The following is a 72,089-nucleotide window of genomic DNA, read 5'->3' on the forward strand; positions in this document are numbered from 1 at the left end:
ATCAGATTTTTCTATAAAAAAAGGACACATTGAAGCATTTTGCTGAACCAATTTCTAAAAACTTTTTTTTAGAAAATTTTTGTTTTACCCGTGAGGGTGCAAATTAGTTTATAACATTATATGGTATTACTAGCGGCCCCGACGGACGTTGTCCCGTAAAAACGTAACTCCAATTCATGAATACCTATACTACGTTTAGCCTGTCCGCTAAACCCATCCCGCTAAACCCCAATTTAACTCCTATTTATTGGAGTGGCCTGACCTTCGACCTTTGGCCTGACCTTTGATAGTAGAGCTCGCTGCGCTCGCATATGGCTCTAATAAATGCCTATTGACAATACCTGAATACTATTAAAAATACATAGTACACATAGTATACATAATGTGATATGATTTATATGCGCTCCCACCATTTAATGAAATTTCATTTTTTTGGTACGGAGCCCTCAAAAACAGTTGTACTGGACCAAATTGTAAATCTAAACCATCCTCGAATCCCCTTGAACTCACACAAAAAATTTCATCAAAATCGGTCCAGCCGTCTAGGAGGAGTTCAGTCACATACAGACACACACAAGAAATATATATATTAAGATATGGAAATATCAGTTATGTGTGTGTAACATGTATGCATGTGTGGCTATCTTTCTTTACTTACAAGAAATAAAAAACAAACGATTGTGTAATCATTACTATCTATACATAGTATTTAAACAATTGACTCAGTCAATTGTTTGTTTTCACTTCTTTAATAAAAGCTTTGTATACATTTAAATGCTCAATAATATTAAATGTTCATCCATAAATGCTTGATAAATTTTAAACAAATCAAACTTTATAGTTAATGCTGCAGATAGAAGAAGCAACGATTTCAGTTAAAACAATTCAATAAAGCTTTGTCGTCGTATAATATTAAAAACTTAAAGACGAGCAACAGCAGCAGCTTTCTTTAGATATATATATATATATATATATATATATATATATATATATATATATATATATATATATATATATATATATATATATATATATATATATATATATATATATATATATATATATATTTAAAAAAATAAAATAAATACAAAATGAAGTTTAAACTTTATCCGTTATGTGCAATATTCAACTTACTATACCTTTAAAAATATTTATACTCACAAATACAGATTTGTATTTATTTAATAATTTTGAAGTTTTCAAAAGTTTTTGTTCAAGATGTTTAAAGATGTTATTGTTATTGCTGTTTGGGTGTATAGTTTTATACATTATGCTTATTAAAAAATGCGAAAATTTTATTTTGTGCAAGATCTATCAAGTATAAGATCTTAATGAATTTCACCTTTCTAAATACAGGTAAAAATAATTTTTTAACCCCCGAACTAAAAAAAAGAGTTGTTATAAGTTTGACCGCTATATGTGTGTGTCTGTCTGTGATTCTGTTTATCTGTGGCAACGTAGCGCCTAAACGGGTGAACTGATTTGGATTTTTTTGGTTTTGTTTAAAAGGTGATTTAATGGAGAGTGTTCTTAGCTTTGTTTCAAGTGCGAATTTAGGGCTACGTACCCGAAAAAACGTACCCGTAAAAATTGGCGATGATCTTCCAAATCGGCTCAGTTTGGAAAAAGCTTTAAATTTCAAAAGAAGTAATTTTCACTTGTTATACAGAACAAAGGTAGCGTCAGATGTAACCAAGATAATATCTTCTCTTCGTTTGAATATACAAAGAATAACTGACTTACTGCTTGATTGGAAAAGTCTAAAGGGTCATATACTTGTCAACAAAATCAAATTTCAATATTTTAAATTCGTGTAAACATCCTGCCCTTTTTGTACTTTTTGTAGCGCCTTCATTTATCTGCCCACAGGCCTTGGCAAGAAATCAACCTGCAGTTTTACAGTTTTTATATTATATTTATATAAAACAATTCCATACTTCCATACTTTAATCAAGAAGCTAATTTATCAACCAAATATCGAGATGTAAAAGGAATTTCGATATAAATAGTAGTAATACGTTGTAAAATTTCGCTTCTCAAATAATTTTCTCTACAAATTTGATAGTTTCGATAGCTTTCGGAGTCAAATCTCAAGGATAACATAATAATATCCAAAAATTGTTTAGATAGTAAATTTTTTTTACGCTTTGCTAAAAAAATTTCGGGGTGATTTAGTGAACCACCTATATAAAAATTACATTTACCCTTGAGACAAATTCATTTATGGTTATTGTGATTCTATAAAATACAATTTATTACTTTTAATATTACACTGGTCGTATATTTACTAACCAACTAGAATAACTAACTTAAGATATATTTTGTTTCGAAATTTCTAATTCGAAAACTTTTCAACTGTAGATATATCATGAATACCTCTACATCTACTATACATATAAATAAAATATATATAAATTTTCGATTGCTAAATTATTCATTTCATAAACGAAAATGATACCTACTTGGTTTTTTCCTTTTCTACATTTTGTTTTAGTAGAATTTTCGCCCTCTTTAACTTAATTGTGCAACTGACATTTTTATTAAAAATTTAAAAGATTGTCTACGATGTAATCTATTTTGAAAGGTTTAAGGAAGAAGATAAAATTGTCAAAGTTAATTTTCGAAAATTCTATTTAAGAGATTATATGTTTTATTTCTTCTAGTGTGATCAAATAAAAAAAAAATGGCGTCAATTTTTAGATAATTCTGAGTTCGGAGAAAAAAATTGAATTTAGTAGATCATTATGATACAAATTGAGGAAACTAAAATCTAACATTTTTTGATGGTCGGAAGGGGTCCAAAAAAAATGGTAAAGTGGCCTAATCCGGTCTTTCGCGTCAGACACCGTCGGATTGAGTTAAAAATAAAAAAATGTTCAATAAGCTTACGCGCCGTAAAAAGGCGAAAAGAATGAGCTGCGAATGAACCCGATTGGTCCATCGATGTCCCCACAAATTGCAAAAAACCATCGATTTTGCTCGAAATTTCAAAACTTCATAGCTCTTGTTGTTTTAAAGATTCAAAGCTGAGATTTAAATGGATTGTAGCTTTTGTACCCATGAAGTATCACACACAATTTCAGCAAGATCGAATGTATACTTTTTGCAAACCGCAGCTGAATGCAAAAAACAGGACTTTTGTAAAATGCTTCAATAGTTAAAGTAATACCTACTAAAGTGTCAACCTCTCATCTTAAGTAAAAGTTAATAAAATATTAATTTTAAATTACTATTATTTTAAATTATAACATTAAAAATAGGATGGGAGTAATGGGAGCAATTATTAAGACTATAATGTCACATAACTTCAGTCTCTTAATAATTGCTCTCATTACTCCCATCCTATTTTTAATGTTATAATTTAAAATAATAGTAATTTAAAATTAATATTTTATTAACTTTTACTTAAGATGAGAGGTTGACACTTTAGTAGGTATTACTTTAACTATTGAAGCATATGATCGCGTAAAAAAAATAGCGCGTTACCGCACCACAACTTTTTTAGGGCCATTTTACAAAAGTCCTGTTTTTTGCATTCAGCTGCGGTTTGCAAAAAGTATACATTCGATCTTGCTGAAATTGTGTGTGATACTTCATGGGTACAAAAGCTACAATCCATTTAAATCTCAGCTTTGAATCTTTAAAACAACAAGAGCTATGAAGTTTTGAAATTTCGAGCAAAATCGATGGTTTTTTGCAATTTGTGGGGACATCGATGGACCAATCGGGTTCATTCGCAGCTCATTCTTTTCGCCTTTTTACGGCGCGTAAGCTTATTGAACATTTTTTTATTTTTAACTCAATCCGACGGTGTCTGACGCGAAAGACCGGATTAGGCCACTTTACCATTTTTTTTGGACCCCTTCCGACCATCAAAAAATGTTAGATTTTAGTTTCCTCAATTTGTATCATAATGATCTACTAAATTCAATTTTTTTCTCCGAACTCAGAATTAAATTATTCAAAAAGTTAATTTGATCATATCATTCTTCTGGAAAGAAAAGGGCAGTAATGTGACAGATAAGTTTTGAAATTGCATTATCGACGATATATATTCTATATTACTTTTCGAATTGATCCAATTTTTTTTAATGGATTTTATTTTTATATGAGTTTTTAAAAACGTTTAACAGTACGACTATTTATCTACATATTTTGGATTTGGAAGAATTACATAATATTTCACGCAATTTGATGAAGCCATAAAATCGAAAAATCCGATTAGCGAATCTTTAATGAATATCATTTACCTTGACAAATGTTACGTTCTTGAATCTTTAATGATATTTAATTAAAAAGTAGCATATTAAAAATGGATATTTCAATTCAAATTTGAACATCACATTTTAAATATCGCTACCTGTAAGAAAGTACCATGCTTACAACAATCCTTTCTTCAAAGTTTCAATCTTCTGCGGCTAATGGTTTTTGAGTTATGCGAGAACCTAGACTTTACGTCGAAACTAGTCAGAAGGGATTCACGAATGCTCCAAATAGATATTTTGTACTTTTGTGAACGGATCAACGATTTCAAGGGTAACTACAACGCATTACGAGTAAAAAAATGGCCAATGAGTTAATTCGGCTAATCCCATAAATACTATATAAATTAAACCTATATTTAAAAGCAATTTTAGTGCCTTATTGTTAACGGCATGTCTTTATATTCCATTGTTTGTCTCTGATATTAAAGTCGTCTTAAATATTTCAAAATATGAGTACTAACGATTCTTTTGTAGAAAATGTTATTACAAAACAAATATTTAAGTTAGCCATTTTATGAGTATCATGTTACCTATTTCCTGTTTTAATATGAAATGAAATACTTTTTATTTTGTTTCTTTACCTGATCTCAATTTGATGATATACTATTATATATATTTCTAAGTTCAACATGAATCGGTGATGGTGTTTGGAAAAATAAAGGAGATAAAGTTTTTAGATATCTTAACATACGACGTGTGAAATAATTACAAAATCAAGATAGTTTATGTTCAAAATTAATTTATTATATCTTCAAATTGTACAATTAATAGTACCAATACATCGAGATATTATAAACATGAATACCTGGTTGTAAAACGAAAAAATTAATAGAAAATCCCTAATTTGGATGGAGAAGCCATCCCTAAAAACTATACCTTAATAGAAAACCGACATTATATGGCATGCAGTATCTTTTTTAATGCTACTTCTGAACTGAAGAGTGTATGCTGGACAAATTAGCCTGATAAACTCCGATTTCCTCGATTCGTCGCCACTATGAAAAATAAGTGAATCATTGAATTTTCAAAATATGATAATATCTTAAAACTTCATGTCAGAAAGCTGTGTTAATAAATATTAATTAGTCTACGATAGTTGGTCATTACACATATCAAATTTTTTAATTTTTTGTCTAAATGTACATTGTACATGAGATTTCCTGTCATGTTTCCTGACTTCATGTCACATATACATTCAAATTTTAATGATTACATAAGTAATGTCATAGGTAAAAAGGTAGCTTACATTTTTTTGAATTTATTTGGAACAAGACAAAAATTTACTAGGACGTAGTTCTTGGGTTGTCGAACAAAACTCATCAAGGGCGATATTGAGTAATTTCTGGGAGTAAACAATTTTTAATTGCCTCTCTATGTTAAAAAAAACTTACATACTTCTTATTGTAATAATAAGATAGTTTAGGCTCCGACAATGTCGACTTTGTTCCGATACTTATCAAAGCGCTATTTTAGTTATTTCTCAAGAATCGAATCACCGAGACGCTCCTTTGCTTAGAGCCGCATCAAAGTCGTGTCGGAGAATCAATTATCGATAGTACGAATGAAGGGATCGATATTTAAAAAGCTGCAGATATTTTTTAATCATAAAATGGTGAAGCAATTAAAAATATTTCGGCCTCAAAACTAAACAAGGACACCTTTCTCAATCCCTTGCTCGGAGTTGTTACACTACCCACAGCTTCGTACACACTTTCTTCTCAAAATCATGGAAATTCCAAAAAAAAATTTTTGTCAAGACATGATTAACTCCACGCCTTGAACAGGCTTTTTTCTATAAAGTCTTCCTCTCCAAAAATTTCTAGCTACCGCCCATGTAGATTTCTCTTAAAAATTTCAATAAATGCACTCACTAACATATTACAAATTCGACTATATAAATATTAAAAAGCAAAGACAGAGATTGATTTTTCGACTGAATGATCGAAATGAAACGAATGCCAACAGTAAAAGACAAAATCTTCCAAAATCAGAGTCAAATCGCAATGAAGCGTTGAATATCTGTCTATGTGAGTACAGTTCAGAAATCTTTTAACTCAGATTATAAATAAATACCATCTGCTGATTATAACATTTCGACTACCTAATATCTCTACCTGGACCAAAACAAGTCTTTAGTTGTAGTTAGAGCTATGGATGGGGCAACACACACACTCACACACACACACGTGAGTTTGTTTGTGTGTTACAGGTTGTTAATAGAGCGCATACATTTTATACTATATGTGGTGATTTTGGTTGTCTTTTTAAAAAACTGATTGCAGAGAAGAAAACATCTGCTCCTTATTGAAATATGTATTATATTCATATTATATCTTTTTAAATATACCGTATGTTTACTTAGTATTTGGACACTTAAAAAAATTTACATTATTTACATTATTACTTTCATGATCAAAACACTGATTGTTTGGAAAGTGTCAGGCATTTTAATGTTTGTGTGATCATTTTTATGCCATTTGGGTGGTCACAAATCATTTCAGTCTAAGTATAAAGTGATTTATATGTCTCGTAACAAATGAATCAGATCTGTACATAGGTTAATTACATTACCTGGATCACCGAGCTTTACTCGGTGTTTTTTGAGTTAAAAAAGCACAAATTTTATCACTAATATAAGAACCATTTAAAATTTCTACACATCAATTGGAATGTCCCGGTAATGCACTTTATTTCATCGCCAATAGGTGTCAAAAAGAGTCTTATTTTGCAGTCAATGTTTCAGTTTTTCCTGAAAACACGGATAAAACGACTTTATTTTAAAAATGAACCATAGCTAGATCAATTTTTCGCCCCAAAAACCCCTTACATACTAATTTTCATGAAAATCATTGGAGCCATTTCCAAGATTGTTGAAGATAAATAGAACAAAGTGTCCATAATGGTACTTAACTTTAAAGAACCAGTGTTTCAATTTGGTTGACTTTTTTTTTTAATTTTTATGTATTAATTTTTCTATACGTTTCCGAGCAAAAAATCTATTTATAATCAATTATTATTATTTTCGCTGTTTATTGAAATGCATCTAAAAGTATCATTTTAGCAACCGATTTAATACCAAGTGAAATTTACAAAATTTAAAAACCCCCGAGAAATTTTTCGGGTACGGAACCATAAACTCGAACTTGAAACGTATCTTAGAACAATATCCATTAAATCACCTTTTTCTTTAGAGCCTTCTCCAAACTGAACCAATTTTGAGAATCATTGCCTATTTTTTAGCTGTTCCGGGTATGGAACCCTAAACGTTTTCAGAAACTTTGTATTGGTACCATTTAGGAAACAGCAGAAAAAATGTGAAAATATTATAATAAACTTATTTTTCATCATAAAGTTAATGAATTGATTGTCAGATTTCATTTGAGACCGGCAGTTATGAGAAAAAAGCCCAGAACGAAATAAGCAACGATATACAATAGGCTGCTCTCCTCTGCATACACTAAAACAAAGGCAGAAGTAGTATAAACACACTGTATAAAATATAGAATGTTTACAAACATTAATTTCTGTATCTTTTTTCTGTGTTTCTTCAAAAAACTCTCACAAATATCGCAGCTGTTCTATATTTTGCTGGGTTCGTTCCTTTGCTTGAATTAATAATTAAACCAGCTGGTTTTTATATGCATTAGAGTCAATAATATAAGGTATTTTTTTATATAAGTTTTAAAAACAAAAAATATATACATGATTTATACAAATTATGTAAAAAAATAAAGTTTTTTAAATAAAAAATGTCATTTTTTAACTTTATCGCGTGTTATTATCAGTTCACTAATATATGTAAAGGTTCTATTAGCCTAAAACGTAAAGTGGTTTATTTTATCGATAACAAGTTTTATCTTCTTATACGTTAAATTATTAGGCCTTAAAACATTACAACAACACCTTTTTAACGGTTCGTTAAATTAAAGTACCGTTTTTACCAAAAGCGAAATTGGTTTTTGAATATATTTTTATTATTCTATTAACAATCGATTTAAAAGTTTTTAATATTCTGTCCGAAAAATTCATTATTCATATTTGTTATGCAAATGTAGATAACGGTAATGTATAATCAATTGCATAACTTATACGATTAAGTCAGGGATATGAGTGTTGAATTCTACATGTATGCAACGTTCTTAACTTTACAACTTTTGTAATTCTAAAACCTGGAGTAAGGTTCTAAAACCTGGTAATTCTAAAACTTGGAGTAAAATGTCACATATAAATATTGATTAACGTGTAAATTGTTTATTTTTAACTTGGGCTTAGGAATAGCTGGATTAAGAATTTCAAGGTTCGAGGCCAATATCTTGTAGAGCAAACTTAACTACATACTTTCCAAATCAGCAGACGCCACGTTTAGATGCCACCTTCTTGGGAGCGTTTCCGTACCCTTTTTATACGGCCTGATTTAGCAAAGACTCCCGAATGTTCACCAATTAAATGTGCAAAGAAATTTTCACATATTCCACTGGTAAAGCCCTTGGGTTGCCTTGTCCCCATCCTAATCCAGCTCCAATCCAAGTTTGAGGTTTAAGCTCGTTTGGGTAAAGTCTACGATATGGAATTACGGTGAAAGTGAGACGAAAAAAAATTTTGCCCAAGCTTTTATTGAACATTTATAGATTAAAAATCAAATTTCATCAAACTTACAAAACAGAAATATTTTTCTTGTACAGGGAATTAATGTATTCGTTCCTCTTTTATCATTTTGTTTCAATTACTCATAAGTTGGATTAAATATAACTATAAAGGACTACTTTATGAATTTGAGCTGTGTTGCCTTGCAAATAAAATGTACATTCTTTGTTAAGAAAATTTAACTGACTCAGGCTATGGAAAGCACTAAAATCGTTTGGATTTTATTTTTGATTGACTTTAAAAGATATTTTATGCAAATTTGAACATTCATTGTTTACTGTCACTTATTAAAGTTCGTGCACTATATTTCGGAACATCTTATCTAATATATGCAACTTGTATATCTTCAATGTATAACAAATTGCATACAGCAAATAAAGTTTATAAAATATTTTACATTGTTTTCAATTTTATATATTTTTAATATCAAAGATATTTACATTTCAACATTTATTTTACTAGAAGACATAAACAAAAGAACTAGCTAGCTAGCTAACAGTAGCTTGCTTGGTTGGCTATAGCTTATAAACGAACAGGTGATTCAATAAAAATGATTTTGCATATTTGTGTTATGTTTTATTATAGTTGAAATATATCAAAAAATCTTTAAACCAGTAATAATATGTTGTGAATCTTGTGGCGATACAAATCAAAGTCATTTTTAATGCAAATCAACACAAAGACAATATAAAGAAAGGTGTCTTATGTGGTTAGTCAGTAGCTTGGCATAAATGGTATACTGTTATTATAACACAGGGTGTAACAGAAATAAAAAAATGAATTTTGGAAGTATTATTATTTACACGCGACTATCTGTTTTTGATATCGTCACTCTAACAGATTGGCTGGAAATTAGATGTGAAAAATAAATCAATTGTAAAAAAATGCTTTCGTGATTTAAACAAAAAAAACAAAAATTATAAAGGTTTTGTGTATGCAAACAAAAAAAGTTTTTTAACAAATACAACTCTTTATCGAAATACGTGCAAAATACAAATACAATTTTTTATCGAAATGGCCCAATGGTTGCAAATAAATAATAAAAGGTTTTACATTCAATTTGAGACCAAAATTTCCAATCAAGTCAGGATCAGACATGCATGCACGTATTTTATTTCAATATTCACTTAAAACTTCTCCTTGACTTCTTCTCTAAATAAAGTTTTAATCTAATAAATTTTTCATTATTTATTTTCAAGTAGCAAATTCAATTTGGAGCTGGCTGTCTGCCACCGGCAAAAACGATAATTTCCGAACGGATCTGATATTTATTATATTTGCTATGATACCATGTCTACTGCAAAAATGCAAACCGAATTTTTCTAATAGTAGATAATAGACGTGCATTTTGGTAAGAGAAAATTAAAGGAATCTTTCATCTAATGACATACCGAGAGGTGAGCGATCAAGAGAACTGCCACCTTCCCTGAATCTAAAAGTATCAAAAATTGGTGCATTTTTGGGGAAAGAATTACTGTTTTGCAACCCTTGAGCCAACAGCTAGACACGCTCATGGAAATTTTACTTACGAAACGCGTAAAAATTAGTAAGTAATCAAAACAGACTTTTTTGTAATTTAACTAAAATTTCGTTCGCATAAAATTTTCTTAAGTCCTCAAAGTCGAAGTTTTATAGCTTATGGTTCTAATGAGATCCATTTTTTCGTCAGCATTTTAACCAAAATAACTTTAAAAAGTCTCATTTAAAATTAATTTGTCCTAAATAATATTCCAAAAAAAATTTTTTTATTCATCCAAGTTAATCTAGCATCCCTGACATTGCTAAATAAATCCAATAAAATATCGAAGTTTGTCAATTACAATTCCATTCTTAAAATTAGCCAAAGTAAGTTTTAAAAATTAGGTATCACAAAATATTAAAATTTAAAACAATTTTCTTTACCTTTAAATAATTTCCAAAAACTTCACACTTACTAATATAAAAATTTCAAGCACTTAAATAGTTTTATTAACACTCAAATCGTTATAATAGTTTCAACAACGCTCAATTGTTGGATGATCTAAAAATTCGCACAAACCACTTTCCAAATTAATAAAAATAAAAATAAAACACTAATAAATAAAACAAATAAATCTAAAATTGTATTCACTCAGAAGTAAAAATTTTCAAAAATAATTCATCAAAACATTAATATACTAAGTAGATATTTATTTTGCAAATCTTACTGCCGCGCGCGCCACATGTTAAATAAATCAAAGTAAATCTGTGTTGCAGTTCTTTAAAAAAAATCTGGTAAGATAAATGCAGCATACGAATGGAGCATGTAGCGTGTAAGATAAATATGTATACATAATTTTTTTTTTTTTTTTTTGAAGTGGCATATTCAAAAAGGTAGAAGGGCTGGTATTAAATACTTCTCAAATACCCTAAAGGCATTATTTATCATTTTGTTTTTCTTCATTTTATACCCTGTGTTACTATTATAAGTCTATACAAAGGGTATAATATAATCTTTTGTTTGTAATGGCTAGAAATATTGGTCATGAAAAAAAAAAGTTTAGTAAACAGGTGTTGTTAGAAATGTTTGAATAATTAAGAGTAGTTAACCTGTAAGAGAATATCGCACATTCAATCTTATAATAGGTAATTATGATTGTAATCGTTTTGCTCGGTAGAGAGTTCCGTCGTATTTAGACCGTGATACCAAAATGAATTTAAAATTCAATTTTCTTTTCGAGGATTAATGAATGCTTTGGTAATCAAGAATATTGAAGTTTTGATCATGGCCAGAAATTGAGTCTTTGACGTGTTTTTCGGCGATTTTTTCTTTTTACTACCGTATTCGAAGAGAATTATGTACAACATAAGTCTAGGCCTAATATATCCCCATTTTTCCATAATGAAGCAACTTATTTTAAGGGCTAATAAACTTCGATTTTCTGATTATCAAACTTACTTTTATCAAAAAGCTCCAAAAGCCAGGTACTAAAAAGCCAGGTACAGAACAGAATTTTGATTTCACTATGACCTGACGGTCTAGCTGTCTTAGTTTTTTAACTGCAATGTTTTCCGTGCGTTCAATTATTCTGTGAAAATAGTTTTTTTGGTAGTTTTCAAACACTTGTCATCATGTCTCGGTAAGTTTTTCCCCGAGAATACATAGGTAAAAATTTTTCCATTGGTTCTCTTCGTTTATGTATAAAAATTTCCAAACAATAATTATTTTTCTAAGTAGAAAACCATAGAATCATCATAACATTCTAGTATTGAAACACACATAATCGATTCTATATATAAATAACAGTCGCTACCTTTTTTCAACTACATGATATTTTCATTCGCCAAGACGTAAATAAATTTTACAACAAAATTCCTGTCAAAATTTCGAACAATTCGTTCAAATGTAAAAAAACACCGCAATAATCCGCAATAAATTTGTATTAATTTCTCTGTGTGAATCATTTAGCACCAGAAGTCAAACAAAAAAGGAAATTTGTGAAAAAAACCATAGAAGGAAATCAGTTAAAAAGGTATTTCAATAAGTATGTGAACTTTTTTATATTTTTTATGCGACACAAGTTGAGCTTTACGAATTAAAAATAATTTTAAAAGATGTAATTTAGGAGACAGAAGTATTCCGCAGAATTCCCGTGAGCTTAAATGTATTTTCTAATATGTTTACCTTCTGAATCAAAATTTTGAGATTGTAACTTTTAAAATCGCTACACAAACAGTGATTCAAAAATTATCAAATAACTCCAAAATTCGCTTTTTTTTATAAACAAAAGCAAACAAAAATTTATTTCTGAAATTCTTAGCTTAAGAGAAAGAAATTTGCATTGTTGAAAAACTTGCGTTCTTAACGAAACCTCCAAAGTGACTTTTCAGATTTAACGCAATAATTACAGGTTTTAGAAACATTTTATACTTCTTTTCAAATAAGTCAAAGAATCTTTATAAATTTTGTCTGTCTAAAAAATCCATAAAAACCATTATCATTCGGGAATGAACTGGCATGACAAATACTTCTCACAGAAATTCTGTACAAGTGTCAGAAATTTGTCGTATCGTTGGTAACAGTTATACTTTTCCAAAAATTTATTAACTTCGCAATCAAAATTATCTAAATTTTTCGTGTCCGTTTTTTCTCTTTTTAAAAAAAAAATATATTTGCAAAAATCTAAATTATTATGTAGAATTCGTCTAAATTTAAATTATAATTTCAAAAAAAATATTAAAATAATAGAAAAATTGTGTAAGATTTTAAGATAAGGTGTTATCAAACTCCAAAACCGTGAAAATTGAAGAATTTATCCTTTGACTTGATAATTACCCAAAAATGTTTTACAAATAAAAATTTTGAAAATTGTAGAACAAAAACTAAAAAATTTCTTTGTCAATTAATAATGTGTTTAAAAAATGCATTTCTGGCATTCTATATCGACAGCATTTCATCTGCATGCAAAGAAACCGAGTAAAAAGCGATCTGATAATTTCGAATATAATATTTTAAAACAATTTTTTAAGATTTTTCATTTAATTTCCAGCACGAATCGGAAAAATTAATGGGAATTTTAATTTATTCCATAAGAAATCACAAACCATAACTCGTACAGTTCGAGCTATATCACCTACAGGTTTACAAGCAGTTGTCCACGCAAATCAAAATTTATGCGTTAATCAAGGAACATCATCAAAGGATAAACCTATATTTGACATAATGATTCGCCTACCTGCAAATGTTACGCCCGACAGTGTTGTTATTTCCATGTATTTGGATTCAGTTGAATCCAAAAACAATCTCAATTCAAACTGCCCGAAAGATTCAAATATCGTTAATGTTAGTACTTCAGAGTAAGTGTTTTTTGTGAGTTTATAAACGAAGTTCTTAATAAATAATGCTGCTATTTCTCCCGATTTGATCTGAAGCCTTGTAATGAAAACCTTGACTCATGATAATTTTGTTTTAACCAAGTTTAATATAGATTTTCAAAATTTAAGGAAATCCATAAAATTGGAATGCAGTGAAGATACGGATACTGTGACAGTTTTCGAAGGAAATGTTGTATTATCATCAGACGTGGATATAACATCATTATCAAAAATTCCATTGGTCGTTTTCAGTGACAAAACGGTATGCTTGATTTTATTTTGGACAAAAAAGACATAAATGAATTTTTACTATCTAATTGAATGAAAAATTTTTATAGGAAATAGCTGCAGTTAATTTAATTGACACAAAACATTGGAATTTGACTAATGAAAAATTCGGTTTTGGGAATTTAATACTTACATTTCCTAAATAGTTTTATATTTTAAATTCAATATTTTGTAATTAAAAAAGTCTTCATTAAATTTATTTTGTAAAATATAAATCGCATTATTTCTACTCAAAAATTGCTTATCAGAAAATTTTAGCCTATTTGTCTGTTTTAATTTATTGAGTTTTTACGAAATAATTTTGCAGGTTCGTAGAGAAATTCGAAAATGATTTTTTATTTCAATTTATTTTTTTTTATTTTTTATTTTACTTCAAAAGTTTACCGAGATTTTTTAGCCACTTATAGGCAATATTTATTACATTTCAGTAAATAGGAGGCAATATAAGAACTTTTAACAAAAGATTAATAAAAGAGAAAGATTTCCATTTCTTTAAATCCATTATATATGAAACGAGCTTTCCATTTTTTTTCAAAATATTTCCTTTCTTTTTTATTTTCAGATAAAAAATATAAAAACTGATGTCCGAACAACAACTTTAAATGAATTAACACTAAATGAAATTCTTCTCCAGCAATCATTTTCAAATTTAACCCAAGAACAATTTAAATCAAATCAAATAAAAATTGATGAAATTACTGAAATCACACATCACTTAAAATTATCGCCGAATTATGTGAAAAATTACTTTTTTACCATTAATTCCATGGAGCTACAACCATCAAAAATTATGTCCTTACTTCCACGATCAACAAATGATTTTCAATTGTTACCATACAATTTTACGAAAAATTCTCGAATACTACAATTTGTAAGATCAACATCTTTAATATATTTCCACGACGATATTCTACAGATTCCATCAATTTTTAATGTTTTTAATCAACGAGGTACACTTTTTAATAATTTTAAGCTTGATAAAGTTAACTTGGATTTACAACCTGTATTACTTGATACTATTTCAAAATGTACAGAATTCCAAAAACTGAACCTGATTTTATGGAATATATTTGTGCTATTAAAATTATCTACGGAAAATGTTAACGTGATACTTAACGAACAACAGAATGACAAAGGAAATTTATATAATTTTCTACTAAAGCTAATTATGTTTTGGTTAAATACGGGACAAAAATTAAAACAAAGCTTCAATGAACCCAATCGAACGAAAGCTTTATTTGATTTCATTCAGTATAAATTTCAACATGTTCAACCAATTTTAACCCTTCCTTTCCTCGCGGACAAGGATGAAGATATTCAAAAAGAAAATTTTAATCAAAATGCAAAAGCAAATGAAGAATTGGAGCAAAATATCACAGCCGTACAATATGCAAAAGCTGAAGATATTTTGTCAGAATCTTCAAAAGAAGATTGTACTATAATTGAGGAAAATCTTGAAAGAAATATTCATCGAAATAGTCCACCAATAAAAAAGAAAAATGAATACTCATATTTTAGTCCACGATTTGGACATAATTTTTTTTCTAGTCTCCAAAAAAATTTACCGTATTTTGATAATTATTTATCGGTACAATTTGCTGATTTTAATAAATTTTTGCATCGAATGAAGGATCAGAAAAATGATGAACAAAAAACAGAAGATAACTCGGATATTGATAGCGATGATGAGGGAAGTGATATTCCAAACCAGAATCTGAAAAAGAAAAAATTGCACTCTCGTTGGTAAGTATGGGTACTCATGAATTTACCTGTCTCAATTTATTCCCTGTTCCTGTTAGAGTTGAAGTTAACAAAATAACCTGTACTATGATGCATTTATTAACTTAGGTATTTTCTGTCACAAGCTTCGCATCAATAAGTCCTTAAATGATTCGATTGAGAACATTAAGCAACTTAGCAAAGAACGGCAGGACTAAAGACGCATTAAATTTCTTTACAAAATATAGGATTTCATATAAGATTTCGGACAAAATCATAGAAAATAATCAATCGTCAAATGTTTTCGTTTTTGCATTTCTTGGGCTAAAGTTGCTCTATTCGTTGCGTGCATAACCGCGTTTTCAGCGCCGCTTGAGAAAATACTCTATATCGCCAAAGAATACAGTTATGTATCTGTATTCTTTGATATCGCCTAGTTGTATTTTTAATTTTATTTTTCACACAATGATTTCATCATTTAAGTAATAATATTGCCTATATCTCTAAACAATACAGAAGTAAATTTTTCCGCTTTCTTGAATTTGTATGAATAACTAAAAGATTAGCCCAGAGAAAAATATGATTTAAATAACTGGAAAATTTGAAGTCTAGTTTTAAGGGAGGAACTTAACTTAATTTTATTTAATACATTAATAATTAAATTTGTTTCTATTCAGCATTGCAAATCCTATCTCGCGCAAACTAGTTCGAAAATTTCCTTCAAGTTCATCAAGTTCTCATCATTATGTATTAAAATATCACACGCCTCAATCAAAAACTCCAAAGGAACGTAATTTGTTTTCACGACGCACACATCCAATTAAAAATTTCTACTCCTGTACGCCGTCAGTACATCATGAAAAAAGTGAGCGACAACCTTTAATAGAAATTGTGCGTAAAACCCATGCAAAGTATCGTCAAGAGTACAGCAAGCATATTGCAAAACCGAAACACGATCAGCAATCACGACAATTGCACAAATACACTACTTATGAAACTGATAACAACAATATTTCATTATCGAAAGTAAAGAAAATATGTAAAAGTCATAAAAAACGACATCATACTGTGAATAGGCCCAGCCTCGAATCAATTGGAGATTCAGATTTCCTTACTTCAATTGATTATACTAAATTGTCGGAACCACACACTTCAAAAAGTTACGTTGATTATGCACTTAAATTATCAAGATCTAGTATGTTACGTATGAATTCTGCCGGGGCAAATAAGCAATCAAAACACAAACTTACAGCAACCGATTCTAAAATTGAAATACTTAATAAGTTAATTCACATCTGTTCCGATGAAGGACGCCCTTTGTTCCCTGGCAAGGGCGAAAAGCATAAACGCCCTCGAATCAAGGTTATGACACCGGCAGATGGTGAAGCCTATGAACGCTTGAAGAAAATCACAGTTCGACAAACGCAAGGATCAAGCTTAGCCCCCACATCTACAAAGCGAATAGAAAATTTTTGTGAAAAATCAATGGGAAGTAAAACGCAACGTATTGTAACACAACAATATGAAACAATCAAGGAGAAAAAAAATTCAAGGCCTTCATCGTCTAAATCGGCGTCAAAGGAAGTAAGGACTGATAATGGAAGTGTTATAAAAAAGAGATGTATTTTGCACGCGAACGTTGGGGTGGATAATGGCCCAATATTAATGGAGCTTGAGTCAAGGAATACTATCAATCTAAATGAAAGTTCTAAATTGGTTTTAGGCTCCAATAAACAAAATCCCAACAACTGTTTATATAAAAGTAAGAAAATCTGTATAATTAAAACTGCAATTAAAAACACATATTTTCAACATTTGTTAAGCTTGGTTCCCTAGTTAGGGTGCTCAGTCAGTCAGATTAGCATACATCTAGGTTTGGAGTGGCGAACGTGCCATTTTTTTCTTAGGTCTTAATCTGATCATTCTGCGCAAGGATAGAGCAGAATATTCTGATTGTTCGTGACTCTGCCAATTTTGACTTATCTCAGCTCTCTTCGGAAAATAGGCATCCATATGTACTTATTAATCTTGTTTTAGTATTTTTGCTATGGATCTTGCACTATGGCCTCTACCACGTTTGACAGTCTCGACCACATTATTTTTCACAAAACCGAAGAATCGCAGGAATTATAAGTTTTTTAATAAAATATTCTTATCCACAAAAAAAAAATTATTATTTTCAGATGAAACGAAAAAATACGTAAAAGAAAAGTGTTTCCAAGTCACTCAAGAATCGTTAGTACCGAATAATAACAGCATAGGCTCTGTAATGGAATTAAGCAAATTATCTACATCTAAAAACAGTCTCTTCTCGTTAAAAGATTCCTACCCATATTTTGGTATGAGTGGTATGGGTCTAATTTTTGATATTCATAATGGTAGCAACACATATTTTCCCATTATCCAATCAAAAATAATCATATTTAATAATGAAGCTACTTTACTAAATATAGCAAACGATTTGCTAAAATTAAATGATTCAGCAGTGGCATCTATTTATTTTAATCATCAGATGTACAACATATCCGAACAATTAGCCCATAAATGTTTAAAGAATTATTTACGACGAAAATGTGGTAAATACTTATACCGAAGAAAATATCGAAAAAATCGTAAATATTATTTACTTTATAAGTAATTTCATTTCACATCATTTTTGAAAAAATATACTTGTTAGTTTTCGACATTTAAATTTAAATCGTTTTATTTATTTGCAATGCCATCTAATATCGAACTCTGAACCACACCGAAAATCGAATAAAGCTTGCGAAACGAATAATTTATGCGAATATCGAAAATACTATGCCATACTATGTCGCGAATAATATGCCATCTATAAATAAAATATCGAATTCTGGACTTAGATATATGAAATGGTTTATAACAACGGAACAATGATGCATAAATTTAAAATAAAATCTCTATGATTTTGAACAACGAATTTGAATTTTAGGAGTAAAAATTCACAATCACAACTCTGAGTAGCATGGTAAGGTTATATATTCTATGGTAGCATGGAACCAGAACTATACTAGAACGACTATATTAGTTTTATCAACTGGAACGTCGAAAAACAAGCAACAAAAAATTGGTTGAAAAATAAGTTTTATTAGAAATTTCGGAAAATCAAAGCAGTAACAACTGAAAGTAATTCTACTTGTACAGTTTTTTCCCATTTCAATAAATTTCGTAATCTGATTTTAAGATGCCAACTGTTTCGATCCAAACAGGTGTTTGAAACAGAATTTAATTGTGGTTTTAATATCTAAATTTAATTAAAATCATAAATCCTACGCTAAAATTAAGGGAATTTATTTCGCTTTTGCAGATATGCACATTAAATTATGTAATTATTGTGATACATAACTGATACACACTAGAGATTTTAAGATTCAAAACTACCTTCGACACAACGTCCAACCTTACATTTTCTGTATACTGAAACAAAAAAATTATTGAGTACACAAATAAAACTATTTAATACAACGATCTTTCTGTTTAATTCTTTTTCCAGGCAAGAAATGTCGTAAAACGTCGCTGATATCATATTCTTGTTAGAACTGAAAAGTTTTGAACTAAAGGCACTAAAGGCACGCATGAATCGAATTTCATTATCTTGAAAAATGCTGGCACTGCGCCAGAAAGCCTTTTTATTTGCCAACATTGCCAACGTCGTTCAGTTTAAAACTTATGCTATAAGAATATGTCATCGACGTTTTACTTCTCACCGAAAAATTTAAAAAGAAATTTCCCAAAGAAAAAGATAATTCTAGAGAGCCGGAATAAAAGAATTTCTGAAATGAGTGAACACTGATTATGCAATACTCCAAAAAGGAAAATAGGAGATGCGTTTTTATTCCATTGCACAAAATTTTATCAGCTCTACGTCTATTAATTAGAACTAGATTGAGAGTAACTAATTTAGAAATTTAGCAATAAAACAGTAACTTAAAACTGGGGTACGATCTTGGTACGATGATTAATTCTGAATGAAAAACGACAAATTTTTATACAATAAATGCTGTTTTTATTTACTGGAATTCATTGCAATAAAATTCATACAAGATTAAACGTAGTTGGTTTCGTTTTATAATTATTTGTATGTTTTTTATTTAATATAATATTATTATGTACACAAATACAATAATTAATAATCATCATTAAAAAAAATAAGTATATTCAAGTCGGATTCCATGACCAGACATTCAGTTGCCTTTTTTTTTAAATTAAAAAAGAAAATGTATAATTAATATTGATTAGAAAATATATATTATATTCTGGAGACTGAATAAAATATTTCAAAGTTGTATTAATTCTTTTAATTCAGTAATACGTGTTTTAATTTCTGGTTGTTGATCTTTTTCTAACTCTGGCAAACATTTTAATACCATTTTTGATACAGATTCCATTTCGGTATTCGCATTTATTGCTAAAATAAAAATATATTTGAGTAAAAAGACTTTCATTTAAAAAAATATATGTATATTTAACTTACCTTTAAGTCGTTTACTGAGGCAAATTAACACATTCAATGATTCCCTCCTTAATCTTAAATGTTTTGAAATATCTGAAAGCAAAAACAAAAAACAAGTTACGATTTTTTGACAACTTTTAAACACCTTGTACCCAAATACAAACCTAATGTAATATTCATGGCTTTTAAAATATGATTTAATATTTGATTTAATACATCACGATCTTTTATTGCATCTTTTGGTGCATCCGTGTTCTGTTGTAATAAAGTTAACTTTTCCACATACTTTTGTAGTGCTAACACAATACTAACTTGAACATTACGTACAGTTGTAGGTAAACACGCAACACAATGTTCAACAAATTGAATACGATATTTAATTTGTGTTTTTTCATTGATAGGCCATGCTTTACCCAAAGTTTCATAAATTGTTGCCTTTAATTTTAAGATATTTTCACGTTTTGTTGATTTTTCATCAATGGAGGATGCTGACCTATCATCATCATCGGCGTCTTCATTTAATATATTTGTTACATCCTGTATACAAAAATTAATCAATTTATCTACGTCTCTTGGTGTATTCGTTTACTTATAATATCTCTTTTGTTCTAATATTAATCTAAGAAATGAAGCCGGATGAAAGCTAAAAGGTTGCAATTCTATGGAACAATATTGTTTCGTGCAAATGCAACCTTAATGCTTCATTTCCTACAGTATACACAGAAGCAAGCTTCTTCATAACTTTTGAACTCGACAGAAAAAACTTTGAATAGCGTTGCCTAAGGTAAATGACATTCTCAAAAATTTAAATAGATTATAAGAAGTGATAATGATAATTTTCATGACAATATGATTCTACTTGGAAAATTGATAATGCGTTCTTTGTAAATCTAGTTTTGAAAAGATCTCCTGAAGAATTTAACATTGAAATCATGCAAATAAGAATCATCAGATTTACTGCTTGAGCGTAAAAGTGAAGAAATTCAGACATTTGAAATTCGAAGGCCTGTTTAAATTAATGTATTCACGAAAATGAATTGGTGATGTAAAAAATTTTGGATTACGAATTCGTGGCAATATGATATCGAATATTATGCTTAAATCGGATAAAAATTTATTGGATTTAAATAAATAAATAAAACTTCCAAGTATAATTATACAATAATCAAATTATTTCGAAGTAAAATTAATGGGTCGAAATTAAAGTAACATACCTTTGCTAGCGCATTTTGAACAATATTGTACAAATCATCAAATCGATCCACGTCTAAAGATTCTAAAATATCCCCACACGCTTCCAAGCACAATCGTTTATAAACAATTTCCTCCTTATTACATTCTTTCATTATGGCATTAACTAATGCTTCCACATTAATTTGCGGATCCGTTTTAATATCCCTTTAAAATAAAAACAATAGCATGTAACGAATAATGTATTTATCAAAAATTGTTCAACATAACTTACTTGCAATTTTTACAAATACTAGCTAAAGCTTGGACTAGTTTTTCTTTGCCATTCCATGTTCGTCCACTTAAACCAGAAATTAACATATTTATTAATAAATTACGATATTGAATGTCCATTGTACCACCTAATTTATTAGCCACAGTGGCTATAGAATTTGCTGCCTAAAAAAAAAATTTAAAAATAAGATTTTTTGTATCGTTCATATGCCAAAACGTTCGATAGCGAACTTAGAGGCGGATCGCTGTTGGATTAATTAAATTATTTAAAAAATACTGGCACGAAGACCATAAAGAAAAAGGATTGACCGTTTTAGTGACGTACGTTAGAAAAATTAAAGAGATCATTTTGTTTAATTTTCTGATTAGTCTTAAATATCGCTTCTGGGTCCCTATAAAATTACCTGTGCTTTAATGTTCCAATTGGATGATTCTAACGACTTCTCTAAAATTTGTGTAATTTCTTTTAAGTTTTGTCGTATACCAGTCTCCGTTCCTGGACTATTATCTGACCATATTTCATTCCATAATTCAACTGAATCCTTTGTATCTGAAATAAAAATTCATAATTCAAAAAAACAGTCTTTAAAAACATTAAATTTAAAGTAAAATGCATTTTTGAAAATATTTACTTACCTTCAGTCTTTTCAGCATGCATGGCAAAAAATACTAAGGGTAAAATTAAATTTGAATACGATTTTAAAATTTCTTGATTTTGTTGACCAATTGCACTTACGGTATGTGCAATTACGCTACGAACTTTGTCATCTGTAAACAAACATTAAAGTTATATCGTATTCCATGAAAAAAACGGTATAAAATTTTACCTTCTATAGTAAAATACCAATTTTGTAATTTAGCAAATAACTTTTCAATACTGGAATCTTTTGCTGTTGCCACTAGATGCCCAATTGCAATTGCATTATGTTTACGTACAGCAGAATTACGATCGGTTAAACCATTCATTAAAATTGATAAAAATCGACCCGTGTATGGTGTAATATCTTTACCTAATTGTACAGTTAATAAAATAATAAAATGTGCGCATGCAACTTTTATCCCTAAACCCACAGAGTTTTTCATAATGTCAGTTACTTTTGGTACTAAATCATCCATTAGACTTACATCAACGTATTGTAAACACTGGAAATAAAAAATTTAATTTAATTTACTTGGGGAAAATAAAACTAAAATGTTACTTAAAGGTTCATCATATTTTAAAGGACTTCCCACGATAGGAAAATCAACTTCTGTGAAATTTTTTCAAACCGCCTCCAAAATGTTTTTTGGATCGTTTTGATCAAAAGCTCTCACGGCCACAAAATTTCTTAACTAGAAGTCGTTTGCTATAAATTATAAATAATACCTACCTTTGTTAAAGTATCCATTGTATAATGCGATTTAACTGCGCTAGCACGTGCTGAATCGATAGCATCTTGTACCTGAGAACGCCCACTATAAATATTACTCAAATGTGTTAAGTTAACATTCTGTAATTCACCAGTCGCTTCCAATAATGCTGGTATTAAATTCGATAAAAACGGTTTTAATGATGGGCCAGCGGTTCCAATTAATTTAGAAACTGTCAATAAACTACCAAAAGAAATTTCATTAAATTTTCATGTTTTGATCTCTTCAAAACTTACCTAATACTTCGAACTTCAGCCACGGTATGCGTAATTCCAGTTTGTAACAAAACTGGCAACATTTGGTTCATTAATTCCGTTCCATTTTTCCCTTGCTCTACATCACATCCAGCCACACATAGCTAAAAATCAAGCATTCAATTTGGTTTGAAATTTTTGAAAAAAAATAATAAAAATTTTACCTTGGATAAACTTTTCACTGTTGAATTTGCAGCATTTCTAGTACCTTCATGGTAATCGTCCATAACACGAAATAGTTGTGTCCACAATTGTGCAATCGAGGCCGTATAATCGTGAATTGAACGATGTGCGCTACCACGTAGAAAGTCTTGTAACGCAACACAGCAAGATAAGCGTACACGCCATTGGGCTGATGTTAAATTTTGGATTAAGTCCTCTAGAATTTCTTTATGATACGCATCAATCTGTTAAGAACAGAGAAAAAGTTTGTTCAACATGTTTTTGGTAAATTTCTTCCTAAAAGTTCAATTGTACTTACAGCCTTTTGTTTATCAGGCACTAATTCATTCCAAATACGTTGCATTGATGCTTGTAGATTTGGCGTTGGATCATATTGATAACGATACAATCGTGGTATAATTTTTGGTAAATGTGGTTTAATTTGTTCACCAGCTTTTGCGGCTATTGTTGAAAATCCAAATGCAGCACCTTTTTTTGAATTCCATATAGCATTATGATTAGCTAGATTCATAAATTTAAATATTAAATCTGGTTTATTTAGATCCGAAGCTAATGAGCAAATTTCCTTGTATGTTGTTAAACTTCCTCTGCAAAATAAAAAACCAGGTAGTTTAGTTACTGTTATAAAATTTCTACTCAATGACGTAACAACAGTAGGGTAGTAAAACAAGATAAAAAAGAAAGATTTTAGTCTCCAGAAGTTTTGAGGAATTAAAATTAATCTCTTTTGTATATAAAACCAATAACTAAACAAGTGAAAACAAACAATTGACTGAGTTAATTGTTGAAATACCATGCATAGTCAGTGTTGATTTCTTTATCACATTACACGTACAAACCTGTGACACATACATAACTGATAATCAAGTATTCGCTTCGTGTGTGAGTTTCGTTTCCATGACAACGATACACTACTTTAATTATAGAATTGTATGGATGCATATATAATTGTGTGGATTGCATTGAAAACTTACATTTAAAATTTAATATTCTTGTTTCACAAATTTAAATAAATAATTATGATAATTTACATTTGAAAAATAATATTTGTACAATTTGATTTCTTATTTTCACAATTTTTAATGCATTAAGTTTAATTAATTAGTGTTTTTCAATCATTTTAATTTGACAGTTTCTATATCATTAACATGTAAAGAATTGCAAATTAGTCATAACAGCCCCCTTTATCTCAAAAATTTTTCACTTAAAGCGCTGGCATCGATTTTATTATCCCTACCATGACTACGCACACAACGAATAGTACATGTTATAAAATTTCCGCCTAATTGGCGCCCTCACGGGTAAACAGTGATGTTTACGAAAAAATTTTTCAAACAAAAGTTGTTTAATTTTTGATAAGGAACATTTTTTACATTTAAACTTTTGTTCTATCTCTAACGGTTTACAAGATGGGTCCTACGGACCCAAGACCCAATTGACCTATGATGCTCATTTACGAACATGACCTCACTTTTTACGTCCTGAGTACGCTGTAAAAATTTCAGCTCGATATCTTTTTTCGTTTTCAGTTATCGTGTCCACAGACGGACGGACGGACAACCGGAAATGGACTAATTAGGTGATTTTATGAACACCTATGACAAAATTTTTTTCCTAGCATCATTATTTTTAAGCGTTACAAACTTGGGACTAAACTTAATATACTATGTATATTTCATATATACATGGTATAAAAGCGTTGTTATACCATTGTTTTCGCAGAAGCATGTGTTACGTACCCTGTTGGAGATTTTCCTAATTGACCTTCTTCAAAGAGTTTTGTGTCGTCGGTCACTTTCTGTACAGTGCGTCTACCTGAATTCAATTGATCCAACAAACCGTCCAACATTTCAGCTCGTAAATTTTCATCACAACTTTCATACACAAGACCTAAACCTTTGGATGCAATATCTTGGACGATATCTACAAAACAAAAAAAGTAAGTTTAAATTAAACAAATACCAAGGCTTAATTCACAGACAAATACAAAATATCTCAGCTGACCGTGCTAATGTAAATAGTCCGTTAAAAGAGACCTTTTCAGCGACAGTGAAAATATTTCGTCTTAATCTGTGCACTGTTTAAAACGTAATACTTACCACTACTTTCCCCAAGTAAATCTTTAAAAGCATTCTGTAAAGATTGAAGGCGCTTTTTAATTGCTTCACGATTTGAGCAATGTTTTAGAAGTGCAAGTAACCAAACACAAGAGGCCTAAAATACAAAATTTTTTAAATATTGTGTTTCTAAAAACTGGCTTTTTGGCACATTTTATAAATTTTTAGAGCTATGGCAAAGCCAATTATCTTTCGCTGGATTGAACTAATAATGACAAAATCTTGAGAACTTGGACGCAGTAATGAGCTCAAATATCAGTAAAATAAATGTAATATGGTTTAAAGGCTTAAAATATACCTGTCTTGAATTTGGGTGAGTTTTGGTAACCATTTCCAATAATTGATCCAATAACCAATTCAAATCCTCATCAGATGGTGATTCCATCATCGAATCACTTGGTGTATACTCTGATGGTAATACAGTCCAACGATCACGTGCCTCATTCGACCAAATCGATTGAACACACATAACCAAAGATTCACCCACTGAAAAATGTACTTCAATATCTTTAGTTTCCTTGGCTGTATTTATTAATCCAGTTATAACTTCCCGAGAATGTGGGAATATTTCACCCACACATATTAATCCTAAGGTGTTTGCAGCCTTTTCCCGGATTTTTGATTGGAACTTAGTGCTATTCATTACTTCTAATAATTTATTTACTAGAGATAATTTAGTGTTTTTGTCAGCACCTTCTTCGGAAGTTTTAGCGTTATTTAATGGTAAACTATAACAACGTCCAAGTAAACCAATTCCGGCACATGCTGCCATAACCAACATTGGATTTGCATTGTCCAAAAATGATACTGAAAATAAATTAAGCAAAAGTTTTAATTTCGGGTATTCAAAATTAGTGTAATGCTTTAACTTATTTTGCATTAGCTAAATAATTCGATCAGAGTTAGAATTTGCGAGATTTTTAACTCAAATATTTGAATACAATATACGATAGTTTTGTTGTTGACCTAGTTTTAGTTTAAAAATGCGATTTTTTTTTATAATGCTTCTATCTCGAAAATATGATACCCAATTATTTTTACAATAATCGTTAATTTCGACAATATCAAATTTTCATCAAAATTAGGTTTTATTTTCTTTCAATTACTTGTATCTCAAAAAAGTGAATTTTAGGAAAAAATGTCACGGAATAAAAAAAAATGCTTAAGAGTGCGCACCAAAAACTAAAAAACTTTCAACTTCTAATTCGTTGCCATTTTGTCAGAAAATGAAGAAATTCTTCGCTTAACAAATAGCGATATTTAAAGATAGAAAAAGACCGCTAACAATTTTCCATTTCCATGTTCCATGTTCCAGTGGATCCTGTATTTTCAGCATTTATTAGACTCGTATTTGAATTCGATCGATTCATTTGATTACTCGATTTTCCATAGGACTAATAAAGTATATAATTTGTACTCACTTAATAATTGTACAGTACTTTTATACGGTTCCCAATTTTGATTCACATCATGCAACTCATTAGCAAACTTCTTGATACTAATACGTCGTTCCAAACAATTCGCTAATGCTAATAATGATCCATGTTGATTCTCCAAATTTTTATTATTCTTTGTTGCATTTAATAATTCAGTGATAGTTTTATCAAAATCATTATTATTTAACGCGTACGCAGTTAATATACCATATAAAATCGATGCATGTTCACGAATTTCTTCTTTTGTAGAACTTAGAAATCCTTTACACCATGTCAATTTATCTACATTATCTTTACATAATATATCAGGGATACAGCCAACAACTTCCAGAAAACAACTGATTGGAATGACTCCTAAAAATTTTTTACAAATTATTTATACCAAACTTGTGAATGAACAAATTTTGGGTGAAATATGTTATTAGGAATCGTGTTTTTTTGGGTTCTAATGACCCTTACTTTTGATTTCTGTTACAATCGATACGATTTTAGTTGCACTCAGGTTTTTTGTGAGTTAATCCCGAGAAATATAAAATAAGATTCCCCTGATTTCTCTAATGTTTCTCGGCCAATCGTATTCTTTTATAAATTACGATTTTTAGCCATTCTGTGTCTTAACATTTTCAAGTTTAAAATAAAATTACTTACCAGGATAAGCACTCATAAAATCTTGAATTAAATTTAAATATTGTTTCAATGGATGCGTATCATCAAACTTCTTGTTACTAGTGCATAACGATCGTAAATATTTTCCCAAGAGTGGTGTAGTTTCATTCGGATGTGGTGAAATACCCCCCTTATTGATTAAATCAGCTCCTTGTGCCAAACACAAACGTAAATATGCTAAAATCTCCGTATATACAACTGGTGCAAACGGTAATACAATATTTCCTTGCTCAAAGCGACGTTCATCTGATTTCCGGGCTTTTGCCTCTTTGGAAACAAAAGCGCACATGGGAATGAATTCTGGTAATTTTATATTTTTAGATAGACTTGTACTTTCTGTACTATATTTACGTGTGGTCCCATACAATGCTTTTAAAGCTTCCATAAACACTTCATCTTTACTATCGCCAGTAGATAAAAGTAACAAATATCGAGAGCCAACATGATTTTCAGGAAATGCAGTAGCTACGTATCGAACAGCAACAAATCGGACAATTGGTTCGTTTGAACGTAGACAGTATGATATTAGACCAATTAAACGTAGTTCAATAGATGTTGTTTTTGATTTATCGGGATCTTGAATCATTTTTTCACAATTTCTTAAATCTATGATTTCATTGGAATATTCTGGTTCGCTTATGGTGTAACAATGTGCTATGTTTAATAGAGCTTCTCGAATTGATAAACGTAAATCGGGAGTTGCCTGCAAATTTTAAAAATAATTTATTAAATAAAAATTTTCAGTATACCATTTTTATAGAATGTTCTTCTAGAGCTATTCCGACATTTCAAATAATACAGAAATTGAAAAAACCGCACTTGTAGCTTAAAAATCTAGACCTAAATATATTTCATTGGTGGCAAGTACCTTAACCACTTGCCCAAATATTTTGAATAGTCACTTGTGCAATTATTTTCATTTCGACATTTTAATAAAGCTACTAACTACATTAAAATTCCTATACTCACTATCGAATTCGAGTTTCATTTATTATTATGGTTTGAAAAATGAAAATATACTTACAGTTATCAATTTATTAAGAAAATTTTCCAATGAACTGATATCCTTTTGGAATAAAATTGGAAAACGTCGACCCATCTGTCCCATTAACACATAAATTTGTCCATGATGTTGCACATCTCCCTCATTCAAGAACTTTTGCAAACCAGCCAATAAAACAAATGTGACTCGTGCCAATTTCGCCGCATCTACTCTGTAAATCAAATTTTATAGCTTATACAGCGCTTTTGATTTTCATAAAAAAACTTACTCTCGGATAAGATTCGATGCAAAATTTAGCGCAAGAGTTTTTAGCCGTGGATTGGTATTTGTTCCATACAAAGAATCAAATATTATTTGGATACTTGGTGGGATTATAAAACCATCGGCTGTTACACGGCACAAATAATGAAGTAATTTCAAGCGTATTCGGGTGCTAGCTGGTGATTTTTTCATTTCTGGTTTGATTGTCGTATTATTACTGGGCTGTGAACCCAAAAACAACATGTATAGGGGTGTCGTTAAGGCTGTTGAACCCCAATCTAAAACTCTGAAACAAAAGTATTCCATTTTTTTTTTTGGTTATGTAAAAATGTTTCGCGAACAAAACGAATCAAATTGTTCAAATAAAAATCGACCCTTGAAAGTTAATTTAACTTTAATAGACATGCAACTCACCCTACAATTTTCTTTAATTCCAAATCTGCACTATTTGCAACGCTAAATCGCGTATCAGCCGCTGCTACTATTAAGTGAATTAAAATATCCGTTTCAGGAAACACTCCGTATGATATAAATTTTACAATTCCTTGTTTTATCTACAAAATTCAAAGATTTGTAAGTTATATTTTCGAAATTTTGACAATCTTTATACATACCAGTTCTAATTCTTCAGGTTTCAAACTATTATCGGTTGTCACACGTTTATACGAATATTCACACATTCCAGGCGGTATTGGAAATTTCACCTCTGATGAAGGTGATTTTTGAGCATCGGGTGACGTGGCACTAAAGTGAGAAAAAATAATTCTTAAGTGAGTAATTTGCAAAAACATGGGAAAATATAATAACTGTAAATAGAGCTTACCCGTACGGTAATAAAAGCATATCCAACATTAAACCGCATAAATGCTTTGAAACATGAGGTTTCTCATTTAATCCAAATAATGAGTTACGTTTGGCTGGATCAGCCGGTATTTGGACATGGCCCAATAATGGTATTATCATCAATAACAAACTATCTTGATGTGATTGTGGCTTCCCTTCCAAAGAATTTAACATTGTTGGTACTAGTTCTGTTTGTTTTTCAAAACTTAATCGTGGAAAACCAAGTTTTAAATAAATGATGGTGAAATTCTGCAAAAACGACAAAAATTTATTAATTGGTAAAAAAGGATTTATCTTGCGATAAATTTTGAAGATGAATTATGTTAATAATTGGCGAATGGCAACGAAGGCAGTAAAAATTTTCGAAATCTAGCTTAGTTTTCAAGATATTACAATCTAAAAATCAAAATTTGAAATAAAAGCAAGAAACGCACTATACAGACAATACAAATCTGTAAAATACCGAACCGATTACACCCCTAAAACTGCCATTTAATTGATATTTTGATACAAAAATTACTTTTTATAAAGGTGTACGTTAGAAATGTATAAGAATTCTTCAAAAATGATACCCCAAACAAGGATCGCACTATTTAGACCAGCTCAAACACTTTCATCTCACAAAAAATAAATATTTTGAATCTTAATCATCTCTTTATTTAACAATTATGCCTTGTTCAGAAAGACAATGATCTCAGAATTCAAGAAATTCAAATTCTATTTGTTTATAACTCTTCTTTAAACGGAATGGTAAGGAACTTAAACAGGTTCATATATGAGGCGAAGAACTCTGAACCATAACTAATACTACAGCAGGAGTCTTAATAATCCGAAACTTGGGCACTGATACCTACGCCTCTGAAAGTACAAACATTTAAAAATGCGATTTTTTGTTTACTGTCCCAGTAATTCGAACAAATTCAGCAAACCGAAACCCCTTGTTATCCCATGTATATGAAATATACCAAGGTATTCTAAGTTTAGTCCCAATTTTGTAACGTTTAAAAATATTAAAATCACCTAAATAGTCTATTTTCGGTTGTCTGTCTGTCTATCTGTCGTCTGTCCGTCTGTCATCACGATAACTAAAAAACGAAAAGAGATATCAAGCTGAAATTTTTATAGCGTGCTGAGGACGTAAAAAGTGAGGTCAAGTTCGTAAAAAATGGTCCTTATAAAAAAATAAATAACTTTTGTTTGAAACATTTCTTCGTAAACATCACTGTTTACCCGTGAGAGCGCAAATTATTATATGGGCATATCAGTTATGTATGTGTGGCATGTATGTATGTGTAATGTGACAGAATAATCAACACTGTCTATACATAGTATTTCAACAATTAAGTTTGTTTTCACTTGTTTTTTATTCAGTTCATATTATTAAGACTCTATCTATACTAATAAATCATATTTTGAGATCGCTTTCTTTATGAAAAGAATTAAAAAAAAACATTTTTACCGTAACAAATGAACTAGCTGCTGGATCTTGATATTGTACTAATAAAGCTTCCACAGGAAGTTGTACAGTAGGTCGACTTTTAATACGTTTGTTGATATGAACAAGAAGTTCCATTACTTTTTTCCGAACACCTTCCTGTGTTGAGGATAATTTAAGTAAAACTGGTGGTAAAAATTTTGAAACTGCATTCTGTAATTGTTCATCAGTTTCTGCTGAACCAATTCGCAGAAATACTCGTTCTAATAACACTGTAAAAAAGAAATTACGAAATGAATGATTTCATTATCCTCATGATTAGAACTTTTTCAGATGACAAATTTTTGAACAGTAATTTTATGCACAAATAATACAAAAACTTTCATAAGAAAATTGGATGTCGAAAAAAAAGGTATACAAAAAAAAATTAGGTTGTTAAAAAAACTTTTATTGAGCAATTTAAGAACGGAAACTGAAGAATTTTTAAGTATGAAAATTAATTAAATTTAATTCTGAATAAAGAACTACATTCCCATGTTTAGAAAACTTCTAATATAATTTCTGAAAAATCTTTCAACGTAAGTGGATAAAAGTCTGTGTTCACATTTCAATAATTTAAAAAAATATCAAAGCAAAATAAAAATTTTCAAAAATAACATGAATTAATACAAATATTTTGAATAAATTTTATATTCTTACAGAGTTCATCAGCTGCTACGGCCATTATTAACCTACACTTTTGATTAATCGCTTGTCATTCAGCTACGAGCTTTCAATTGAATATGCAAAATACCTTTATAAAAATTACACAAAAACTGTAAATTCAAATAACTTAAGACTTCCAAGAATATAGAAAAATTCTTGAACTTATTAAAATTAAAAGAAAAATTTAATCAAAATAATTTTAATGTAAAGAAATTTTATTAAATTAATTTTTGAAAGAGAGACATAACATAGTTCAGGCTTAATTAATTTGGTAAATCACAGATTGAATAAATAGATTTATTTGAAATTTTTATAAAATTCGATGTTGAAATTATTCTGAGTGCGACTTGAGTGCAACTGAATGGAAACGACACTTATTAGTTTAAAGTTGCATGTCGTTAGAACAAAGTTGAATGAATCTCTAGATTTTTTTCTTGGTTCGATGAAAACTATTTTTTTTTTTTACAATACTCTAAATTATTAATTCTATATTCGAAAAAACTTTCAAATTTGGCATTAATACCCCGAAAGTTATTGAAAATTCTAATGAGAGAGTGTCTGTTCCAGTTGCATCGTTATGTGGTCTATGGTTTCTCTACTTTCAGTGGTTTTACAACTATCACTTTGACATATTAGGTTATGTTAATGACACTTCAGTTGAAAATATAGAAAACGTAAGTTTATAAAAATTGTATATCAAAACTTCAGTCTAATTTAATAAATTCTAGTTTTGTAGAATCATGTCGATGCGTCCAGATGATCATCGTCGAAAATGGGATCGTGAAGAGTATGAACGTTTAGCTGCTGAACGTCTCAAAGAAGAAGAAGGAGGCGATGAAGATGATGATGATGAATTAGATAAAAAAGAGGCACCTGTTAAACGGGAACTTTTAAAACAGCGTGATTATAAAGTTGATTTGGATTCAAAGTTAGGAAAAAGTTTTGTTATTAATAAGAATACACCAACTTCACAATCAGGTGGTTATTATTGCAATGTATGCGATTGTGTTGTTAAAGATTCCATAAATTTTTTGGACCATATTAATGGCAAAAAGCATCAACGGAACTTGGGCATGTCTATGCGAGTAGAACGTAGTACTTTGGATCAGGTAAATTTTTCAGTGAAAACCAGTGTTAACCACTGCAATAAATTAAAACTTTGCATATTTTCTTACAGGTAAAACAGAGATTTCAGCAAAATAAAAAGAAAATGGAGGAAAAGCAAAAAGAATACAGTATGTCGTCCAGATTACGTGAATTAGCAGAAGAGGAAGAACGAATAAAAGAATACAGAAAAGAAAAACGTAAGGAACGGAAACGCAAAGCTGTAGAAGATTTGGACGATACGGATGATAAAAATGACGATATATCTGCTATAATGGGATTTTCTGGATTTGGAACTTCGAAAAAATAATGTAATTTATTTATTTACTCGAATTTAAAGTGTAAAAGACTTAAAGGAGGAATTTTATTCTTCGAAGAAGGGAGGGGAGGTTTTAGTAAAGTCCTTTCTAAAGCCACACTTTGTTTATTAAAACAGGATTTACATTTAGTTATAAACTTTTTTCTATTTAAAATTTTTACTATTTTGTAACTTTATATCGTCCAAAAACGTTTTATTTTTTGTGGAGGGATGATACATTTATTTTAAATCTCTAAATTGACACTAAAGTTCACAGATATAATAAAGTTTATCGTGGAAGACACTGTAGTCTGTAAAATGAAAATCACTTCTACTTATTATGTAAGGCATTATGTGTCCACAGACCTGTAACATATATAGACTGCTAACGCAATATACATTATGCTACACCGTAACCGTTAGGTATTGACTAGAGAACAATTCGCAGTAGTTAATTACAGTAATTAACAGCTGTGCATTCATTGTGAATTTAAAACAAAATACAAGTTTCTGTGATTACTAATACGACTTTACCAATTGTATGTAATTGTCAGTCTATATTTAGTATAAGTCTGTACACTCGCCTGCCATTAGATAGAGCATCTTTATCGGGAGCTGCATTACAGTCGGACACAAAATTTATTTTACAGCGTTGAAGATGATACCTCTTATATTTTTCATTCTTAATTTTATGTACTAGTAAAAGCATTTGCCTAGAACAACGGCGAAATTTTTAACTAAATAAATTGCAATAAATTTTGATACCAATATGATAGGATACCTTAAGCGTGTTCGACAGCAGATGCTTACTTTCAGGTGCCTTCTGCTCTGTAAGTAGAAGAATTTTTCGATTATGTGTAACTATGAGAAAAGTTTCTCAAATAAAAAATGAAAATTTTTTGTATTTAACTCAGGAAGTTTATTACGGATAAAATTGTAAATGTCATTTAACATATAAATAGATTTTGAATCTTCAATTGTTTTGATTGTTTTATTTCTATCGTAAAAATTACAGGAATAAAGATGAAAGGAATCCTCCTAGTATAAGAGGGAGATTTATTTGATTCTGAAATAACAAGAAATTACTTCACGAGAAAATCTTTAAAGAAGGTAGCCATAGATATTTATCCTACAAATTAGATGACTATATTCCCTTGAGGTTTCTATTTTATCGTCGGCAATCTGGTGGCGAAATAGAAGATTAATCAGGCTGCCTGCTATTAAACACTAACTAATGGACTACGTATTATTCTTGGTATGTGTTTCATACTTAAAACAACACCAAAACACGGTCTTGGATTAGGAATAGTTGTAAACGGGAGTCCCAAATTTACAGGTATGAAGAAAAACGGTGAGGCACAATCAAAAAAACAATACATAGGTCATTAGTTAGCCTCTAGAGCAGTTCGATTAATAATCTATTTTACAACACTAGATTTCTCATAGTATAGTAGAAATATCTCAACGGTAAGTAGCCCACATTTTCAAAAAGCTGAAAAGCTGTTGTTACATTCTCTTTTTGAAGTTTTCAATTATCTTTGTTTGGTATAGATATCTACGCTAAATAAAAACATTCTATAAATATTTAGTTTATATTACCTGATTTGCCAAATTCCAGGCATATCGATTTATTTTAACTGCCGGATCCAGTAGACTACTGCATTTATGTTGTCCAACTGTGTTGAATACATGTAACATTACACGTTTCAGCGTGTGTGCACTGGGTACGCCACATATATTTGTTGTTTTTGCATAAAAACATGCGATTATTTGTTTAAATGTGCTAATAGATGAAACAAAGGTTGTTAAATAAATGAATGATAGAGATACTACATCGCACGCTACATCGTTTACTATTGTCATTCCATAAAATATTAAGCGGAGCTAATTTGGCAGTATAATTCAGTCAATTCGCTTAAAATTTTGAATTAGAATGAGTTGAAAATTTATTTTTTCCTATTCAAAGAAAACTTCGGTGAGGGATTCCCTTATTAATATGGTTCTGCTGGACCACAAAAATATTAGACACGATAAATAATTTCGGTTAATACTTGCAAACTGTTTCTATGTTTGGATTTTCAATCCAATCGGCAGGCCCATCACATGCAAAAAATTCTTCATGTAAGTTTCGAAGACATTTGTAAGATTTATTGAAACCTAAACTTGGAAGAAATCTTTGATAATATGAAAATAAGTTAGTTGAGTGTCTCGATGCAATAACAGTTATTCATATTTGGCTGATTTTATTAATACGTATTACCTTGCTAAAATTTTAATACAAAAAAACTGTTATTACAGCGAAACAGAACTCGGTGAAAATTTTATTGTTACTTTCTGCAATATTTCCGCCCAAACAAATCCTTTCATTAAGCACTTGGAGACCTTTTAATAATTGGATAAGCAGACTATTGTAGTTAAGCAGCGTACAACTTTGTAAATACAAATCTATCTTTTCTAATCCATTCTGTAATATGCTAACGGGAAAAATATAAAATTATTATACACTTTTTGATTACTCAGATTCTCATTTAAACGAATGTACGCGGTCGCTATGTAGAGCTGATTCGTTAGTAAATTAATTACCTGCAGGTTTCACCTAAAGGGTGCCGTATTCCGAAACGTATTATTCCTTCAGGACTAATCACTTCCATTTCTACTAAAGAATCCATAAAAACATTATCATCACAATATATTGATTTTGTTGTTGTTTCAAAATCCCATACACGGTCCCCGTTTACTGTAATAACAGAATTGAGTTTTATGAAAAAAACTTTGTAAATTTCTTAATATTTACAAAATTTTCCTTCAAGAATTTCTTCAGGTATATTTTCAATTGGGCGAATTTCTTGACTTTGTTTTATATAAACATGGTAGTCTAGAAATCGACTTTTATGGTTTGCCTTGTAACAATTTGAATAGACCATAAAGGAAACGAAAATAATTCGGAAAATCATTATCCGATTTCTATATTGACAGTTCATTCGACATAAAACTCTTAGTTCATAAATTTGCACAATATTTTTAACTGACTTCAAAAAAAAAAAGGAGGTTCTCAATTCGACTGTATTTTTTTTTTAATGTTTGTTACCTGAGAACTCTGACTGGGTGAACCGATTTTGATGATTCTTTATCTATTTGAAAGTTGGTGCTTCCCGTGTGGTCCCATTTCATTTTGGTCTAGTTCTGACAACGGCATCCATTAGAAAACCATAAAAGTCTTAAATTTGCATTAAGTATGCACGACAAGAGGACGCATAACTCAATATCACGCGAACCGATTACGATGATTCTTTTTTAGTGACAAATTAGTTAGTGTACTTCAGATTCACTAAAAATCACAAAATAAAAAAAAAACTTTTAACAAAAAGAAAACCGACTTCATAAGAAAAACTTTTCCAAAACAAATTAATATGCACTAAAAAGTTAAAAAATAACGATAATATAATGCAGTTAAAATTATTGTTATTTTTGGAGTCGGTGTCAGCCAAGCTAATGTAGCAAACTGTCAGAGTTGTTTCCTTGGCTGACACCGACTCCAAAAATAACAATAATTTTAACTGCATAATATTATCGTTACATTTCTACTTTTTAGTGCATATTAATTTGTTTTGGAAAAGTTTTTCTTTTGAAGTCGGTTTTCTTTTTGTTTTTCTTTTGAAGTTTTTTTGCAAATTACTATTGTATCTTAATATTTGTCTATTTATTCAACGCCTGCTGAAACTCAGTTTGGGCTTTTTCTCGTAGTCTTATTCTAAGCTACCGGTTGCGCATGGCAAAATGATTTTCCAAATAGAAACGTCTTTTAATTATTATTAAATCAATGTTTGGGTTTTCAATATAAGAAAATATTTATCTATTATCGCTAATAGTTGACATTAATTTATTATCGCAATAGTTGACGGATCTGACCACTTATATTTATGATTATAAATAAAGACTTTAAAAGCAATTTTCTCGAATTCTTTACCGAAATAAGTAGAGTTGATCAGGTTTTCATCAATTTAACTAATTAGGACTTTTCAATAATAAACATATCAAATCTTATAATAATTTTGAAAATTTATTTTATGTATAAAATTAAATTACACTGCGAAGTTATTGGCGACACAAAAAAGTTTAAAATAAAATTTAAATAAAAAATGTTTCACGTTCACAAAATTCATTTGTACACACCACAAACTCAAAAAATGAAAAGAAAATTATTAAAAATAAATTGCAATATTTATTGATAAATTTATTTGATTTTTTTATTTTAAATCGATTCCGATAAAGCATTATTTATCTGTTTTGCGCATATAGTTAATTTAAATACATCAGAACCAGTTTTATTATTTAATTGACAAATATTATTAACTTTTAATTTAAATTGTTGATTAGCATTCAATCGTTGTATTAATGGTTTTATGGATTGATTTGAATAAATTATTGTACCGGCTGCAACTAATAAACGAAAATATGCCTCATTATCTGTTAAGTTTGGTATTAAGGAGAGTACAGCATTTGTAATTGATTCCAATCCTTTTAGATCGTTATGTTTTTGGAACGCAACGCAATAATTGAGGATCACTGTGGCTAAGGCAACCTGTTAAAATAGAAAAATCAGTATATTAGTCACCCTATTTTGAAAAAAATATTAAGAATTGTGATGATTGCGTAAGGGGTGGCGGAAGAAATGAGAGATGGATGAAATAACTCAAGAGAAACCAGTTTTATGTTAAAAAGTTATTTCATATTTAGCTTTTTAATTTGAGTTTTGTGTGTCACGGTGTTAGGTTAGGTTAAGTTAGAGTGGCTCTCCTGAGGTGGGACACACCTAGACCAAAGGGTCCGTTGTGATACCAAAAAAGGATTGGCCCATCCCTGGCCACTACTCCATGAACCATTTAGAGCTGTTTAATAATAGTAGGAGTGCTTTGACGCCAACGGACTTTAAGAACGGAGAGGAAAAGCTGGCTCAAGTGAGTCATCTGCTCATGGCAACAAATAGACAGTGAGAGAGAAGATGAGATATCGTTTTTTCTTTCTCGCCACCGTGACTGCTTCTGCATGATGCACTGTCAGGCTCAGGCGTTCAGAATGCCTGCCGCCTACCCAGTGTTCTGTAATAGATGCAACGATTATGGTTATAGACGCCCTTTGAAGCGATATAAGAACTTCGAAACGCCCACGATATTATTCAGACCATATCTGTCTGAGTATAATCATATCTGTCTATGTCCTGTAAACAAAATATTAAAAGAAAATTTACCTGTGTTTTGGAATCATCAGTTTGAAAATTTGATACAGTCGATAAAAATTGTTGTTGATTTTGTAAGGCTAGGGCTTCACCCGTTTCATGATTAAACATATTTGTGAGTACTCGTAACGCTAACATTTGATTGGTTTTAATTGTATTATTCTGATTAATGAATGTCTCTAATAATTTTATTAGTTTTGGACTTAATTCTTTTGAGCATATTAATGTATTAATCGATTGGTGGCGTATTGCTAAACGTAAAATATCTAAGACCGGAAATACAATATCTGAAACAAACAAAAAATTTAAAGAAAATTTTAACTCGGCAAAATTCAAATGAGCTTATTCAAAAGGAATGAACGAATATAATTTGGAAGACGAGTGCTTACCGTGTGGCCATTCTAATAATTTAAAAAGTACATCAATTGTATGTTGATCGACTCGACCTTCATCGGCTAATTTAATAATATCATCCAATGAATTTTCATCTACACGTTGTATACCATCACCAGTTTTTGTATTAAATTCCTTGATCTTTTTAAGTATCGCAGGTAAATTTGCAACATCAAATCGTAAATATGATGTTTGTGGGGTAAATGGTGGAATATCTTCAACTTTTGGACGATTAGTCGCTAATGTACTGGTTGTATAACTACTGCCACCTTTAATATATAAATAAAAATAAAAAATAAAACTTTTGTTTTGTAGTAAATTCAAGATAAAAAGGAAGACTTGAATTTTATACCCGTAAATGGATCAGCATTTCCACCGGAGTCCATTGATGATTGAGTATTTGAACCTGGCACATAGCGTGATCCACCAGTAAATGGATCTTCATATCCTGGTGTAGGTGCTGCCATACTAAGTGCTCCAACTCCACTGTTTTTAATGATAAAATTAGCAACTTGATCCAAAAACATCTGTGATAAATTATTTTTATGGATAAATGTTTGTGCAGCATGCCATGGATCTTCAGTTAAGTTGTATGGTAATTTTAATGGAGGTTTTCCATCTTCAATATCGACTGAGAACACGAAATCATATTCCTAAAAGAAATTTTTATTTTTGAATAATAACAAATTCAAATACGTTTTTTCGCTATACCTTTCCCTCGTATAAAGTTTTGCCCGAAGTTGCTTGAGATCCACCAGACGATCCTAAAACATCACCAACTTTATTCCACTTGCCTTCAGATGCTGACCAACTGTAACACTGGACAACGGTTCCATCGCGTATTAACTTTGTTTGTCCTTCATTTTTTCCAGGTTCGTACAATACTTCCCGTCCAGGTAAGCTGAATAGATAGATATTAATAACATTGAATTATGAAAGTTTTCGTACTACAAAACTTTAAAAAAAAAAGAAGGCTACTTACTCAGATACTTTAACACCTCCAATTTCTTGGTTAGAAGCAGCTGCAGCAGCGTTTACTTCATTTTCAAAAGTTTTTAATGCTGCTTCATCAGCAAAACGTTCTGGATCTTGTGTAAATACTCGAACCACCCCCTCACTAGTGCCTGCTACAATATCTCCGTTCGAGAGACATGCAACAGACCACACAGATTGTGCGGGTAAACTAATTGTTTGTGTATTTTCACCCCCTTGCCAATATCTAATTGTACTATCTTCACCTGATGTTATAAAACTGCCATTATTTACACTTTTATCAATACAAACACTAAAACCAAGATTCAGAAATTTCGAAGTCAATTTAACTAAGAAGTATTTTAATTTCCAAAATTTACCTGTAAATATAGTTAGTATGCCCGTAAAAAGTATTGACACAATCTCCAAGGATCGTCCACTGTTTAATAGAAGCATCATTCGCAACACTTAGAAATATTTCCGAATTCAAAACTGCAAGACCTCGAACACAATCTGTATGCCCTAAGAAATAAAAAAAATCATTTACTGAGCAAAAATCTACAACTACTGCAGCGTACTATTCAGTTTTAAAGGTCAGAGATAATAATTTAAAATTTTTCTTAGCAAACCCTATTTTGCAAAAAATTGGGATATCATGTTCGCAGTCATACATACTAATGCCCAAAATGATGTATTTCTATATTAAGGGATCTTATTAGATTACTTTTATGCTAATGTAGAAAACTTCAAAGTTAAAACTTACCCGTTAAAGTTTGCAACTGAGATCCACTTTTGTCCCATATAATAATATTTTTGTCAGCTCCCCCAGTAACAACGTTCCCATTATTCAATTGAATTACAGCCCAAACAGCTGCCTGATGCCCTTCAAAAGTTGTTTCACAAGAATTCGTACTAACATTCCAAAGTTTAGCTGTTTTATCCCATGATGAACTTAATAGAACGTCTGAATTCAATCCGGCTGATAAATTACATACAGTATCCGTGTGTCCTTCTAATTTTCCAATTGGCAAAGGATTGTCAACAGAAAATAAACAAATAATATGATCGTTTCCACCTGTGACAATCACCCCCAAAGGATACCGTTGACTTGGTGGTAGTACAGTTACCGAAGACACAAAGTGTCTATGACCTTTAAATGTAACCACCTCCGAGTATGCACAATTTATTCTAAAAATTAAGGTAAAATTAATTTATGTAGGTAAATTTTCTTTGTTATGTGATATCTTACAGTCCGTTTGGTAGCCAATATTTAGCAGTTTTATCACGCGATGCACTAACAATTCCATTATCACTGGTTACAGCTACGGCACGTACATCATTTGAATGTCCCAGTAAAGTGGAACTTAATTTGAATGGGGCCGAAGCCATTTTCCACTTATTTTTTTGATTTGAATATTGAAAATGACACAGCAGTGTAATCGAATATCACTAAAAATGAGGTTATGTTGTCATTATAGATGCCGGTTGACGTTTATCGGTACTATTGATATCGTTATTCATTCTTGTTCTTTTTCTATATATTTTTCAATAGATGGTTCTAGTAGTATAACATTTTGTTTTAAAATATTAAAAATTTTTTCGATACGGAGTCTAATTTGAGTCAATTTGAGGCTTCATAGTTCATGAGATAAATTTGAGTTGAAATGAAATTATATTCCAAACTTTCAACACTTAAATCAATTACGAGTGATTATTACGGATATTTATCCGTATTAGTTACAGAGTTGTTCATATAATTTACGGATGGTCGTGGTTACTGTCTACTGAGCCTTAAATATGATGGTAGGTAATGCCCCAAGTCGCCCGTAAGGATCCGCGAATTTCTACGTCGAATATTCTCCCCAGGAGGGGGTTTAAAAAGTTGTCACTATGTGGTGGTGTTAGAAATTATCTGCTTGTTAGATAATTAATTAGATGTGATTCTTAAAAGTCATTCTGCAAAGTTTGAGTCCAGCAAGTGGTCTCAATACGGAGCTATGCAGATAAAATAAAAAAATGCCGATTTTTCCGTTTTGTCGACATAACTCCGTATTGGGACCACTTGCTGGGATCAAAAGATGACTGTTCAAGATCACATCAAATGAACTATCAAACAAGCAGACCGTTTCCAGAACCATCAATTGGTGACAGTTTCGGTTTTTTCGCCACAGCTCCGGATTGGGACCATTTGTTGTGCTCAAACTTTACAGGATGACTGTTCAGAATCACATCTAAAGAATTATCAAACAAGCAGACAGTTTCCAGAACCATCAATTAGTGACAGTTTTTCAAACTCCCACATGGCCATGGGTGTGAATATCGGACGTAGAAATTCGCGGGACATTACAGGGCGACTTGGGGCATTACCTCCTATCATATTTAAGGCTCAGCAGACAGTAACCATGGCCATCAGTAAATCATATGGACATCTCTCTAACTATATTACTTTGATTTAATAAATTAAATTTAAAAAAAATTTTCGCGAAAATTGGAGCTTTTTTACGTAGCAACTCTTAGATTAATACGAAATAAATTTCTGCTTCTAATTTGAAGGGTCATTATTTTTTTTTTAAATATTTTTTTCAAGAAGAACACCACATTTTCACTATAAAAAATAATTTTTGTGATTATAAGCGGAAACCAGTTCGGTTTCCGCTTTTCATCGACCCACATTGAAATAAATTGTTACATTCATAATTCGCTCCGTGCATGTTTTTTATTTCAGGGGAGTTACCATAGTAACAACACACTATTAATATGGATGGAAATATAAGTCTATGGATTATACCATATGGTTTACATTCAAAATTTAATACTATTTTCTAACAAATTTAAATTATGTTAATTTCTATTTGAAAATTATGCAACAAGTTTAATAAATTATTATTTTACAATAATATTAATTTGACATTTATTATATCATTGACATGTAAACAATTGAAAATTAATCATAACAGCCCTCTTTAACGCCAAAGTTATCCACGGGGAGCGCTGGTGTCGGTTTGATTGTTCCTACGCACCTAAGAAATATGAATGTATTAACAGGGTGTTCAAACAGTTAACTATATAACTTTTTACCTTATATTTTTTATATAATTTGAATTTTAAAAAAAATCAAGCATTTAATATGTGTTTTTATATTTTTTTGGTGGCCACATATGGTTGCTTCAAAATAAAATGAGTGGCGCCTTCATACATAATTTTAAGGGTGGCATTATTTTTAATATAGACAGTTTGAATATTTCGGGATATGCTTTGTGTATATGTTATAATTTTTTGTGACGGCGACAATTTTCTACTAATTGGCCGTGTCTAAATTTGGATATTATGGAACATTTACAAAAGCATGTAACCATTACAATATTTAATATTTTTTAATTGTAAAACCTGAATACCTCACACAAATCTAATAATTCATTAAATGTAATGGGGTTAATAGTTGTAATTATTTTTAAAAGTAAAAAAAAAAAAAACAAAAAACAAAAAGCTCTGGTGTAAGAAGCCACAAAACCTCCATATCCTGGGTACTATTATACCATGCATATATGTAATATGCAAGGTATACTAAGTTTAGTCCTAAGTTTGTAATGTTAAAAATATTCAAGCTACGCACAAAATTTTGGTATAGATGTTCATAAAATCACCTAATTAGTCCATTTCCGGTTGTCCGCCCGTCTGTCTGTCCGTATGTCTGTCAACACGATAATTCAAAAACGAAAAATGATATCAAGCTGAAATTTTTACAGCGTGTTCAAGACATAAAAAGTGAGGTCTAGTTCGTAAATGGGTAACATAGGTCAAATGGGTCTTGGGTCCGTAAGACCCATTTTCTTAACCATTAGAGATAGAACAAAAGTTTAAATATAAAAAATGTTTCTTATAAAAAAATAAACAACTTTTGTTTACAACATTTTTTTCGTAAACATCACTGTTTACACGTGAGAGCGCAAATTAGGCGTAAATTGTATAGTATGTAATGTATTATATGGGAATATTAGTTATATATGTGTGGCATGTATGTGTGTGTAATGTGATAGAGTAATCAACACTGTCTATGCATGGTATTGCAACAATTAACTCAGTCAATTGTTTGTTTTCACTTGTTTATGTAAAGATTGTGTGGTTGATTTATTAAAATTTTTCTTTTCCTTCGAACGCATATTTTTACAATGTTGGGATTGAAATATCACTTCTTAAACTATTTCGCATCAATAAAACTATGTTTTTTCGTATTCTCATGGATGTGTTACTATTGCGTTTCTAAACATTATTGTAAAATATAAACGAATTTGATTTCTCACTTTTTATTCACTTCTAATTATCGTATCGGTTTGAAAGTTTGTCAAAAATTCTCGCTATAAAATAGAAATTACTGGGAGAAAAGCGAAAAAATTATTAAAGTGAAAGCGCTGGTAAATTAAACAAAATTTTTAGTCTTAAATTGAAAAGGTAAATTTTATAATTACACAATATAACACACTTATTAAAATTTGGACTTAAAATCTGCGTAGAATTTTTTTTTTGCACACATGATTTTGCAATGGACTTTTATGGTAATTTCTTTTCCCGGTGGAAAAAATTCACTTATTTTTCCGAGCTATTTAATATGGAAGGGTTATATTGACTGTATGGTTAATATAGAAAGGTAATTTAAATCATCTCTAGAATTTGATCTCGTGATGATGAAAAAAATTACCTTGAAATTTATCATCAGAACAAAGATACGCCAAAACTTAAATATTAATTTTGACTTCGAAAATGTGCATGGTTTGTTATGGTTTCTATATAGAGGTAATTAAATGCGTGTATCTATCTATCAATTTAAAAAATCTGTTTGGATTTATATTTAGACAATTTTTTTTAAATAACGACTAAGGTCAGGATTCACGACGGAGATATAAGAAAATTTTTTTTTTTTTAATTACAATTCTTGTACAGAAAAAAAGGATTTCTTAAGAGAGCTGTATTGTTTGTTCTTAAACCAAAAAATCAAAGGTTCCTGTCCAAAAAAGGACTCAATATAGTTTCAAATTGATACAGTAATAGAATGTGGATAATCTATCGTCTAAAAAATAAAAAAAGAGGTGGAATCAATGTTAGTTGTTGAATTATCTTATCCTCTTATGTTGTGGAATAGATATAATTTTTTAGCACAACATGTATATTAAAGTTAAGATACTTTCTGCGTCCTACTTTTTAATTTTTGTTTCAAAACAATGCACGTAAATTAACAAGGTATATAATTTATCATAATCTTTAATTTAAAGCTGTTAATTTCACAAAATAAATTAAAAAAAGTTTACCACCATTCATATATACAGGTGGAACATATAACTTTCATCATATGAACATTTTTTTTTCTGTCATAGATGTTATTTGAATATTTGGAACCTAAAATTATGGGAAAAATCAAAATCATAATAAAACAAAAATAAAATCAATTGTTATTTGAAAAACAGTTTTTAAGTACATATTTGGATCCAGCGATCACGGAAACCTCCAAGGTAGCTCTAATTTTGTGATATATTAATTTTGTAATTTGTATTAATTCACTCATTTTTTGTATTATTGGCAAAAATGGGACATCCTTTTTTATTCAAAGAATTTTTTCCTCTTAAGTTTAAAAAATAAAAAATTCTCTAAAAACACGAAATATTGTATGTTGATGCAGATTTTTCAGAAACTATGAAACTTACAACTGACTTTTTTAAAAACGTGGAAATCAGTTGATTTTTTTGAACTTACGTACCATTGTTGCACTCAAAACTTCAGTAAATCATATGAAATTTGTTGTTCTTTGGCTTAGAAAGCCTATTAGAGTAAATTAAAATTGAAATGAGACCGACCGAGTACGTATCTATAAAGATATAATGATACCTAAAGTCTCTCTGGCGGTCTCATTTAAATTTGAACTTACTCTAGAAGATATCTGTATGGTCCCTTCATAGTTGATTACTCAAGTTTAGTCGCATCCTCGTTGAAAAAATTCACTCAATGAGTTCTTACACAAAATAATTGCACATAAGTTTAAGGCTCTTTATATTTTTATACCATGCATATATGTAATATGCAAGGTATACTAAGTTTAGTCCCAAGTTTGTAACGCTTAAAAAATTGATGCTACGCACAAAATTTTGTTATAGGTGTTCATAGAATCACCTAATTAGTTCATTTCCGGTTGTCCGTCCGTCCGCCCGTCCGTCTGTGGACACGATAACTCAAAAACGAAAAAAAGATATCGAGCTGAAATTTTTACAGCGTACTCAAGACGTAAAAAAGTGAGGTCGAGTTCGTAAATGAGCATCATAGGTCAATCTTGTAAACTGTTAGAGATAGAACAAAAATTTAATTTTAACTTTTGTTTGAAACATTTTTTCGTAAGCATCACTGTTTACCCGTGGGGGCGCCAATTAGGCGGACATTTTCTAGTATGTAATATACTTGAAAATCAGTTATCTATGTTTCACATGTATGTATGTGTTATTATCTATTTAGAAGTTATTGTTATTAAACACGTTAAACAACACGCAAAAAATTTTTATACTTATAAACTTTAACTATGTACCATTTCAAAAACAACACTTTGAATAAAAATAGCTTTTTCAGAATCGTAAGAACGTTTCTGTAAAATCACATTTCAAGGAAAACGCTTAAAAGTTTTTTGTGTGTGTATATTATTAATCGATTTCGTTAAAATCGCAACGATTGAAACATTCTAAGTCATATAATCACTCATCACATGTAATGATAATCATTTTTATTAATTATTTACGGTGGAAAAAACATTTATCGTGGGAAATCTGTAAGAAAACTTTTCAAATAAGAGATTAATAGAACATTTTATAATAGAAGCAAAAAATTTATAATAAATAGGGTCTATGAATAGTTAAAAGTACACTGTATCTCAATGGCTTAGGGCGTGTATCGGTTTGAAAGGAATCTTACTCAAATCCCGGTTAATTATAAACATTAATTTTTTCCAATGAATTTTTAATTATGTTTTATGCAAATCAATTAAATTAATTTGACTACGCATTTATTATTGGGACAACTTAAATTTATTTATTCATTAAGATAATATAATTTTACCACCCATACTGACTGTTTAAATTGTTCCTTACTATATCAATCCATGTGGCAGAGTGTATAGCGAGTCCGACCCACATTGCAAAGGTCTTGGGTTCGAAACCCAGCAAGGTAAAATTTTTATTTTTTCTCTACGTATCCTATGATAGTTTATTCTAAATAATATAATTAATTTGAGTTTGTGTTCCCACGGGTTTTAGTCACTCATAGTTTTTCATTAGGTTAGTATAGATTTGTCACCGATAATGTCCGTTGATATTGTGTTATCATATAAGCGGTGTCGTAGCTCGGTGTAAGGCGAGTGCGACTCGTAGGTAGAAGGTCTATGGTTCGAAGCTCGGACAAATAAAATTTTTAATTTATTCTCTGCACTTCATGTTATGATTTTTTTAAATTAATTTCATTAATTTGTATAAATTCATTAATTTGAAAAACGCGCGTTTGCGTGGGTGTGACAGTTCAAAATTGTTCATTAGGTTAGTAGTGTTTTATCTTTCAAAGTGAACAGTTGGTTACTAGTTTGACATTTGTGTTTCACCTTCATTTGACTTCCAAACGTCAAATTGCATTTTCGAATTTGTTTCTGAGTAAGTTTTTCTAATTTGTGCAATTATTTTTTTTTGTGTTTTGCAAAGTTTTATAATATATGTAATTTGTTTTATAATTTGTCGAGATATTTTTTTCCACAAACTTTTTAACATTAAACAAAAATGTGATTGAGTTGAAATCACTTGTTTATTTTTTTCAAATTGAAATCTTATTCTAGAATTACTGTTTTGTTTTGAATTATTTAATGATTAAATTTTATGATTTGGTTTGTAAAATTCTGTATTATAAATAATTTGTTTTATAATTTGTTCAGATATTTTTTTCCATAAAAATTTGTAATATTAAAAAAAAAAAAAAATTGTGTTGGAATCACTTGTTTATTTTTTTCCAATTGAAATCATATTCTAGAATTTTTTTTTTTTAAATTATTAAATCATTAAATTTTATGAATTTTCATTTGAAAATCCAAAAAAATAATAATTTCACTTACAATATTAATTCATTCATTCAGAATTAGTGAGGTATATCATTCAAAATTTTTCATTAGGGAAGTACAGTATTATCACCGATAATGACTGTTTAAATTGTAACTTACCATAACAAACCGTGTGGCACGGTGTATAGCGAGTACGCCTCGTAATACAGGGGTCTTGAGTTCGAAACTGGGGTAAGTATTATTTTTATTTTTTCTTTACATGTCATGTTACGATTTATTTAAAAATAATATCATTAATTTGAATACGTTCTACGTTCCCGCATTTTCTTCGGCGTCTTCATTCAAAATTGTTCATTAGGTTAGTAGTGTTTTATCTTTCACAATGAACAGTTGGTTACTAGTTTGACATTTGTGTTTCACCTTCATTTGACTTCCAAACGTCAAATTTCATTTTCGAATTTTTTTGTGGGTAAGTTTTTCGAATTTATTTTCTAATTTGTGCAATTATTTTTTTTGTGTTTTGTAAAATTCTATATGTAATTTTATTTTATATTTTGTCGAGATATTTTTTTCCACAATCCTTTTAACATTAAACAAAAATGTGATTGAGTTGAAATCACTTTTTTTTTTTTTCAATATGAAATCTTATTCTAGAATTACTTTTTTGTTTTGAATTATTAAATTTTAAGATTTGTTTTGTAAAATTCTGTATTATAAATAATTTGTTTTATATTTTGTTCAGATATTTTTTTCCATAAAAATTTGTAATATTTAAAAAAAAAAAAATTGTGTTGGACTCACTTGTTTAATTTTTTCCAATTGAAATCATATTCTTGAATTTTTTTTAAAAATTAATAAATGATTACATTTTATGAATTTCCATTTGAAAATCCAAAAAATAATAATTTCACTTACAATATTAATTCATTCAATCCGAAATAGTGAGATATATCACTCAAAATTTTTCATTAGGTAAGTACAGTTTTATAACTAATAATGACTTTAAAATTGTAACATCTGTGCGTATATATAAGAGATACATCCATATATAGTGTATAAGACTAAATGGACTTACAGTAATTATTTATGCATAAATATTATTGTAAATTAAGCAATTTTTAACCTTTTTTTTTGCCCAGATATATTTTTAGATTTTTTGCTTAGTTTTACTTTAAATATCCTTTCATTTATAATTTTAAAGATCATTTTATTTTTAACATATTCTTATGGTTGACGACTTTAAGAATATTTGTAAAATCGGACTGCCCCATATCCTGAGAAGCGGCGTTGACTAGCTAAGGTTAGTATGATGTTTCTCAGGAAAGACTCGTTCGATTTGCCGCATGTGTTATAACCTATGATAAATTGTGTAGTCAAAAATAAAATTTTTTTCAATAACTGTCTTCAAGCGAAAGCGCCTCGATAGGGGTCTGTATCCAACCCATGATGATGGTGAGACGGGATTTGCAAAGTGCGCAGTCATCACAACTTTGTTGAAATGAGTTGGGTATATATAGACAGATAATGTATGGAAAAAATTATCTGTAAAGGCGACGTTAACTAACTTAGGTTAGACTGATGCATTTCAGAAAAGATTACATCGATTTTTCGCATGTGTTACAGCCTATGACAAATTGGATTAGTTTCATTTCTGGGGTTAGTCTACTTATAACTGGGTTGGTAAATTAACGAATATATTTTAATTTTTTTTATTTTCCCTTTTAAATATATTAATTTAAATTTGTAAAATCGATGTGCCCCATATACTGAGAAGCGACGTCGACTAACTAAGGATAGTCTGATGCTTTTCAGGGAATATTCCGTCGAAATTATTGGGTACTATATTTGTCAGATACATCCATTTGTATAAGTTCAAATGGACCCTCAGTAAATATTTATGCATAAAGATTATTGTAAATTAAGCAATTTGTATGTATTACTTTTCTTTTTGAAATAAACGAACTTTTTCTCCAGAGATATTTTATATTAAGCGACGATGTCGAATTTAGGTTGATACTATTTAGGGAGTGTGATATATAGTTTTTTTTAGGAATTGCAACAATGTTATCCAATTTGTCATGTTCCGGTCATGACAAATTGGATAATTATCTATCTTTTTTTTCTGTTTAAATGTACCCGGATGCACTTAAACAGAAGAAAAAGATCGTGGACTAGGCCTATAGGGGATACCACGTAAAAAAAACGCGCTGATGTATCCTACCTCAAGGGGTAGTGTGGAAACGGATACAAATCGCTTTAATATTGAATTAATTTTCTGTTACAGTGATAATCTGGCTAAAAATGCAACGATCTGCCAAAATTTCAAGTTATTATAGCGACTACTTTTTTATTTTTGCGGCCACAAACATACGAAAACTAAAGTTTGATACAGAGTGATTTTTATCTTAATGTTTTATAAAAATGTTTTGTACATTACTTATTGTTGTTGTTCACATTTAATCATGCACACAATATTTACATCATGGTCTGTTCGACTGATTTTGATATATAATATGTTACATACATTCGTAAACTAAATATTGACAAATATCTTGTCTAGTAATCTTAATTAAAGAGAATTGAAAAAAATACACTCGAAGCAGGACTCGAACCCGGACTTAATAATAAATAAATAAATAAGTGGATAAACAAATTAAAAAAATTCATTGAGTTGAAAAAATTGCATTCGTGTCTAGAACTCGAATTGCCTAATTGGTAGGGCGCTTGACATGAATCAAAGAAGTCCGGGTTCGAGTCCTGGTTCGAGTGTATTTTTTTCAATTCTCTTTAATTAATGTTTTGTACAGTTTATTGGCATATTAGAATTCAGGCCTGGGCGAGTTATTTTAAGTTAAAGTCACAATTGTTATAACTTTATAGTGTGCTATAAACTTTATTGTGTGTCTCTTTATCCAAGTCCACATTGCTCATAGAGGAGGAAGCGAGACAGGTATTGCAAAAAAAAATTTCGATTTACTCATAAACAATGTATTTGTTTATAACAATTTTTTAAACAACAATGGTAAAAAAAATTGAAAAAATTATTTTTATGTAGCTTTTAACCCTAAAAAATTAAAACAATTCAAAAATTTAAAAAAAAAAATTTTTTTCTTACTTTTTTTCATTTGTTAATTTTCAAATGTTAATAACAAATTGAAAAATAAAAATTTTTTTCAGCGCCATTTCGGATTTTTCCGAGAATATACAAAAAACTTACATGTTAACCGAGAATATACATGTTAACCAGATTAATAAAGAAATCAACACTGACTATGCATGGTATTTCAAAAATTAACTAAGTCAATTGTTTGTTTTCACTTGTTTTAAATTATATTAATGATTACTAGGTAAGTTTAGTTATATATTTCAGTCATAATAAAATTAAACCATGGCATGGTAGGCATGGTAATAAAATTAATTCCTTTTACCCTATATTTCAAACACATAAATCAGAAAATTAAATACATAATTAAAACTATAATATATGAATATAATCAAATAAAATTATATATAATTTTCTTTTTATTTATTTAGTTTGGTTTTTTTTATATTTTTTTGGGAAAATTAAAGAGTGAGTATTGGCCTTGGTAGCAAATTGAAAAAAAGCTTCTTTGAGTGTTATAGTAGAGTTAAAAGTAGAGGTTGGATTATATGCCTTAAAAAATCCGCATCCGATTAAAACAAGCTAGAAAAATAATTAATATAAAATAATGATACCAAATATAAGTTTAGGCAATTTTATTACAGATATGATGTACAAATTACATACTGAACAAAATTATATCTTAATATTAATTCTCTAGTCTGTTTTTTTATATGTGGTAAATTTTTAGACCGTGAGCTATTTTTCGTCAGAACCAGTACAATAAGCTTTAAAATGAGGAGTAAATCAGGCTAAAGATTCTCTGCCCCAACGGCAGCACAGGTTATTTATGCAACATCCACAACCAAATTTTTTATGAATTAATAAACTTGAGATATTGCTAGAATTAGTATGTATTTATTTATTATTTATGTTTGTTTACTAAATTTTGTACACAAATTTTAAACGTCAAAGTATTTTGATTACAAACGATGCTCTTGAAGAGAATTGATAAAAATACATACATACCAGAAGTCGAGCCTGGATCTTTTGGGTTCATGCAGAGCGACTTAGCCAACTGGGCCATACGTAAAATTTCTCCAAAGTTTCAGGTAATGCGGTATACTAATAAATTTAAAAGTAAAAACGTGTAATATGGATTTAAAAAATTAAAATTTTTGAATTTGCATTTTTCTTTAAATAAATCAAGAAAATATCCAATAACTTGAATTTGCATAACATCAAATGTAGTTCGACCTTTAGTTTTAATATGATTAACGTTTTATTTTCTTTCTTGTTTTTTTTCAAATGTATGTAGGTAACGGAGACTTTTCATATTATCCTTATCAAAAGTAAACGATCAATGATTTTGTATATAGTTAACCACAAACGAAGCCAATAGTAATTCTATGTTTATTCTATTCTTTTTATGATGTATAGAGCGAGGTAAATTCTTTTTTGGTTTTTTAAATTGGTATCGTGGATTAATTACCGTAGGTAAATGAAAATGCAATGTTTAAAGAAAATTTGATAAATTCATTTAATCTTTAAAATTAATTTCGATTAGATCTCTGCTTAAAGTATAAATACGACTCTTTTGAGGTTACGATTGAAAGGGAATCCATGTAACAAACAGCGAAGTAGAGAAAATTTATTTTTCGAATATCTATAAAAACATCCATAAAGAGACTCAAAGATTTGTTTGTATAGGCGATATAACACTAAAAACGCTTTGAGATCGTTTTTTTCGGGCAAGAAAATATGGGAAAATTTTGTTTCTTGAATTAAAACCAAAATTTGGGTAAGTGATATAAGTTTTTACAAAACAATATGCCAGGGATTTAAAGAAGGCAGTTTAAGTTTTCGAATGATATGAAAGAAAATTTCAGTACGATGATTATTTCAGATGACACAGGATTTTAAGTCCAGAAGTGTCAATTTTGAAAAAGAATATCTTGGTCCAAAAAGCTCTTATGGTACTTTTTATAGCTCATTTTCAAGAAAAATAAACAAGCTTTCGAGTGGTATTAACTAATTTGTTGTAAAATGAGTTTTAATATTTTGGTACGGTACTAAACTTCATATAAAATTTAGGGTTAACATTTATCACCCTTCGTGCAAAGCGGCAAGGGGTTATAAAAAATTTTGAGCAGTAGATTCCAAAACAAGAAGGTACAAGTTTTTAAATTAGCCATTAAGTTCCAAATTCGATGGTTTTTCGCGGAGATACAGCTGTATGAAATTTAGGAAAAATTTTGTTCCTAATAAATTGGTGCAGTGTATTTTACCTGTGTAGATCAATCAATACCTTTATTTCGAGTTTTATGGAAGGAGGATAAGTGTGAGCAAGGGGGGTGGAACGATAACGCCGTGATCTTTACTTTTAAGCCCAGTGAAGCGGGCGGGTATCAAGTTAGTTTAAGATATAAATTTCAAAAACTTAAAAAATCAGATAATAAATTCCAAATCTGCTTGGTCTACTTTCTGTGAGCTTTTTTTACGATCATCCTATATAAATTCAATGTATATTATACATATAATGTATTAAAATATGTGTGTAGTTTAACTAGAAGCGAATAGTAAAGTTGTAAAACTTATGCAATATTTTTTATGTAAAGCTCTACAATAGTGAGCTTTAACTCCATATATACACATACATTATATATTGTATGTGTGTATATGTATATACGTGTGACTTGGTCATTCATCAAATCTTATCAGTAAAAACTCTTTCCAATTGCCCAATGTTTTCCCGTCCCTTACTACTGCTACAATACTCCTCTACTCTATAATATTTTAATGCTCAAACAATCATAATATATAAACTTTTATATACATTATTTTTATTTTTTTTAATGTATACGAACGAGTATAGTGAGTGTCAATTAAATTATGATCCACTTTTATTTATTATTCATTGAATTTATATTTATGTTATTTTTTTTATTTAAATTAAATGGTATTGAAATAAATAAGTAAAAAATACTGTTTATAATAATGGCTTTTATTGCACTAAAAACCTAAAAACTAAAAAATATCTTTTATACAACAAATTTTTATTGAATAAAAAAGTAGCAAATAAATTGTTTTCTCTGAGTTTTCTTTGAGATTATAGAACCAAATTTAATATAATAAACATATAGAAATTAAATTCCTGGACACTTTGACGCTAAAAGTAAGCTTTTCTACGAATTCATAATTAATTTTTTTAAAAGCTTGATTTTTCTTATATGAATTTAAACTAAGTATAAATCAATTCTGAAAATTTTAGGGGAGGTTGCTCGATTATTTAAATAAATAAAACACTTCGAAAGGAGGTATATTTAACATTGGTTTTATGGATGATATTTTTTCACAAATTAAAATTTCTAAAAAACTAGTCGGTGGAAATTAAAAAAAAACTATTTAAATTCAACTTAAAACCTTCATAAATTATTAAAAACAAAAAAACCCGTTGTGCCCGATTAAGGAAGGACTTATGGACATGGTAGTGGGGACACAAATTTACAAAAATGTATTTTTTTCAATTTTGATGATGAATTATGTTATAACTAGACAATATAAGAGGAAAAGTAATAATACCGGCTGCAATTTTTAGGCCCTATTACGGTATCAAGGGCGGGATTTATTTGTTATTTTATTATGATTTAGAACTGAAAATGACAAAGTTTTCTTCCTTTTATTCCATACATTTTAAACAGTTGATTTTCTGGCTCTAACAGTTCAATTACCAGATTTTTTAAGTATCCGAAAGTGAGGAATATAGAGAAATGATGAGAAATATAGATTTTTTGATAAGTTCGATCGTAAAATTTAATCGATAATATTTGATTAAATTTTTGGTAAATTTAGCATCGTATTTTCAATCATTTTAGTCAGTGATATTCGTTATCAAAGATATGGAACATGAAAATTAAAGTTTTATATAATTTTTACACAATATATTGATATTCATCCCGAAAAAAAGAAATATATATTGATTTAAAAAAAAAAATTATATACAAAATGTATTTAACTGGGTTCTAAACACATGGTTAGTTAATAAAATTAAACCAAAATAAAACAAAAACATTATAAATTATTCAAAATTTAATAATTACATAGATTTTAATAATACACCTAGTTAAAGCTTTAATACTAACATATTTAAAAACCTATGAAGACGATAAATTAACCACAAGAATAAAATTATAAAAAGTATTAAAAAAAATTATTATTTTATACAATGTACAGAATAGGGTAAAGTGTTGAACCTCAAACACAAGGTATCTTGAATAACATTGCAGTTTAATATATATAGCAAGGTATATCTTGCTAAAAAAATGTATTTATTCAGAAAGTTTAGTCGCAAGTTTGTCACGCTTAAAAATATTGATGCTATGAACAAAATTTTGGTATATTAGGTGTTCATAAAATCACCTAATTAGTCCATTTCCGGTTGTCTGTCTGTCTGTCAACACGATAATTTAAAAACGAAAAGAGATATCAAACTGAAATTTTTATAGCGTGTTCAAGACGTAAAAAGATAGGTTCAATTCGTAAATGAGCAACATACGTCAATTGAACAAATGTAAAAAATGTTCCTTATAAAAAAAATTAACCACTTTTGAGTTTGACAACACTTTTTCGTAAACATCACTGTGAGGGCGCCAATTAGGTGAGAACTTAATAAAAAAATAAAAGACCATTTAGTAGTCTTGTAAAATATTATTGAAAAACGAAAAAAAATTCTAGAAAATACTTCGGAAAACCAAATAAGAGCGTGGAAAGGCTACTATAATTGCGTTGGTTTTTTAACTATTATAATTTATAAAAAAATAATGCAAGCACGGATATTTGACACTTTCTATACTGGGTATTTCAACAATTAACTCAGTCAATTGTTTTTTTTCACTTGTTAAAAACCATAAATTGATAGAGACACAAAATCCTTTAAACTATTTCAAAGATAATTTTATAGTTTTTTTATTAATAGTAAATGATTATCAAGAATTCAATTTTTACTGAAAAAGTTTTCAAAATAGGTGTTTCGTTTCCGTGCGGCGGACAACATAATCTTTGTATGTCATTTGACTTCATGTTAATCGCGAAAAAACACGGAAAGCGTTTACTTTAGCTGAGATACCCAAGTATTCCAAATAAGCTGCAATTCCTCTATATTTAAACCTTAATAAATTAAAAATTTAAAGAAACCCCCAACATTAAATCAGGTCTGATTGATTAGTTTGTGATGTCCTAAACGTATGTCGTAACGGATGAACTGAATTTGATTTTTGTTTTTCTTTGAAAGGTAATTTGATCGATAGTGTTCTTAGTTATGTTTCAAGAAAATTTGCAACGTCAAAATCATCGTATCTTTTCTAGTTTTCAAGTGGAATCCTAAGCTTGCACTTGAAACATAGCTAAGAATACTTTCGAACAAATTACCTTTAAAAAAATCAAAAACGATTCATCCGTTTAGGAGCTACAATGACACAGATAGACACACATAAACATTCAGCCACGTTAAACGTCGGATATTAAAAAATGTGTTTGGAAACATACAAATGGAATTTAGAATTCATGGTACAACACTCTCCATTTCTATTGGATGGAGTGAGTAGAGAGTCATATTTAAAATTATAAGTATTTTATAGATCATATCTAAATGACGTATTAGGTTTTTAAAGTTTTTAAATTCATATTTAAAAAAAAAAAAAATGTATGTATATAGTCCTCTAGCCACGAGCCTCTGGTGAATTATTTTATTTAGGTAGGTATGGTATGGTATGGTATGTATGTATAGGCTATGGATGGTGCGAGGAGGTTTTAAAAAAAATATTAAAAATACCGTACTTCGCTTTCAATGCGTTTTATATAAAATCCATTCGCGTACAGATATATACTATATTATCCATTAATCGTGGTCCAAGCATTTAGTGCAGAACAAAAAAAAAAAAAAAAAATGTAAATTGAAAATATACATTGTCTTCTATAAATATGACTTTGGGTATTTCATCGAAATTAGAGTTATTAAAATTCGAGTAATTCTAACAGAATCATCATTTAAATAGCAAAATGTAATCGTAAAAGTTCTTAAGAATTTATTTACTTTCTAGTTCTAGAACAGCCCGTTCATTTAATTAATATATGACTAATCTAATTATTTGAAAGTAATAATCTAGTAAAGCATTTATTCTGGATGCGTGGAGACTTAACGATGAAATTAACAACATCGTTTCTAATCCAGTACGGTATGATGAAAAATATAATTTATTTTAAAGATTGGATTTTGAAAATGACAAGTAAAAACTTGAAAATTCTTCCTCTGAGTCATCCACGCCCAGCAATATAAAAAAGCTTAAATCACTCAAGCTTTTCAAAATAGCATATATTTTTGAAGCGGTTTTGATAAACTATATAAAAAATGTTAAAACTTTTTTTATCAAACTTTTCAACCAAGCCTTTGATTCCTAAATAGAATGACATTTTTGATGAATTTAAAGCAATGCGATTAATGTTAGAGGAAAATGGATTACTTTCTTTGAGTGATTTTTTCTTAGCAGGTTAATTTTATTTTTTGGCTTCTTACACTTTCGATATCTCAAAAACTATAAAGCTATAATTTGACACACTACTAAAGTGTAATCACACTGCAAAGTGAATTTGGTTCGTTAAATTCTGAAACGAACAGTGAAGTTGTATAGGTTTTCATTTTAAAAATAATTTCCATTATCCGTACTAAGACATTGAAAGCAAAAAATATGTATTGTACAAGTTTTATTTTTATATATGTCCTGCCCTTTGTAGATGCATACAATTAGGAAAAAGCTTATAATCTTTGAACAGTTAAAAAAGTCATCATAGTCTCATATCCATCTTGGTATAAGAAAAAGATTCCATTTGGAATCACAACCGGTGGTACTTGAACAAATAAACAAATTTTGAAAAATTTTTTATTTGTAGGTACATTTTTTTCCTCCATAATCATAAATTATGGCAGGCACCTATTTCCAATACCGGTTCGTTTCCAAGTTTCTTTAAAAATGCTTGTTTCGCGTTTCTTTATTAATATACAGTAAGAAATGCATGACGTTTACTACAATACTGGTATGGTATAGAGACAGATGCTTGTCATAGAGATAGATGTTTCTATGTTAGCGTAAGTTATATTACAGTATTGAATGGGGCTATCCACCAGAAGTACTGTGGACTTGATTATCAATTTAATGTCCCTTTTAAAACAATGTAAATTTTGATTGAACTCAATAATTTCTTGACAAAGTATAAATATTTGTAACTAAAAACATAAAATCATCTCCACATTGTAAGCACTATACAGAGCGCAAGCATGCAATGTTAAAATATAATTTCTTCATGTATTGCCGATAGCATATTTTCATAGAATCCTCCTGCTTGTTTGTCTGTTACATTACGTTACGTTAACTTTAACTTTGCTGCCTTATAGTAAGATTATTTTTGATAAGGCGTTAACTATGTGTTATGGTGTAGTCTCAATTGTACCTTTAATATCTTAACAACTTCTCATATTGGTCATATTTATATGAGAACAAATTATGTTTTTTTTCTTTTTTTTTTTACATTGTGTGTATAATTATACTCAGAAATCTTTACCTCCATTTTTATAACGATTTAGATGGTTTCATGCGCGGCCTTACATTAGAATACGGAGTAAGTATTTTAATTACCCCATCCACCGAGTTTCATCAAATACCAAATTTTTTTTGCGTTTTTCTTGATTTTTTCAAAGAGGTACCCCTTAAAAAAATTGCAAAAAATCGAGAAATTTTTTTTATCTCCAATTTCGATAATACTCAGTATATAAGGTAATTTTGACTCAAAAAGTACAAAAATCGTGTGCATTTGATGCCTGATCGAGTGGTTTTTGAGATACGGACTAAAATCGATCCAAATATTGCGATATCTCAGAAATTCTGCATCCAAACATTAAATTAGCCGGATTTGTATACTTTTTGGATCAAAAGTACCCCATCCACCGAGTTTCATCAAATTTTTGCGATTTTTTCAAAGGGATACCCCTTAAAAAAAGTGCAAAAATCGAGAAATTTTTTTTATCTCCAATTTCGATAAAACTCAGTATATAAGGTAATTTTGACCCAAAAAGTACAAAAAGCGTGTGCATTTGATGCCTGGTCGAGTGGTTTTTGTTATACGGAATTTTTTTATCTCCAATTTGTAAAGGAGAGATAAGTTTAAAATTTCCGTAGAAAGGTTGTCAAACAACCTACAATATTACAATTTTTTGCAACAATTTAATTAATGAGAACATTGTTGGTCTGACTTTTCGAATGATCGTAGCTTTTATATATATAATAGTTTAAAATTTCTTAATTAATTATAGAATTCCATAATAATATGGATATAATCTACTAAATGTGATTATAATATTTAAATTAATCTAATTTCAAATGCATCTTTCGCCTATATTTGAATGCATTGAATGAATGAATGCATTATTATTAAGTAAACAACAATAATAATACATCATATAGTATATGTATACTATATAGGGGAATATGTAGTACCAAAGATCAAAATTTATAGACTTTTTTAAAGCAATTTCTAAATACGGTAGTTGTCTGATGTCGAATTTGCCGTATTACGCATAAAAATGTAAAACTAGACTTTATACCATGATAAAATTTGAAATTAAAATTGATTAAAAAACGAAGAAGTCATACGCATCCATAGATTGTTGCCCATCACCTTTTAGCAAAAAAAAAAATTTTATAAGTATATTTTATATGCATATTGAAAGTAAAAAGAAATATTTTACAATGGAAATAGTCTCTGTTTATAGAACTCCTATCCCTACAAACCTTGTATGATCTAAAGAATTAAAAAATTTTACAGCTATTGATAAAAAACTTTACATTTATGGTACAAGATCGTATTGAACCATGGGTTATACTATTATTTACATAAGTAAGATCACTTCACCGAAATTTTAACAGTTACTAGATCCTCCTAATTATTTCTTCCTTTATGACTTTTCGTACCCAATATTAAGCAAAAACAGCCAAACGTGCCGATTCAGTGACGCCAGTGCTATCGTCAAGACATAGCAATATAAAACGAGCGGAGTCAATGCCAATTTTTTGTTTATCTGTTACATTTCGGTCAGTTTAAAAATTTTTTCTTTTACTGCGTTTCTATATAGAGGAGTATCTTTGATGAACTGAATTATCTTATCTTTATTAACGAAATTATCAAAAAGTGAGGGTGCCCATGCTAACCAAGCATCTTTCAAAAACTCTTCCTCTTGAAAAGGGTTAATATGCCGAGCATTTGTGCCATTATATTTTAGTATAGACGACGACTGTTTATTTCAGTCTTTCATTACACTTGTGATTAATTCATTTTGCACTGGTTCGCCTTTTTGACTAATAAATTACTGATTTGTTTCAAAATATCAATTGTAATCCACGATGCAATGATAAAAAAAAAACGATCGCGTGTTCGCAGGATCACTTGTGTTCGTTCGTTATATAATACTTCATAGTGAACTTTGAGATCAGTGGCATACCCAAAATATTGAGTCGTGTGAAATTGGTTTGCCATCTCTGCTCTAGAGTATCTTTTAATATATATAATGGAAGACCTTGTAAGTTTCTCTTGCAGGTATCCTCTTTTTTGATTGTCCAGTAAGTTCTTCAACTGTGTTTTTATCGACTCGGGTGAAATAAGTATTATTGTTTTCTCTTGTAAATCGTACCACACTAAAATATTCATGAAAAATAATAAAAAATGAGAAAATATATCTAAAAAAAATTAGAAAATGTTTCTAAAATTTAATATGTACTTATTATCATATGTATCAGTGGTACAGTACGTTGTTTCATCCAAGGTATATCCAGTCTTTTCAAACTTTATTCTCTCAATATTTTATGTTACGTGAATTTGACATGGTTTGACAAAATTCGCATCAATAAACAGTCCAGAAACTATAAAATGATTCAAGATATATTGATAGCCAGGATATTACACGTTACCCTATATATATAATATGCATAATTATTATCAGATTAATTTCACTTGTGTTAATATTTACTTTCTCATAATACTATACGATACGTAAAGGTATAAATAATTATTTATTTATATAACAATATTATATCGATGCAATAATAATGATGAATTTAAATATCATTGCAGCAGCCAGCATGGTTGCTGTTTTGTATACAAAAAAATGGTTAAATAAATGGAATTGTTGACATTTAGAAATCTGTGTGTTGATAAATGATTAAAATATTATTCATAATTTCACACTAAAATGTGTGATATCTAAATTTAAATATTGCAATATTTAGTTTTTTTTTTTTTAATATTCATATCGTGATGATTGATTAGAGGTATTTACAAAAAAATTAACAATGTAACATTTTAAAAAATAAATGAAATATTTTGAAAAATCAACAACAAAAAAAGACGATTTTTTTATTCATGATTAGATTTAAAAAAACAGTTCGAACAAGCCCAACACTCACGGATCCAGCAAAACGTCTTTAGGTAAAATCCTTCTTTTTATAAATGATGCTCTTTTTCATGAATTACAAAATGAATTTTACATCTGCTCTATACTAAAGACAGAGGACTTGGGATTACATTGTCCTGAGCGTTCTGCACTGATAACCTATTGCCTTATGTCTTAAGGATGTATGAGCACGGTAGTGGGAGCAAAAATTTTAAAAATATATATTTTCAATTTTGATGATAAATTATATTATAACTTGACGATATAAGACAAAAAGTAGGAATAAAATTTTTTCGATATCTGGCGTAATTTTCAAAATATCGAAAATTGAAAATTTGGTTTAATTATTCAGCTTTCGATATTTCGAAAACCAAGACACATATCCAAAAATTTTATTCTTATTTTTCGTCTACATTCATGAAGTTATTATAAATTTCATCATCACAGTTGAAAATAAGATAAAAACAGTTGGTTTTTTTTTATGCCATTGATTATATGTTAACTTTCTATCAAAAAATTTTGTTTAAATTTGTTTTCATTCATTCCAAGTGAAATTAATCGAATACTTTCAAAAATATGTCGTTTTTTGAGATTACTTTATAAGCGCTATGTATTATTATATATCGATTTTCAATTTTTCTTAAAAATTTGCACGGATACCTATACTGAAATTTAACCACATACTCCTAGCGTAAAAGTATGCCTAAAAAAAATTTGAGCCTTTAAATCAAACATTGTTGTCATGCTCATACATCCTTAATAATTTCATTTAAAATATCACTTTAACACATGAAAAAAGAGAAGTTTTTCTCTAGGACAAATATTTAGTAAAATTGAAGATACAACTTCGTTCTATTTAAAATGCTGCTGATATCTTTTATTAAAATATTATTTTAAAATATAAGTTAATGAAAATGGATAAAGAAATAGAATTTCGATTCATCACATTGGTTTTAAAGTTTTATAAAACTTTTATATACAAAATAATTTTCTGTAATCTGTTGGTTTCAGGAGAGTAGGACAAAATGGCACATAGTATGAAAATCCTTCTTAACTTTGCTATTTCAAAGTGTAAGTTTCCAACAAATCAAGTTAAATATTATCTGTCTAGTAATATTACCTCAATCTGAAATTCAGCTTTTTTATCAGAATTAATCTTTTATTTTGGTAATTTCGTCGATCCCAAAAATCCGCAAATCGCTCCTCTTTCACTCAAAACTTTCGATCCAGTCTACAACCCTACATTTTCAATACCTTAAACATCATTTCTAGTCGTTCGCCATGGAGTATTAGCGAATTTTTGAAGGAAATGGAGCTATTGCTTTTGTACTGATGGTGGAATTTTGAAAAAAATTTCTTCGAATGTTAATCGATCGTTTATGTGGCTGTAAACTCTCTAGCGGTCGCAATTTTAGATTTGAGTAAAATTTGGTAGCAAGCAATGTTTTGATATTTGAAAGGTCAAGTTCGTTAATGAGAAAAATGATCCTTTCGTAAAAAAAACCATGCAATACCAAAAAGAAGAACATGATTTTAGCCAAAAAATTTACTTAATTGGCCCATGAGTATATAATGGTTCAAATTGTATCTAGATTTTGATAATTTATATTTTATGCTGTTTGGCTTTTAAAATTTAATGTAGCCACCACTTGATACAAATATGTTTGCATTTTAACAGTTTTTGCCTTGCGTGTAACAAGAAGCAACATAATTTTTCAGTGTAAATAATCGGTAATGAAAAAAAAAAATCATGCACGAAATTTTTGAATTTTCTTCTGCCACTTCGACCTCTTCTACATGTGCTTTGCGCTTCGCCGGTGTACCATTAAAACATTCTCATTTGTACATTTGTACAAGTATAATGTGTCTACCTCGAAAAATAAAACGTCGTTGAAAACTTACGAAATATATAATATGGGTGTATATATATACTATACTAAACTGTTAGTATACGACTCGAGGCGTCTACAGGAAATGACGGCGCAGTTTCATCTCCGGCTTATTTCCTGTTTGGTGTTACTCACAACATTAGAACATTTAGAGTATCGTTTATATGTATAAGTGTTCAAGTATATGTATGCTTGGTATGCTGCTTAATGTATCTACGCTTGAATAAATATTTATCATATCATTAAAATGTTAGACACACGGAATGTAATGACAATTTTAATTCTTTTTTTGTTTGTTTTGGGATCAAACATTTACAAAAAAAAAAAATGTGATATTAGTTTGTTACGATTAGAAAAATCCTTGATACATTTCAGGGATTGTAGAATGAATTTGGTTTAAACTTTAGAAGACTCTGACAGCACTTAAAAATTTTATTCAAAAACCTTACAAATATTGAAATAATTTTGCTATAAAAAAGCACCGAGAATTTGTGTCGAAAATAAATTTTTTTTTCATTATTTAGCACTCACACCTGAGTGGTGTGCTCTGAAATGATTAAGCAAAGAATTTGCCTAATAATTTTCCGTATATTGAATGGGTTCCGTATAACTGAATTGAACTGATAATGTTAAAAAATATTAAGAAGTTAAGGTACACCAAATTCATGTCAAGTTTCCCAATATCCAAAAGTGTTTGCTTCGATATTACGTTGTCTAACTCGCCATGAAGCCATGTTTATCCCGTGTTGTCGTTTCAGAAGTAGGATAACAATGTAATATTGCAGAATTATATTCTAAAACGTTCATTTCATAACACTTGCTTTTAGCAGATGAAGTCCGTAAAACAAAACTCGATGGGGCTGAAGGCTTTTGCTAAAAGTTCTAGCTAAAAAGCTTCTATAAAAAGACGTTTGAAAAACCGTTTGTGTTAATGTTTTACCTCAAATTGAATACATGCTGCTTGAAGGCGATATATTAAATATTAATTTTTAACCGACTTCAAACAAAAACGGAGGAGGTTATCAATTCGACTGTATTTTTTTTAATGTTTGTTATCTCAGAACTTTTGACTGGGTGAACCGATTTTGATGATTCTTTATCTTATTGAAAGCTGGTGCTTCCCGTTTGGTCCCATTTCATTTTGGTCCAGTTTTGACTACGGCATCCATGAGAAAATCATTAAAGTCTTAAATTTGCATTAAGTATGCACGACAAGAGGGCGAATAACTCAATATCACTTCGATGATTCTTTTTTTAGTGACAAATGAGTTTGTGTAGTGTACAAATTTGTTCAAATTCACTAAAAATCACAAAATAAAAAAAACTTTTAACAAAAAGAAAACCGACTTCAAAAGAAAAACTTTTCCGAAATAAATTAAAATGCACTAACAAGTAAAAAAATAACGATAATACAATGTAGTTAAAATTATTGTTATTTTTGGAGTCAGTGTCAGACAAGTAAAGAATTCTGGCAGAACAGTTTGCTGCATTAGCTTGGTTGACACCGACTACAAAAATAACAATAATTTTAACTAGATTATATTATCGTTATTTTTTTACTTTTTAGTGCATTTTAATTTATTTTGGAAAAGTTTTTCTTTTGAAGTCGGTTTTCATTTTTGTCAAAAGTTTTTTTTATATCTCCTAAATACGTGATGTGAAAATACAAGTTTTTAATATTTTTAACTTTAAGAATCAGGAAATTTTTGAAGTAATGATTCTATATTTATGGGATCAATATTTCAAAAAAAAAAAAAAAAAATTACGAAAGTATTTAGATCCGTTTTTTCTTTTTTTAAAATAATCTTTAAAATTTACAAATTTCTATATATGATTTTATGTTAGAGGTGGCCGAGCGGTCTAAGGCATTAGTTATGGACCGTTAGTTTACTTAGACTTAGGTTGCGGGTTCGAATCCAGGCAGCGGCAGTGTGAACAATTATAATTAATGGGAGTGCAGAATTGATCACATTGTCGTCGCTTGGATAAGAACGTAGTAACCGACTCCACCCACATCAAAAATGTAATTGTAAATATAATTTGTAATTAAATAAATAAAGATTCACAAATAATGATGTGGGTGGCCTCTGTTATAGGCGTATATGCCAGAGAAACGGAGGTTAAACCCCATTATTATTATTATTTATGTTAGAGGTAATATAATAAAAATAAACAAGATTTTAGACATAAGATATGTTGAATACACATATTTGTAATGACATTTACAAGTGTAATACGTTGGCGTCGCGACGTCTTCTATACCATCGTTCTCTTCTTTATATATTAGAAGGTACAAACTATATGTGCAACTATGAGCCATGTTCAAGAATTATTTTATTTTGGTATAAAAAAATTTATGTTTATAAATAATATTAGGTAGTATGAATAAGGTATCAATTATTCAAATTTATAGTGCAAGATCTTAGTATTAAATACGCTGAATTAAGTTCGTTTTTATGAAAAAGTCTCGAATAAATACCTAGTTGCGAATAAATGAAATTGGTAATCTCTAGTTTCAGCTTGTTATTATGCCTCTTGTTGTAATATCGAATTAAAAATTTAAAGAAACACCCAACATGAAATCAAGTCTGATCGAAAAGATTGTTTAGCTATGTTTCAAGCATATCTACTCAGCCGTTTGAAGATCATCGCCCCTTTTCTAGATCAAATTACCTTTCAAATCTAGTAAAAAATCGAAATCGATTAATCCATTTAAGAGCTTTGATGCCACAAAATCACTTCTCATCAATTCGATTTTTTTGAAAGAGAGTGTTCTTACCAATGTTTTAAAAAAATTTGCTCATCCATTATAAGATCATCGCCTCTTTTCTAGTTGTTTTAGTACGTCCAGTAATCCGAACTGTTATCGTCCGCAGTATAATACATAAACTTTAAAGGTGAAACCTTTACATTATTAATTTAGTACATTATTAAAATGCATTATTTTATTTATCATGTATTTTTCTATACAATCTCACCGATATCCTCTGGTTTTTAATGAGCTAGTATTAGTGAGACTCCGTGTACCGTATTCATGTCTCTGCATGTTTTGAAAACTAAATATCGATGCTTAGCAATTTATCTGTTTAGACTTTTGGGCTAAGCAAAGAAAACCGAAAAAATTCCATAAAAAACTAGATACTGAACAAAGATAACCAATCAAAGACGTATTTGTACATAGACAATTATGTTAAAAATCAGCACATATTCAATCATATATATAGAATGATTCGAAATATTTGTAAGAAAATATAAATTAAAATTGATCCAGTTATTCGAAATTGTGGAAAGAATTGACGATAATTACGCTTGTTTTTAATCTTTTAACACTACTCTTAGTAGAGAGCTTCAGACGCAATATTGGCTTAAATCGAACACCAATTGACTTTCTAGAAGATAAGTTATTTAAATAAAATATTGAAATACGCCATTTTAATTTGCGACTCAATTTCAAAGATAAAGAAAGATAATGTTCGCACCAATAAAACCTGAATTAAAACGATTCAAAACGAATCAATTCATTGGTTTTTTGGATAGATTTGACAAATATTTCGTTCGGCTTTCATTACTAGCTAAATTGGATTAAATCGAATCGGCAATTTAGTTTCTAGAATTATTTTAAATGAACTAATGAAATAGATAATTTTAATTGCGGCTCATTAAGAGTGTTAGGTTAGGCTAGGTTATATATTGAACCAACTGAGGTTGTTTGGTATTGAACCAACTACTAGGATTAGGAGTATTACAAATCATTAAAATATGAAGAAAAACCGCGTTTGAGCGTTTTTTTCAATGTTTTGTATCATAATCTTGTTGTATTTTTCAAGTTCAAACTCTAAAGTGCTTTTTTATTTCCTGAATTATTTCCTAAGCCTCAATGCGTAAGATCAGTGCACGTAGCCGAGATTAAAGCTAACTTGAAAGTAGTTTTGTTTACCAAGACGAACATACTTATTAGAATGTCAAAGATGAATCAAAAAATATACTAAAATGGTCCAAAGATTAATCCTTGTGGAACTCTAGGACTAAGAATGCACTTTTAGAAAAAAAATTAGGAGTTTTTATAGATATCTATGTCATATTATGATTTTTAGAGTGTAATACAAATTTGTAACACCTTATTTAAATCACCCCTATATAATATGACGACAATAGGGAGAAAGACAGAAGGGATGTGCAATGAGTATTAGAAAATAAGGGTATGTCTCTCTGTATATATGTATGTATGTAATGTAAGATATTCTATGCAATCTCTGTCGACCAGAGATAAGGCCTTTTCATCTTAGTTAAATGGCTTTCTAGGGAATGTGATGATTATGATGGTAAATACAGATGGAAATATTATCAATATATATACAACAGATAAAGACAGAGATATAAATGATATAGACGAATTGTATGTATGATGTTGTTGTTGTTGTTGTTGTTATGTATGCAAGAGTATTTTACTTTGTTGTGTATCTCTCTTAGTGGAGCTATATTGTTGTTGTTGTTGTTGTTCAAGAGCTTGCTTGCTTGCAGAACTACAATGTATTTACATAGATGAAGATGTGCAGTATAAGTACAACATAGTCGTTTGTAAGTATAGAACACAAACAACATGGTAGCTCACAAGAAGTAAGAAAGCTCTCTCTTTACTTTATACTAAAGATATTATTCATTCAACAGTAAAAGAAAATTTACTTCTATCATAAGTTTATGTATAGTAATGTTGTTTGTTGCGTCTGTCTTTTAAAATATATATTTTGTTCTATATGTTTTGGAAAATTGTTTATATACAGGGTGGTTCCTGTATGTGATCACTGTTCGTACACGATGGTTTTTAAGAAAAGCACTGATGACGTCATGCAGTCAATATGACAGTCATAAGCAGGCTTTTAAATCTTAGTGGTGGTATTAAATGACAACTAAGTTCATTCATATACATTTGAACAGTTTTGTTGGAAATTACTATGGTTTCTTAATATCCAACTACTTATTCAGCTTAATCTGAATTTCAGCGGGCGGCTGAAATCTAGATTAAGTCTTAATCATAGATTCTCCGGTTGTATCATATCAATATGATTTACCATTAAAAATCAGTTCGATTTGATTAAATAAAGGATGATCAAGTTTGAGTTTCTTAACTTTAATTTAAAAAAAATAATTGTAATTGCAAAATGTAATATTATCTTAGCTATATTTTTGACCGTCTCTGTATCTTCTGCTGTAGTTTATTCGAGATAATTGGGTATGACTTTTCGCAAGTTTCGGGGTGCTTTTTCAGTTATAACTTTGCGAATGTTGGCTCTTAGGTGCTCTAACGCAGGTTTGTTGATATAGATGCGACTCATAAAAAAACTCCAATCGCGTAGTCTTGGCACGCTACAATGAAAGGCACGCTATACCCAATCTCCAAAGCTTACAGTTTTCTTTACACAATGATGCGAATTTTTACACAATGATGCGAATTGTCCGCTTATTAGGAATTTTTTGCCAAAATTTGCCATAATATTCCCGTAAAATCTATAAACAGTTCTTACAAAATTCATATATTTAATGTCATATTTTAGCTATCGGTCAAAAAAACGCAGCGGAGAATTTTTCGGACACTATGGCTACTTGATAACATTATACGTAATTATTAAACAATTCAGCAAAAATGAACTATGTAATTATTGAAAAGTAAAATATAGTACGTTATGTAAATAAGGTAAGACATGTTCGAGGTCATGGACAAGCTCATCGGTGTTGTATTTTTGTCGGACAAATTATTTTATTGTTTAATAATTATTAATGTTATCAAGTGGTCATAGTGTCCGACAAATACTCTGATGTTTTTTCAGACCGGTAGCTTAAATATGATATTATCGTGCTTATTTGAAAACGCAGCACTTTCGAAAAAAAAAATCGTAACGAGAAGTTTGGTAGACTCGCCAACTTTGGAAGCCACTCAGAAAGTCTCAAGTATGTATTAATCATTTTAAAAAGCCCCCTTTCTGTTCCACGGTCTATAGGTGTGATTTCAAATTGGTTTTTTTGTCTTTATAATTATATTAAAGTGTTAAACTCGAATTTTAAAGAAATTTTAATCGACCATTTTTAGAAAATTCAAGGTTTGTTTTGTTAGTGAATTTCACACATTTGAGAACAATAACTACATAATAATAAAAAAAACTTTTAACAAAAAGAAAACCGACTTCAAAAGAAAAACTTTTCCAAAATAAATTAAAATGTACTAAAAAGTAAAAAAATAACGATAATATAATGTAGTTAAAATTAATGTTATTTTTGGAGTCGGTGTCAGCCAACCTAATGTAGAAAACTGTTCTGTCAGAGTTGTTTCCTTGGCTGACACCGACTCCAAAAATAACAATAATTTTGACTACATTATATTATCGTTATTTTTTTACTTTTTAGTGCATTTTAATTTATTTTGGAAAATTTTTTCTTTTGAAGTCGGTTTTCTTTTTGTTAAAAGTTTTTTTTATTTTGTGATTTTTAGTGAATCTGAGAACACTAACTAATTTGTCACTAAAAAAAAGAATCATCGAAGTGATATTGAGTTATTTGCTTGTCGTGCATACTTAATGCAAATTTAACACTTTTATGGTTTTCTCATGGACGCCGTTGTCAGAACTGGACCAAACGGAAAGCATCAGCTTTCAGACAGATAAAGAATCATCAAATTCGGTTCACCCAGTCAAAAGTTCTGAGGTAACAAACATAAAAAAAAAAAAAATAGTCGAATTGAAAACCTCCTCCGTTTTTGTTTGAAGTCGGTTAAAAAGACGGAAAATTCCTAATTAGTATCAAATCAATTGAAATTCAAAATCGTTGACTTTTTGGGACATTTTGAATTTAAACATAAATAATTTGAGTTTATATTACCTGACATACAGATCATAAATGATATAAATTACTAATGATAAACAAAAATAATGAACCATTGTGAGGTAAATATATATATATATATATATTTATTTATAGGGGTGGTTTTTTTTCTATTTAAATAATAATACAAAAGTAATAAACAATGTTATCTTTTGCTAAAATAAAATAATGATTGTTTAAAATAAAAACATAACAAAACTTTTTAAAATAATAAAATTGTATAAAATATTTTCCTATTGTATTTAATTTAATGTTTTAATGTTCTTTAACACCTTTTTAATGTTTTTGTCATACTACCTAGAGTAGCTCTATGTGTGTAGCAATATAATATTAGCTAACATATAGCTAGCTCTCTGTATAGTTTTGTTGTTAGCTCACTAACTAACCACTATAAACCATCACATTATTATAATGGTTTGTGTTTGGGTGCTCTGTAGAATAAAATTTTCTATGTAGGGTACGCCTGTATAATATGGTAGATTTTGAACAAATTAAAGACTTATTCTTTGAAAAGATTGGTCTAAATTATTCTAAAATATTTTGAACAAGGACGAAAATCACTTATTAGAAAAATACTATACGCATTCACAAATTTTTCATCTGGAAAGACACAAACGGGACGCTTTGCTGTATATATAATGATGGAGTTTAACCTCCGTTTCTCAGACCACATCCTATAACCACATCATCAAAATTGCAAAAAATCTAAAAAAATTGTTTATCTCCAATTTCGATAAAACTCAGTATATAAGGTAATTTTGACCCAAAAAGTACAAAATTCGGGTGCATTTGATTATTGGTCGAATAGTTTTTGAGATACGGGCTAAAATCGATCCAAATATTGCGATATCTCAGAAACTCTGCATCCAATCATTAAATTAACCGGATTTTTTATCTTTTTAGAAAAAAATTACCCCATCCACCGAGTTTTATCAAATTCCAAAACAAAAATTTTTTTTGCGTTTTTCTCGATTTTTTCATAGTGGTACCCCTGAAAAAAATTGAAAAAAATCGAGAAATTTTTTATCTCCAATAGTATGCAGTTATGAATGTGTACTAAACTTTTTTTTTTGTAAGATACGAATTTGTTTCGGTTTTCCCCTAAAAGTACAAAATATTATTATTTACAGAACTTTTTAGTTTTATAAAATAAATATATTTTAAATATTATCATTTTATTATCAAATAAACATTTACTGATGTATGCTTTTCTATATGTATCTTCACCCATATCTCTACACACCCATTCCCACTTTTCATCAGTTTCTAGTCCTTCTAAACAGACATGTGAGATAGAAAGAGTGTGATATATATTATATATTGGGTGTGTGAGAACAAAATATTATAAACAAAATTCCACATTTTTGAAACCTATTAGAGCAAGGTTATTTTTAAACACAAATTGAAAAATATGGCCCAAATTTAGTAGGATCACATACTTGGTTTATCAAAATTGGACAAAATTTGGATGTGATAGAGCAAAATTAAATTTTTTTGATTTTGATGACGTCATAAAGATAAAAATTTTGATTTTTTTGATATCACAGGCAAATTTTATCCGATCTTATTGAAATTTTTTTTGAAGCTCAATAATTTTGGGTCAGTCTTTTCAGCTGTGAGATCAGATTTAAGCTAGCTAGCACTCATGTGCTTAATTCCGGGATCAGGACTTAGCA

The 72,089-nt window shown here is 29.5% G+C and overlaps 5 protein-coding genes across 6 annotated transcripts; 3 read left to right on the plus strand and 2 right to left on the minus strand.

The window, feature by feature from the left end:
* The first annotated feature begins 12,281 nt into the window (after positions 1–12,281).
* On the plus strand, positions 12,282–14,176 carry LOC123293830. Its single transcript, XM_044874770.1, has 4 exons — positions 12,282–12,412; positions 13,418–13,724; positions 13,872–14,004; positions 14,081–14,176. Exons 2-4 carry the CDS (start codon positions 13,591–13,593, stop codon positions 14,174–14,176), a joined length of 363 nt encoding a protein of 120 aa, XP_044730705.1. The 5' UTR covers positions 12,282–12,412; positions 13,418–13,590.
* Positions 14,177–15,198: 1,022 nt separating this feature from the next.
* Positions 15,199–18,729, plus strand: LOC123293840. The gene is made up of 3 exons (XM_044874783.1): positions 15,199–15,773; positions 16,427–17,511; positions 17,933–18,729. The coding sequence occupies exons 1-3, from the start codon at positions 15,199–15,201 to the stop codon at positions 18,385–18,387; spliced, it is 2,115 nt and encodes a 704-aa protein (XP_044730718.1). The 3' UTR covers positions 18,388–18,729.
* Positions 18,730–19,789: 1,060 nt separating this feature from the next.
* On the minus strand, positions 19,790–32,176 carry LOC123290772 (proteasome adapter and scaffold protein ECM29). Its single transcript, XM_044871092.1, has 24 exons — positions 31,995–32,176; positions 31,320–31,567; positions 29,841–30,109; positions 29,632–29,761; positions 29,432–29,571; positions 29,025–29,303; positions 28,778–28,967; positions 27,736–28,456; positions 27,073–27,441; positions 25,950–26,458; positions 25,634–25,748; positions 25,274–25,457; positions 23,833–24,121; positions 23,516–23,758; positions 23,334–23,455; positions 23,058–23,280; positions 22,515–22,830; positions 22,324–22,455; positions 22,092–22,237; positions 21,689–21,852; positions 21,438–21,621; positions 20,388–20,760; positions 20,245–20,316; positions 19,790–20,178 (listed from the first exon to the last, which is right to left on the minus strand). Exons 1-24 carry the CDS (start codon positions 32,017–32,019, stop codon positions 20,048–20,050), a joined length of 5,574 nt encoding a protein of 1,857 aa, XP_044727027.1. The 5' UTR covers positions 32,020–32,176; the 3' UTR covers positions 19,790–20,047.
* Positions 32,177–32,472: 296 nt separating this feature from the next.
* Positions 32,473–34,324, plus strand: LOC123290774 (zinc finger matrin-type protein 2). Of its 2 annotated transcripts, none has more exons than XM_044871094.1 (3): positions 32,473–32,674; positions 32,737–33,109; positions 33,178–34,324. In XM_044871094.1, the coding sequence occupies exons 2-3, from the start codon at positions 32,741–32,743 to the stop codon at positions 33,412–33,414; spliced, it is 606 nt and encodes a 201-aa protein (XP_044727029.1). In that variant the 5' UTR covers positions 32,473–32,674; positions 32,737–32,740; the 3' UTR covers positions 33,415–34,324. The 2 variants fall into 2 exon arrangements, with proteins under 2 accessions (XP_044727029.1, XP_044727028.1); XM_044871093.1 differs by having other exon boundaries at positions 32,475–32,674; positions 32,729–33,109.
* A 3,330-nt stretch (positions 34,325–37,654) lies between these two features.
* Positions 37,655–41,477, minus strand: LOC123293844 (phospholipase A-2-activating protein). Its single transcript, XM_044874796.1, has 9 exons — positions 41,253–41,477; positions 40,767–41,191; positions 40,384–40,525; positions 40,014–40,316; positions 39,743–39,932; positions 39,384–39,684; positions 39,028–39,300; positions 38,651–38,925; positions 37,655–37,984 (listed from the first exon to the last, which is right to left on the minus strand). Exons 1-9 carry the CDS (start codon positions 41,390–41,392, stop codon positions 37,655–37,657), a joined length of 2,379 nt encoding a protein of 792 aa, XP_044730731.1. The 5' UTR covers positions 41,393–41,477.
* Between the last annotated feature and the right edge of the window lie 30,612 nt (positions 41,478–72,089).

This window comes from Chrysoperla carnea, chromosome 1 (genome assembly GCF_905475395.1).
Source record: "Chrysoperla carnea chromosome 1, inChrCarn1.1, whole genome shotgun sequence".
NCBI lineage: Eukaryota > Metazoa > Arthropoda > Insecta > Neuroptera > Chrysopidae > Chrysoperla > Chrysoperla carnea.

Bases quoted from the DNA above. Each gene is read 5' to 3' on its own strand.
- LOC123293840 (XM_044874783.1), top strand. From the start codon at position 15,199: ATGTTTTGGTTAAATACGGGACAAAAATTAAAACAAAGCTTCAATGAA. The intron at 15,774-16,426 runs GTAAGTATGGGT...GTTTCTATTCAG, and splicing joins AAAAAATTGCACTCTCGTTG to CATTGCAAATCCTATCTCGC. The intron at 17,512-17,932 runs GTAAGAAAATCT...TATTATTTTCAG, and splicing joins CAACAACTGTTTATATAAAA to ATGAAACGAAAAAATACGTA.
- LOC123290772 (XM_044871092.1), bottom strand. From the start codon at position 32,019: ATGGCCGTAGCAGCTGATGAACTCT. The intron at 31,568-31,994 runs GTAAGAATATAA...TCTTTTTTACAG, and splicing joins CGTAGCAGCTGATGAACTCT to TGTTATTAGAACGAGTATTT. The intron at 21,853-22,091 runs GTAATTTTATAG...TTTTTTTTTTAG, and splicing joins ATTGGAACATTAAAGCACAG to GCAGCAAATTCTATAGCCAC.
- LOC123293844 (XM_044874796.1), bottom strand. From the start codon at position 41,392: ATGGCTTCGGCCCCATTCAAATTAAGTTCCACTTTACTGGGACATTCA. The intron at 41,192-41,252 runs GTAAGATATCAC...CTTAATTTTTAG, and splicing joins TATTGGCTACCAAACGGACT to AATAAATTGTGCATACTCGG. The intron at 40,317-40,383 runs GTAAATTTTGGA...TCTTGGTTTTAG, and splicing joins CATACTAACTATATTTACAG to TGTTTGTATTGATAAAAGTG.
- LOC123290774 (XM_044871094.1), top strand. From the start codon at position 32,741: ATGTCGATGCGTCCAGATGATCATCGTCGAAAATGGGATCGTGAAGAG. The intron at 33,110-33,177 runs GTAAATTTTTCA...ATTTTCTTACAG, and splicing joins AACGTAGTACTTTGGATCAG to GTAAAACAGAGATTTCAGCA.
- LOC123293830 (XM_044874770.1), top strand. From the start codon at position 13,591: ATGATTCGCCTACCTGCAAATGTTACGCCCGACAGTGTTGTTATTTCC. The intron at 13,725-13,871 runs GTAAGTGTTTTT...TCAAAATTTAAG, and splicing joins GTTAATGTTAGTACTTCAGA to GAAATCCATAAAATTGGAAT. The intron at 14,005-14,080 runs GTATGCTTGATT...AAATTTTTATAG, and splicing joins TCGTTTTCAGTGACAAAACG to GAAATAGCTGCAGTTAATTT.